The 72089-nt window shown below is 26.8% G+C and overlaps 1 protein-coding gene, 1 long non-coding RNA gene and 1 pseudogene across 2 annotated transcripts; 1 reads left to right on the top strand and 2 right to left on the bottom strand.

Moving 5' to 3' along the window:
- Positions 1–25282: 25282 nt before the first annotated feature.
- AstA (allatostatin A) lies at positions 25283–66767 on the top strand. The gene is made up of 3 exons (XM_015510881.2): positions 25283–25414; positions 61464–61919; positions 64989–66767. The coding sequence occupies exons 2-3, from the start codon at positions 61470–61472 to the stop codon at positions 65328–65330; spliced, it is 792 nt and encodes a 263-aa protein (XP_015366367.1). The 5' UTR covers positions 25283–25414; positions 61464–61469; the 3' UTR covers positions 65331–66767.
- LOC149055942 (uncharacterized) lies at positions 34685–37152 on the bottom strand (annotated as a pseudogene).
- Positions 55381–56523, bottom strand: LOC107163437 (uncharacterized). The gene is made up of 4 exons (XR_016191766.1): positions 56177–56523; positions 55936–56079; positions 55626–55879; positions 55381–55566 (listed from the first exon to the last, which is right to left on the bottom strand). It is a non-coding gene; the product is annotated as an uncharacterized LOC107163437 (long non-coding RNA).
- Positions 66768–72089: the final 5322 nt, after the last annotated feature.

Here is a 72089-nt window from a genome sequence, read left to right as displayed (position 1 = left end):
AAAACGTGTGATGTATAATAGTGTGCCGTACTGCCGTGAACCGAAAATTCTTGAGAACCACTGGATTAGATTATACATTGGTCAATATGTATGTCCAGGTAAGGAACTTATGATTTATAAAAATTATATGAAAACCTATTTTTCTTTTGGTCAACGTTTTTTAATTTTAATTTGTTTATAGCTAAGATTTGGCTAAAAAATAACGGTCGTATAAATGTCAATAAACGTGGTGCAACGAACTGATATACACATTAGACTCTGAGAATCAACGAAACAGATCTTTTAGTTGATACTTTTTACGTCATTTATACTGTTAACGTAACAGACTCTCATTATTTCCAAAAGTATCAATGTTTTTAAAAATATATTTTTATCTTTCTAGTTTTTCAAGTTTTTTTTTTTTTATAAATAATATGAATAAAAACATACGGACACGGTTTTAATTTCATTTACGAAACCAAAATATTTTAAATATATAAAAATCGTATTTAAGACTAGAAATGTATGTGTTATAAAATGTATTTAAAGTACAGTTTAGTGAGATAGAATAGAACGCGGTTTCCCAAAAAAATGTTAGTCCACAACTCTGCTATTATAAACTTAAAATGCTTATAAAGTTATAATTCATATACAATTCATCCTAAATTCCATTTTTATGTATTAAAATACTTAGGAAAATACTCTGCTTTGGAATATGAAATTAAAACTGTATGCTGTCATTAATAAATATAACAAACAAAACATTTTTTTGCATTTATATTTTTTGAATTAAAAAGTGGTTAATGATAAGATAATTACCTGTTATGTGACAATTCCTAGTGTTTCAACGAATTATAAACTAATACTATTTAATTAGGTATTCAAATTATGTATTAATTATTATATTGAGACATTTCTTATAAGTTACCTAAATAGGTATCATATAATGTCAGGCGCGGATCCAGAAAAATTTAAAGGGGGTGCTCAAAAAAAAAAAAATTGTTACACCTTACTATTTATTTAAATATTATCATTTTTTATTTGATTTATTAGTGCTAACTTTTTTTCATAACAATTGTTATCGGTGCTTTCCGCCGTCGACGCGTGTCGTTACATACGAGTATACTTCGAAAACAACAATAGTTATTATTGTGACGACGATAACGAAAAGCACCGATATTATTATTTTTATTTTGAAAAATAACGAATTATATAATTTATAATATAAATTTATTTTGTTGGTGGCTAGATGACAGGGGGTGCTTGAGCACCCATAGCCCCCCCCCCTGAATCCACGCTTGTATAATGTGAACGCCAATAACAAGAAAGATCATTAATTAAGGCTGAAAATATTATAATAAATTTAATATAATCCTAATGCTACATTATGTGTTTATTTAATATTTTAGACTGCCATTATAATACTCAATTTTATTCAAAAAATAAATTTCACAATTAATTGTACCTATTTATTTATGTCTGGAGAACTAATTAATGGTTTCAGAGGAAACGACGTTTATACGTTTCTGATTTAATATTTCTTATTTAAACAATGTAAAATTGTAGTGCATATTTTATTTTGTATCGGACTCAGGAATAAGATTTCATGCTGTGTTACATACTTCCATTGTCTGTGCGCTATATTAATAATAATTATTAACTCTGGGTAGGACCATTTTGAGCTTAACATATTTTATAGATATTAAAATGTTGATAATGCACGTTGAAACAATATCTGCGTTGCGATTTCTAAAGGTACAATAGTACTTCTTCAGTATTATAATGCATATAATTCCGCTATTTGAGGGACATAAACCCAAAACGTACTATTGCCAAAATCGACAAAGTCAACTTTTATATATACAGGGTGTCCCACAGAGATCTGACATTCTGACAAATGAAATAACTTTTGTTCTAATCAATATTTTAGAAAAATGTCTTTTAAATATAATTCATAGACACTTGCGCTACATTTTTTATTTTTTATTTTTTAATACTGAAAATAAAAAACTTAAAAATTGATAAAAAATGTTTTAGAAATATTCAATATAACAAATTTATAAATCTGATTTAAAAAAAAATTTATATGGTAAAAACACTTATTGTAAGTCAAATGGCTGATTTTTTACAATTTTTTTAAATATCAATATTTTCGTTAAGTAAATTACGATCTAGTTTATATTAGAAACCTTGTAATTTCAAATAATGATAAAGTTTTTTAAAAATATTTCATAAGAACATTTTTAAATAAGTGCATGTTAAAATCTAATTATTTTTTTATTGTCTTTATTTTAATAATATGTGATGTATAAACTATAAATTACTATAATTTACCTATCGAAAATATTGATATTTAAAACAATTGTAAAAAATCAGCCTTTTTACTTAAATAAGTGTTTTTACCATATAAATTTCTCTGAAAATCAAATTTACAAATTGGCTATATTGAATATTTTGAAAAAAAAATTTATCAATTTTTAAGTTTTTTATTTTCAGTATTAAAAAATAAAAAATAAAAAATGTATTCTAAAAATGTAGCGCAAGTGTTTATGGATTATATTTAAAAGAAATTTTTAAAAAATATTGATTAGAACAAAAGTTATTTCATTTGTCAGAATGTCAGATCTCTGTGGGACACTCTGTATTATATATATTTCAATTATTAGGAAAAAACATCGATAAATAGATTTCCACAGTCAGAATAAATCAAAACTTGCTATTACCTGACCAACTACACTGGCTAATTCAAAACGAACGTTTTCCATACATAACATTTATATTTAGATGATTAAAACGTACTTTTCTCTGTGTTACACCAAACGTACTGTTGCCTCTTTTAAAATAATAGGCGTCAAGCATTATACCAAAACAAACTATTTCCGTAAATTATTCCAAAACATACTTTTATAATGTTATGCTACAACGTACTATTATCCGTGTTATGAGTATAGAAAAGTAATATAGTTAATCCAAAACGTACTAAAATTAAATTTTTTAAATTTGAAATTAAATTATTGGACACGTTTGAATCGTTTTAAATATAAATAATTAAAAAAAACATTATCTTAAAAATAAAATGTATATTTATAAATGTTTTTTATTTGTTGGAAATGTTGAGAAATAGAAAATCACTTCTCTTGGAGAATTTTGACAATTTTACATTTTGGATTTATACCTCTTATTTATGCATCGCAATAGGTATGTATTTACATTATCAGATTTATTTATTATAAAAGTTTTTTAATATAATATTATTATGTAAGCTATACATAGAATTCAAGGTTATATTAAAATGGTCCTACTACTTAAACATGCCCAAAAATGTATGTTTTATCGATTTACTTTTTAAAAACACAACGAAGTACGATTGCACACGAAACCTATATAATGACGAGCGTTTTCGGCATACTAAACTACATAGTATGGTGTACTTGGTATTGGTAAAATGTTTAGAAAAGGGGAAAAGAGCTGAATTGTTTTGCACCCATATCAAAGCTGCTAGCTTCACTCGACAATGACTTTATCGTCTACTACTTTGTACAGCGCACTTATTATTACTATGTTGTTGTATATTACATACGTACACGTATAAATCCAATAGTAATAATAGTTATGTTTATTAATATGTCAATGCATAATAGACAACACGCAGTTATGGGTATACTACACATGAATCCTGCAATAAAAGTCGGGTTCTGTCTTCGAGATTTATTACAATATTGGCGATTGCTTTATATTCGTATTATGTAAAGTAAAATATAACGGGATATTATACAAATACATGTCTTAATAGTTAATGCACAATCAATTTGAATTAAAAATTATTGTATTATGTATGTTTAAGGATGTAGGTTTTATCCAAATAATTCCCAACTGCCTTATTAAAAGCGGCACAATTGAATTGGCTCCCCAATACAGGTAGTTGACATTTTACCCTTAATAAGTACCTTTGAATTGTCTCCCAAGAATTTACTATTGAATTGGATCCCTACAATTTTTTTCAGAAATCGATTGGCTATAAAAATGTTGTTAATATTTTAAAGTCAGGTAGACATTATGTCCTAGAGTAGTATAGCACAGTTTAATAAAAGTATATACTAGATGTGATGTAAAATAATATTATAATAGTAATTTATTAAATTTTATGCATATTATTATTGAATATTATTGAAGTTCATTGTCTAATTATGGAACTTAATAAATATGTATAGGGATAAATAAAATAATATAGATATATCCTTATTATATATTTATTATATATTTGGTTGATGTCTCAAAAGTAAATGTATGAAAATCCCTGGTTAAGTAATAATATTTTACAGTTTAGGGAGCCAATTCAAACAAACATTTTTCAGGAGCCAATTCAAGGGTTAATTCATATTTACTCAAAATTGGGAAAAAATTCAATAAAGCCCATTAAAAGCTACCTTAACTTGTTTCTTTAAAAAGAACTGGTATAGGGATCTACTCTGTTCCTAAATGAGGCCGCAACGGTGTGTCGTTGGTGGGTGACTTCCCGTTTCCGTCATCCAAATTCATCCAATTCACCTATTGTGTGACATTGTAAATCCAGGTTTTAAATAAAAATGTTCTCAAAAAAAATGTTGGTATAAGAAAAACATGTTCAAAAATGTATCTACCTACATATGTGTTTATAGTAAAAAAATGATAAATAATGCATGTTGATGGGTTTTGTTTTTGTTTTTTTGGAAGAAAGGAAAGCGGGAATAGTAGGTAGGTATTAATTATAGCTTAGGTAAACGGAATAATTTTATAAACCCTTATAAAATACTGAATAAAAATAAAAACCTAATGATTAACATGATAACATGGCTGACCGCATATCGTCAAAGTATTATCATTCATATAATGTACTGAAGCGATTGAAAATACTGTAAAAAATAACAGTAAATACATAAACATAAACTATTTAATGTATATCAAAATTTTAATTTTTAAAATAAATACATTATCTGCATTATGATATCAAACATTTCTCGTCTTAAAAAAATATTGTTTTCAATTGTTTTTTTTATTACATAAGCTTGAGAAATATGTTGGAATAAAATATCGATTGGAGAGGGTAGAAACCCAACCACCACCAACCATAAAATATATGCACCACTCATGCATAAACAGTGACGGAAAATAAATAATTAGAAAGATAAAATATAACCATAGTACATTTTAAGGTGTTGAGCCAACCTACCCTTTAAAATGTTTAAAATCACTAAGTTAGTATCAGTTCGAACAGTAAATTTTTTTTTTTTTTGTGAGATGAGGAGGAGGAAGGCAGCGTGAAAATTACTTTCCCTAAGACAACTTATTTCAATGTAATAATGTTATTTTTCTGTATAACAAATAGATTTGTATAAGCGAAGAAGACGAATTGCATAAACATCAGTGAACGCATGTTCTCCCCATAGACGTTTCATTCTCAAATATTGTTGTGTGGCAGGCAATCGTGAAAGGAAGGGTAGAGGGTTATGAAATCGTTGTTCAGATATTTTGCTACCATTTAATCCACGGTTGTCCGGCAAAACTTTTAAGTACATAGGTATATAGCAGTCTAGCAAACTGGATTTTGTGGTTACTAACGAGTTGATGAGCTTTTGCATGTATGCATTGCGTGTGCAGGTTAATTTAATCTTTGGAATAGGATAACATTTGTTCGGTCAATTAAAGATGATAACGGCTTAACTTTTAATGCTTGTGGTACTTTGTGGAGTATTTTCACGGCGAGTAACAATCGTAGGTCCTGTATATTATAATATGGTTATAAACATTTGTAAATCAACAATACGTTAACATTTGGATTTGGTTTATAGCTAAACAATAATAGATAGATATTGTATTTAGATTATATTATATTATATTATATTTAGATATAGTATATATAAGTTTTTGTTATTAAAATTTCAGTAAAAATAGATTGGCTAAATATACAATTTTACCTATTCATAATATTATATCCTTTTAATATACAAAAACTGCAGTTTTTGTTTTTTAATAAATATGTTTGGTCTAATTAAAAATTAATTATACCTGCTACAGTTGTAAGTTTAAAGCGTAGTTTGTTAGCGAGTGGTTATAAGACAATGCCTCCTAACATTTATTTTAAAACAAACTGAACTCTACTCCAATCAGTATTTTGCATTAAGAAAATTGAGAGATTTTGTAATTGACCACGCGAAGTAAATTTAAGAAAGTTTCATGGGGATTGGTTTGGTACAGTAATTGCTTGAGGAAATATATTTGTTGTATCTATCATGCACGTTAGTATATTATTACAGAACAGCAAAAACTACCAACTTTACGTTCATCAGTATGATCAATGTTGTGAAGTAGCAAATATTATGAAAGCGAAATAATTATTGAGGAGAAGTGTACATGAGATCATTCAGTCAACTTTTTTCATTTTAATCTTAATTATTTTTTAAATAACAAATTACACTTGAAACATTTTGAAAAATATTTCATCAAATATTTGGAAATAAGGTAGTTAAATTATTTTTTGTTTTAATGGCCTAATGGATATCAGATACATTTTATGTTCGATTCAAATCTATCTATATAATATGATATCCACTTTACTCATCACTAGGGCTCGGATGTTGTTCCATTTGCAATTTTTTTTCTATTGTTCGGATTTGTTGCTAAGTAAGTTATAAATTTATTTCAAACGAGTACCAATTAATATATAAACATTTTAAGTGCAACTTTTTGCAATTTTTGACCTTTTTCAATTTTATTTCAATTTTGTTGATTGTCGTCATTTTCAATAAAATTTTATATATTTTTTTGTTATATATATGTTTTCACTTTTTTTTGTTAGATTATACAGTGCAATAATTATTAATTTTTAAAGTAAGGTAAGGTTATTTAAAAAAAAAAAACAAATCAAAAATAATTTAAATAAAAAGTTTTAAATTTTGATAAAATTATTTGTAGATTTCTGAAAAAATCTAGACCGCACAATTTACCAGTTTTTAATGACAACTGACGAAAATTTGAATTTGAATCTTTTTTATTATCTACTCATTTAAAACCTATCCAATAAAACTTTATAATATTACTTAATAAAATGACTTAATCCATTTCATAAAATAATTTGTTAATATATTTTTTTAAATTTTTTTGGTACAAAATATTTTTTTATTGCAATTTTTAAGTACAATTTTGGGTATTTTTCACAGCAATAATGCAATAAATTTTATGACATTTTTAGTGCAACAATATCCGAGCCCTACTCATCACTATATCGTACGGCCTGACATATGAAAAATTAGTAAATTTTAACATGTCACATGTGTGAAAGAAGAAAACAAAAATATTGTTTTCCAAGCCTTTTAACCTATCTTAAGTGAAATTAAATTCCAAAAAATATTGAATCAAGTCATGAAAATTTATAACATAAGATTATGTTGTCTTATTAACTTGTGACTACGGAAAATCTATACGGTTTATTTTGTTATTAATTTGTTCTCAACCAATAGTTAGGGTGAGTTCATATACTGTTCCAAACGTTGTATGTATGTTCTACTATATTCTTAATAATAAAATCTAATTACTATTAGATTTAATTTAATAATCTACTACAATCTACTAATCATTATATTATGTATTCTGTATTTATTACATACTATGATTAATTATTCCGGTTAAATGGTAAATTCGATCTCTTATCTTTAGTTTGTGTTTTACATTTAAAAAAATATTAGGGGTAAATTCACAGTATTTTTTATACATTTGAATTTAGAATTTTGATGAAATTTTCTAACTATTTTGTGTTAAAAATGCATACAAAATTTCTTTTAATATCTAAGATTGAAAATTTAAAAAAATGTTCCCCTTAAGTTTTTCTATATTTAACAAAAAGAAAAAATTATACATCGAATTAATTTTTACTATGGTGTTTGAAATTAAATATTGGATAAGACATTGGATATTCACCCGTACGTCACCAACAATTTTATGTAAAAATTGTCATATTTTGTTGCTATTCAACAAATAAAAACCACAAGTACTTAAAACATTCGTCAAATGTTATTTTATTAATTGCATAACATGTTATCATGTATTTTCAAAATATTTTGGATCATTTTGATAGAATTTAAAATTAGAAATTTTTTTAGTATGCCAAAACGATAGTAAATTTAATACAAGAATCATCAGAAAGTATAATAATTTTAATGTGAGAAAATAAATATATAAACTATAATGATTGTAGTAAAAATATTAATATCAAAGCATAATAAATATTAATAACTGCAATATTTCAATAAAAACTTAGTAAGCAGACGTAAATGATTGTAAATGAACGAATTGTTGCATTTTTAATACAATAATTACTATACTGTTTCACTATAAACTGATTCTTTAATGCGATTAATTTTATTAATTTAATAATATTATTTTTATGTTGGGAATTTGAATATGAGTCAATATTTTTATACTGCCTATCTTTATGTATTCATAGGCTAAATGTAATAGGTAGTATAAAATGAAAATATGGTTTTCAATAAGCGTTTCAATTCAAATAAAAGTGAACTCGTTTCTTTTTTGAAATAATATTATTAAAGTGCTTATTTTCTCTTAAATTCGAAAATAACATGATAGATATAAATTATTAACGTTATTAATAGTGTTCATTAACTCACAATATCTGAATAACAGTTGTGAACAATTCTTAAGTAAGTAGATATAATCTGAGATAATTTTCATCGTGTACATTTTATTGCATAAGAAATATTAATTTTCGTTTTAGTACTAAATTTATCAAATATAAATACAGTTTATATCGATAAATAATTATGTACAGTTAAATTGAACCACTAATAGGTAGATACTTCATTATTAATAGAATAATTTTTCATTTTATACTCAAGGTTATTGAATTAAACGTTAGTAATAAATATTATCAATACTAAAAACTCAATGAATTAAATACATAAATAATATATGAAACAAAAAATATGCTTACTTATACTACTACTTAGCAGTTTTTGATTTTTAATATGGCAGTGATTTAAAAAAAAAAATTTTATACATTTTTAAGACAAATACATGATGTGGTAGTGCTGTTGTATTCAGAAGTTAAAGTGGGAAAAAATTCCAGAGGGGACTAATGTCTCCATATAGTTTTAAGCGTTCCATATATAATTTTATGTATAATGTCAAATGTATAAAATCCTAATTTGTTAAAGGGGACGCTTTTTAACCGCCGTCAGAGGTTAGGGGACTGAGTCCTCCTGCGTCCCCCCCCCACTTTAACCCCGGGTTGTAGTATAGTACAAACTGTTATGCAAGTATTTGTATATTAAACCTAATATTAACGTATAGTTACGATTACATTTTTTGTTACTTACCTCTCGTAATAAAATTATAGTTGTTTAAATACCTACCATACCTACACAATAAAATATTTGAAAAGTTGGAACCTTTGAATAGTTGTAGAATACTGAATAATGCATAAAAATATACTAAAAAAAAAAAAACAACTGCAATAATTACTCTTCCTCATTCGATTCTTCGGTTCAAACTTAATTGTAATAAAAATAATAATTTTAAGTATTTTATTTGAAAAATAATTTTTTTTTATTAATGGTTTGAGGCATCAAATGCTTTAAAAATAATGTTAAAGTTTTAAAAGAATAACTTAACCTCAATACTAAAACTCCAAATTAAACATTAAATACACACACGCAGATGAAATTTATCCTAATTATTAGAAACCAGAAGAAATCATGAAACATTTACACATATTTTTTTTATTATTATTATAAAGTGTATCTGACATATACTCGTAACTATATTAAGGTCTTCAAACTTCTTGATAATATAATAAAAAGTATAACATATATAATTGGTAAGCGAAAATTAATTACATTATTTACAACAAAGTTTTATAATAAATATTATAAACCTTAAAAAAAAATAAAAAATTTTTTTATATTGGTACAGCATCAACAAATAAGGTGATTAGTTTGAACAATAATAATGTTAGAATATTTTAAATTCTTAAACATAACTAAAATTATTTCAATATCTATGGATGTCTTAAAGGATACAAATATTATAATTATAAAACAAATATATTACAGTTTGTAGTTAAAAGTTTCCATAAAACGAAAAGAGCTAATGTTTTTCAAAATACCTATAGTCAAGTTAATTTTAAGAAAATAACCTTTTATTTAATTTTTTTTTTTTGTATTATAATTTATTTTAAGTTAGTTGGAAAAAAATACTTTGTAAACTTGGATTAAACAATACTTATAGATATTTTTCTGATTAAATATTTATAACGGTTATCTTATTTGTAAACGATACATCATAATCTAACTTTTTTAATTTTAGCTTATTGAAAAAAAATATTGTATGGAAAAAGAAAGTTCTCACTATAAAAAAAAAAAAAAATGGATGTCACTGTATTACAAGAAGGTTACTGCAATGGAGGGTATACAATTTGAATTCTATGATATACGAAAAACGATTCTGAGCGAAGATGTTATATTAATTATATTGTTATTATTTATAAAAATAATAATGATACCTATAAAATAGATTCCAAATTAATCAAACCAGATACATTATGTACCCGTCTCACTCAGTCATTCATAGTACTCGTATGTACAATATACTATAAAGTATATAATACAAGTCATTGACGATATTAACTATTGCCAGGGGTGAACGCAAGGGGGGGGGGTGTTTAAACACCTCCTGAAATAGTAGGTACAAAAAATAAATTATCTGACCTACAAATGTATTAGTGTATTACTACAACATTTCAAAAAAATTAAAATAAATTATTAGTTATTAAAAAGTTTCCCTTCTCCCGTGGTTTGTAAATTAATGGATACAGTAAAATCACAAATAAAATGTATGATAATGCAGTTTCAAAGTGAGTATGACAGTATGTTATAACTTATTAATAACTGATCGACATCGAAGGCCGCCAATCCGATGATGTACGTAATGTAGACAGACGACGAGTGTTATTGCCGTTAGGTTAGGTTAGGTTCCTACAACTAACCTACACTAACCTACAAATTGTAATAATTAGTTATTAATTATCATCTATGATATTATATTGTTATGTAATATGTATATTATATATGTATTATGTATTTATGTATATAGTATAAGTGACTAAAATAAAATATAGAAAAGTGTAATACAGATATACAGTATAAATAATATGATATTTATGAATACCTACTTTAAATTTTTTCAAACCTCCCCCCCCCCCGAATTTTTTTTCTGCGTTCCCTCCTGACTATTGCAATTAGCATAATATAAAGTATACTCTATACATTTCAAATACTCACAAATTATATATTTAAACTACAATGTTTTTCTTAGTTATTTATATGTACTTTCATCCAAATTTAAACTTAAAATAACTATACAAATCTTTGTGTTTATATCGATCTTTTATTTTACAAAAAATATACAATCTATACAATTTAGCACAATAACTATATGTGAGATTAGGGTAACAAAACATATTGGGGTTACGTGAAAAAGAAGCCACCCATCAGTAGTACTTAACTTGTTTATTATGTGATTACTGACAACTTATTCAACTTATTAGGATTAAGTTAGATGATCCTTACACCATTTTCTTTTCAGCCTTCGACGGGGATTTCCAATATACTGATTTTGAATTTTTTTTTTCAGAATTAATTATTTACATAAATTCTTGTTTTAAAATTTCATTCCTTAGCTATAAAATTTAAACTTTTATAAATTTTTAACAACTAAATAATTTGTTAATTTTCAATTTAATAAATGTTGTCCAAATTTTAACATTAAAAAAACACCTGCCTATTCATTTATCCAACTGCTATCATATCAACTTTATGGGAAACCTTGCATTAAATTTTCAAGCTTTTTGATCCAATGAATAAAATTTTATTGACAATTATAGGAGAACAGAACATTTCAAATGTTTATAAACAACTTAAAAAGTTTTGATATTTTTTGAAAATTTTATCAACTATAGAAATTGATGAAACGAACATATAGTGTAAATTTATAAATAAAATTAACGTTACAAGAGAAATCGAGTAATTAATATCTAATGTTATAAAAATTTGAAATTCAAATGCTAGTAAAAATTTAAGTTGACTTTCTGGTAGAAAATTTTTTTGATAAACGTAAACAAACTTATGAAAAATCACGCATCGAGTTTTCAAATCTTAGATTTAAGAAAATGCATTTTTATGAATTTCTAACTCAAAATGATTTGCAAATTTTCGTATTTTATCAAAATTCGAATTTTAAATGCTTATTAAAAAAGAAAGTGACTATTTTTAATATTTTTAAACAATATATCAGAAGCTTATACTCAATTTTGAAGCATTTTTTACCCAACGAATAAAACTTTATTGACATTTATAGAAAAGAAAAAATGAAAAAAATGAAAATTTCTATGAATGACTTTTAAAATTTATCAAATATAGAAAATATCAATATAAATATTCAATGAAAATGTCTCTACGGTGAGAGTTTTAGAGTTACGTCATTATATAAAATAGATTTTCCGTAAAAATTCCCGTTGTTCCAAAATTTTATTTTTATTTTTTCCGACGCTTTTGAAAACAACACTTTTGCACCAACTATATTCACTTTCCCACTGGAAAAGCTACTGAAGTTGAAAATCGAAGCATTATTTTGACAACTTTTCGTATACACAGATACAAAAACACACATACACATCATTATAAAATCGATACATTCATCGTTTCACCCAGAATTTAAAATAAAATTCTTAGGACCACCGGATTATGCTGACTATTATAGTCGAGGATAATAATTGTATTAATACATTTATTGATATATGTTTGTTAAAAAAAAAACTGTTTTCGAATAACAAAAATGCAAAATTAACTAATAAAATTTAATTTTCAAAAATCGGTAAATTTAACACTATTTTTAAAAGAGTCATCAAAAATTTAAATGATTTTTAATTAAAATATTTAAAAACTTTAATATTGTTTAATTACTTTTTCTTGTCTAATCCATCTATGTCTGTATAATATGACAAGTAGATAGGAAACTTACAGTAAAATACCGTGAGATTAGGTTAAGATATTTCATAGAATTCAAAAAACAATTAAAATTGGACTTAACTAACTAACTATATACGCTTGCTAATATTTCTTTAAAAATGTTCTACAATTGTCTATAGTTTTACCTAACGCTCGGATAAAATCTTGAAACAATTTTAAAATTATCTCATTAAAGTACCATCTAGAATCTAGATAGACTTCTAGTAAAGAAATATATTATACTTATGTCATTTTTGGATTATTACGTCCAAAAGAAAAATCATTCACAAACTAAAATAACAAAAAGAAACATTGTATCCAATCACACATTTTTATCGATTAACTGAGAATCTAATATTGATTAATGATTTAATATACTACGATTTACGGCTATGAAAATAGTGAGTGATCACATGCAACACTGCAGCCTTTACTTTCTCAACTTATAAGTTACCATTTTAATGAATATACTTTGTTGGTAAATAAAATCTAAAACTAATATACCACTATAGTATAGTGACTATACAATTACCTATCATAATAATATGTATACCACCTAAAATAAAATGTTAACTTAACACTCGTAAAAACCATCAATTATCTAGGTTGATTAAACAATTTATATATTTTTTTAAATGTTATGATGTTGATATATTCAATCTAAATGGTATTGCATATAACAGATAAAGATAAACATTATCGGTATTTTCGTTTTATAAATTAACTGAACTATAAAATATGTAAGAAAAAAAAATACACGTACATTTTCTAAAATATCTTATATTCTATCATTGATTAGCGAGTCAAATCGACATAATATTATATTACATAAAAATAAAGGTACAAACAATTAAAATTACAAAATCTCCAATATATCTACCTAAATATCAATTACAAATATTAATAACTGTTAATTAAAAATTGTTCGAGAGAATTTTTTCTCACAAACAACCTTGATTAACCGTATGTAAAGGTTAGGTTGATGTTCTATGTGGGCCATTAAATATGTTACAATTAACAATCTAAAATATGGGTATTAGAGATATCCATAACTACATACAATTTAAATTACATTTAGATCATTGATTTATTATAACCATACCATATTATAATATTATGTTGAGTTTGCTTTACTACACCAATGTGTGCAGCATAAAATAAGCGATTTTTTAATATGGATTTAACATAAGTATTTGCAATTAAATACAATTCAATTATGTATATGGTGAGAAATCACAGATTTTGTAGTTATGTGACTGTATTGTATAAAGTATACATGTGAAAAAAAATACATGATGATAATATTACACGAATTATAATGTATTGCATAGTATACAGGTAGGTACTGTACAGACAATCAAATTTGGTTGCTTCTTTTTTAAGTTAATTTTTATTGGCTACAACAGGTTTTTTTATCATGTGTCTGATATTTAATATTATTACCTATTCAAAATTATTGAAATCTTTTATTTAACATAATACCATTGTTTAAAATCAGTGATAAAATTTTCATCAAATTAGTTAATTCATAATAATATATTATGTCTCATATATGAAAATAATTACAAATTTTAAAACTTTTCTACACGCGTTGAAAACATTGGTTTTGTAGTGCAGTCAAAATTAAATTTGAAAATATTTATTGTTGTTAACGCTCATACACTTGTTTAATATAAAATATCATTAAAAAAAAAAAAAGGAAAACCATTTAGTTTATTTGTACAACAATAATTTTTAACCTAGGTCAACGACCAAGAATGTTAACTCAAATAATATAAAATATAACGAAAAATGTGAAACAGCCAAAGTGTTAATAAATATTATAGGTACCCACGACACGCGCGTTCCGGTCTAATGTCATCAAATTAGTTCCGTTTCACGAATGTAAATAATTAATTACCTAATAATGAAATCAGGATGATAACATTTATACAAATTTTAGTAAATTAGTCGTATTTGCAGTCTTAAAAAATAAATATAAAAATAAATGAGAAATGATGTAACAACTTTATTTTATTTTTAAAATACATAATAGTATTATAATATGTATAAACAGGATGTGGCTTCGCGTTTATTCACGTTTATAACTTTTCTATCCTAATTGATTTTTTTGAAATATTCATATTATGTCAGAATATGATTACCACATAATAGTATAAAAGTAACCATAATGTAATTGTTATTCCTAGTATCGAACATTAATTACAACAAGCGAAAATAGATTCAAATGAAAGTAAAAAACTACTGTTTTCATCGTGTCTGTTAAAAAATCTGAGATCACAGTCAATGTAATAAAGTCGATTTAAGTAAATATTTCAGAAGTTGAATCACTTTTCATTGTATACTTAAATAGTTGATATATTATAGTCTTTTAAACAACCTGAAATGGTAGTTAATGACATGACAGTTGGATTGCATGTCATGTCCGAATTTGTTCTCGCTGTATACCAGTGAGCACGCTTCGTTGCACAGTAAAGATGTGATAAATTTAAAATATTTTGGCGGTACCTACAGACGGACCTCACAGACATTGGTACATGCACTTTTATTCGAAAATTTACAAACCTGTTGCACAATCATTATTTACCGCACGGCCACGACCTGACCGTATCCTTGAGGCACCACCCGACTCGTGTTGTCATTTTTCTCGATTTTCGTGGTCCGTTTGACTGGCTTTTGAGTCGGCAACTGCTGTTGCTTCTGATGTTGCTGCTGCCGCTTCTTCTTCTTACTCTGCTTTGAAAGTCCATGACCGTTTTTCTTGCGGCCATTATTGTGGTTTACCTTATTCTTGGGTTTCTTCTTTCCGTGGTCCACGTGCTCCTCGTCGAAAAACTGCTGCCTCTTCGAGTACTCATTTTTCTTGTGTATCTTGTGCTTGACCGGACCGTCCTCGCTGGTTGCATAGTTCTTGTTTTTGCGCCCAACCTCTGCATATTCGTCCCGACGTGGTTTCTTGGCGGTAGCTCCCTCGCGCATGTCACCCGTCGTCGAAGACCCTACCTGCTCCGCATCTCTACCTCTGACACCATCGTCATCATTCGTGTAATCGTCTTTGCGTGCCGGCAGTTTCCTGCTATTCTTCTCCTTAGGCTTGTTTCTATTTACCCTCTTACTGTTATTGTTATGATTCTGCTGGTGTCCTAGCGGCCGAACGTCAACATCCTGAAATCGTTCGCCGCCTTCGTATCCATCCCGGCGCCGGTCTTTCGCAGGCCGTCTGTTATCACCACCACCGCCACCGCCACCGTCATCGATAAACTCAACGTCGTCTCCCGGTGGAAGTCTCTCAGTTTCCGGAACGTTGGACACTTTTCCACTCTTCCGTGGAGGGTTTTTCATGTACTCGTACGTGTTTGGAGACTCGTACAGAGCGTGACTCCGTTCTTCCCGGATCGGCTGAATCGCTCCCCGGACAGCCGACTCCGGTATAGTCCTGTGCCCATAACTTCCATACGTACTGGCGGTGGCTGTTGGAGATCTTCCTCCGTAATGTCCGGTCGACCCGTCGCCACCACCTTCGTAATTTCTGGATTGGCCACCAACACCACCATAATATCCGGATGATTGACCGCCAATACCACCGTAATATCCGGATTTGCCACCGGTGTTCCCACCGTAATATCCGGATTGACCATCAACATCACCATCGTAATATCCGGCCGGGTTGGCGATGTTGGGTATGGCCGTTGTCAGGTAAACGATCGGTGACACTGTTCTGGAGTCCAACCTGTCCGACAGGTACAACAGCGTTATGCCACAGCAGACGAACAATGACGAACGCTTCATATTTGCAGAACAGTGACGACAGGTGCAGTAAGACTGTACAATAATAATGATATCTGACCACGGATATAGAAACCACGAAGTGTATAACAGTTACGCTTTCGCGTGGCGGCGGCAGTGGCGGCGGTAATGTAACGTTCTCTTCTATATCCCTCACCACTCGCCAGCCATTGCGATATTGTTCTATTGTATGCATGTGTAGTAATAACATAATATCATGATGTTTGCCCATAACTATACAGGGTGAATCGACGTGAATACGGTTTAATTCGTTTTTCAATTAATTTAATGCTACATTTTTTTTTGAAATTTTTAGATAAAGGTCCGTGAATACCATATTATTATCAAATTTATAAACCACTTAAAAAGTGTCCTGTTACGATAAAAACTTCTGTTCTTTTCATATAAGAATCTCCCTATTTGATATAAATTATATTTTAGTGGATAATATTTTTGAAAATGTGAATGTATGGATAGGTATATATATATATAAATAGTTACCTAGTTCAAAATTTGTAATAATGGTTTCTTAGTAATTAACATTTTTATACCAAAGCTTAGTACTAATCCCTTCAAAATTTAAAAAAAAAAATATAAAATCAATGCAACAACATTCAACTTTATTATACTTGGACCATTTTTAAAAATATTAAATCACCATAGTCCTCATATTATACAGGTGTCCCACGGAGATCTGACAAATAAAATAACTTTTGTTCTAATCAATATTTTAAAAAAAATTTCTTTTAAATATCATTCATAGAATTTGGGCTACATTTTTTTTTTTTTATATATAGTCTATTTGTAAATCTGATTTTCAGAAAAATTGATAATATGGTAAAAACACTTATTTTAGTCAAGTGGCTGATTTATTAAAAACTTTTTTAAATATCAATATTTTCGTTAAGTAAATACGATCTACTTTATGTTAAAAACATTTTAATTTCAAAAAATATACGAGTATTATATGAACATTTTATAGGTCCATGTTAAAATCTAATTAATTTTTTATTGTATCTACTATTTTATTATAATACAATTATTTGGTCAATAAACTCATTTTTTAAAATTAAATTGATTCTAACATAACTAGATTGTAATTTACTTACCTGACGAAAATATTGAAATTTAAAAAAATCAGCCATTTGACTTAAATAAGTGTTTTTACCATATAATTTTTTCTGAAAATCAGATTTACAAATAGGCTATATTGAATATTTTTTATTTTCAGTATTAAAAAATAAAAAATGTAGAGCAAGTGATGTCAATGAATAATATTTAAAAGAAATTTAAAAAAAATATTGATTAGAACAAAAGTTATTTCATTTGTCAGATCTCCGTGGCACACCCTGTATACTATAAATCTTTTATTTTTAGAACTCAAAGTAAAATAACTCAACAACTATTGGTTCAACATTTTATTTTAATACATCAAAATTTTCAGAAAAGTTATCTGCTAAATTATCTACATTATATAAGGTAGATTCTCATTTAAAAAACGGAAGTTTATATCTTCACTGGTCTCTCCTTAAATAGTACAAATAAATCTCAAGAACTTAAAAATATATCTTTAAGCTTTTAATGTACAGTTAAAAATTCCAAAAAAAAGATTTCCAATAATTGCAGTGTTGATAAAAACTGAAAAAATGATACTTAATTAATGTATATTTAAATTTGATGTAACAAAAAATAATGACGCTTATAATTAACTATGTAATAACTTTTGTCTAAAAAAATATCAATTTTATTATTGTTTTTTTCATTATTATTATTTTTATTATTAATATGTTTAAGAATTTTTTAATATATTTTTATATTATAAAGAATATAATTTAATACACTGGTAGTTAATTTAGTTTTTCAGTCCTTTCTTTTACACCCTGTATGTATTGTTATAATATTAAACGTGAGTCAGTTTATGGTTTTTCACGGTGCGCTTATTTTGCACGGCTGTCAGCATACCCAGCTGTATATTATTGCTATAGATATTAAGATTGCCAATCACCGAGTATGGCGATATATTTAAAAAACACAATATTACTACAGTCCTGGATTTCGAAAGGACACTGCATGATTGTGCTGTATTTCGGTATTCCTGCATCAATGTACTCACGACCATAGGTAGAAATTCTATTGTCACTAAAGGTACCTAGAATTATTGTATAAATGTCATTATTTTAGCGAATTAAGTTTTTTTTTATGATGTGTATGTTATTATCATTTATTTTGTACCTAATAAAATATGAAATTTTAAACAAGATCTATTATTTAGAATAAATACGAATCGCCATAAATCTATTTTTCAGTAAAGTCATTAAAACTAATCTTATTTTACCCCATATTGATATAGGTAATAAATAAATTTAATTTTAAGTAAACAATTAAATGTCTAACAATTTTGATTTAGCTGTAAATCTGCAAATTAATTAATAGTGTAAAGAACATTGGTGATTATTCGATTTCATAATATTATTAAATTATAATATATATAAATAAATAGATGATGTAATAAAATTAATAAGCAATTTAATGACTTAAAACTCTGGAAAAAAGCATAACAAACTCAATTTGTGTAATTTTTTTTTTATTGTGTTAAAGGCTTCAACATCACAGGTCATTAGCCTAAGATTACCAGGTAATAATTTTATGGGGGGACGTTATGTTAGACATAGAAAGGGGAATGTAAATTATATTATGTACCATTTTTTTTTTGTGTATGTACATTTTACTTGCCTGTAAAAATACATATTCAATAATAAAAATGTTTTTAAATCATTAATACATTAATATTTATATAAGTTTACGAATACGCGTAGACGCGACGTGTATTATGCGATCATTATAAGTGATACACTATTCATGATAATATCACTTCAATTATTAAAAATAATAATAAGATAACCTGATAATATTATAATATTGTAATTCTCAATACAATAATATTACTAATTTTAATTGTTGAAACTCGATAAAATTTTAGATTCTGAACGGAGCGAGAAATGTATTGGTTTTACAATTATGTTTATTTCTTTTTCTTTTTTATTCTGTAAACACTAATTCTTCCTCTAAACTTGTTCAATAGTATCAAGCGTGGCATCATTTTTGAAAGGTAATGTTTTTGAGCTGGTACTTTAGAGTGGTCATTTTTCGATTTCCGAAACGGTATTCGAAATAAAAGCGGTTAAAAGAGAAAAACGTACGACTTCATGATTTTATAATATTAAAAAATTATTACGGACGACGTTTTAGATTCTGAGTGGAGCGAGTAATGCATTGATTTTACCATGATGAGTGTTTTTTTTTTTTGTGTCTGTCATCATGTTTTGGGGCAGTAAAAGTGCTTCGATTTTCGACTTCAGTACCTCCGTTAGATCAGAAAGTGAATCTAGTTAGTACTTTAGGGAGTCAAAAGTAAAAATTTCGACTTAAGTTGAACTATTTACAGGCGTATATAATTTTCAATAATTATTAGTTTTTTTTTTTGAATTAATATCGATAACAATTTATTTATTGGGTAAAAAAGCTTGAAAATTTAATACAAGGCTCCTAACATATTTTTACAATAGCAGTTGAAAAATGAAATAAATTCATAGTCACAATCTTTTTTCATAATCATTCAAAGTTTTAATTTTGATAAAATACGTAAAAATTACGGTAATGTTCAAATTATCTTCGATAGAAATTCATAAAAGTTTTTCTTTTTAAATCTAAGATTTGAAAATTTTTAATAATCTATAATATATTCTAGAAATATAAACCATCTCCGATCAGAATCGTTTTTCGTATACAATGATACAATATCATTGAATTCAAATTTAATACCATCCATTAGAGTAACCCACTTGTAATCTACTGTAATGCAGAGCGACATCCACTTCGCTTTTTTATACTGCTTAAAAAATGTATATGATTTTAACAATAAAGGTTCTAGGAACTTTTCATCGTTACAGCCAAACCAACCACTATGCTTTTACTTATTAGTTATTAAAATTAAAATAATTATTTATAAATTATGTCAGATGTCGTCAGTGGTAGTGGTCATAAGCAGGCCAGATTTGATTAGCAGTATTTAACGCATTTTCCCTGGCCTCTCAAATTTTTAGAGAATCCTAGTCCCAATATATATAAAAATTGTAATATGGGTTCTCATTCTATAATATATTGTAGGTTTTAAAAATAAAGACATTACTTTAGGAAATGTACCTACTTAAATAGTATACAATATAATTAAATTACCACAGAAAAGTAAAGTGAATAACGCTAATTTTTAAAACTCAGCATTTAAAAAATAAATAAATATTATTAGAACTTCAACGGATAAATATCGTTTAAATTTTTATCAATTTAATTGAATTGATGCATTGAAACTGGACTATTGGTCAGTTTGCCTTTTTATGATAATATAGAAGACTTAGCGGGGAAAAAATCAAGGAATGTATCCATTTTGTTGATTTTGATACAATATGTTTGTATTCGTTTTTAGTCAATCTTTTTTAGCTTTAGATCATTATGATAAATAAACTTGTAGTTTAATTTAAATGTGATACACTGCAACAATTAATACTGCATGAGTTTATAAAATTATGATTCATAAATATTTATTCATAATTAAAACTAAAAATATAGTTTACACGGGGTAAGTATTCCATTTGTAATATAGACCACTAAGGAGCCCCAATATATCCCTTAACTTTTTTTCCTTAAAATTTAAATCCAGTCCTGACCATACGTTAAAATTGAAAGACTTGGGAGGATTTAGTTTTCCAACAGCTTAAAGAAAGGAGATTAGCTGGGTAGGTTCATATTTCAATATATTTGGTTGTTCAAACCTTTAAAACATCAACATAATTATAATTTCATTATTTAGTAATGATAACATTACAAAAGAATCATTTCAGATAAAAACTAAATAGGTCCAATCTGATGACGTTGAGAAAAAATCAATTCGTCAGTGTTTTTTACAATTGAATTAATTATGATGACGCCAATAAAGACGTTGATGGTAGCAAAATTAATGGTGTAGATATAATAAGCTTGGTAAAATAAAAAACTGCGAAACAAAATCAATGACGTTAATCGTGAAATTTGAAATTCCAATTTTATTGTATATTAGACATTTTATTAAAAGTAAAAATATTAATGACAAGCCCACCAATAATGGTTTCGTAAACGAAAATATTGTAAAATTCAAGTGTCTAAATAAATGAATAAAACCAACTATTTATGATAATTATAGGTATTTGTGTTTATATTAAACTTTAAAGGTAATTAAATGGTGAACATTTTATTTGTTTAAAGTTACTTATTCGACCACTTTTTTAAATCTTTTCATTACCCTTAGCTTCGTGCAAATTCAAATATTAATAGTACCTAAATCACAATTTATTGCACAGTTAAAATTAATACTCCAATGAAATAACCAAATAAATCTTCAATTGTACCTATCTACAATGCCTAAAAAGAGAAACAGCGTTGATACAACGATTTTATTCACTAGAAACTCAAACATCATAAATTGTTTTATTTATTTTTCAAAAAAATAATGGGATTTGACAAATATCTATATAATAAAACTAATTGTTTCAAGATATTAGTTTTGTTTGGACTTTGAAGGTATAGTAACTTCAGTAAACTTATACAAAGCAATGAAATATACTATTCCACAGCAAACTGTTTACAGCTCAGTGATAAAAACATATTAAAAACTATTTAGTATATTATATTTTGATAAAGTATTTAAAGTAAAGTTTGTTTTAGGGATATGTTTATCAAAAACCTTACAAAAAGTTTATGTTTCAACTAGTTCTAACCAAACATTTTAAAACTTATATCACGTGGCAATATTGAGTAAAATATAATAATACTACTAATAGGTATTACAATGCAAATAGACCAGTCCCACTGATGTAAGAATTATAAGGTTTCAACAATATTTTTATTATTATTAGTCATAGAAAAAATAATAGAAAATAATACAACGGTTTAATCGTTTTATGATGAATTTTTCTCATCTGAAACAAAACAGATTAAACTATTCCCAAAGTTTATATTTAATTTTATATAAATGTCATAACATCGAGAAAGGTATCAATTACAAAAACACAAAATACTTATATTATGGTAGAGGTTATTTACTGAGGTTCTAGAACATATTTTTTTTAGACCACTCAACATGACGTATACTGTATATCCACGTAAATGTTTTACCATCCTAATTTTATACAAAGGTTAAATATTTGTTTTATTTCCATATTATTCTTTTAAACTGAAGTATGCCAAGAAGAAAACGAATACCTAGGTATTGAATAATTTTAAATTGGCACAAGTCAGACTTGTCCAGAACTTGTGCAGATTTAAAAAAGTTAGGTATTTGGCAATTTGAACTTATGAAAACATAATAGTGTTATAAAATATTACGTATGATTAACTAATAAGTTTATATTCAAAAGGAATTCATGCATTTTATTAAAACCATATTTCACGATTTTTAGGCACATATATAAATTCGAATTCTATTAACAGGTTTTTAGAATAGGTATTTTAACAATATCGATATCTTTATCTTTTAATACATTAATTTTATTATTTTGTTTAAATATTGAAAAAAAATCATTAACGATTAATTTGTATAACAATTAAATTAAAACATTTAAATATGCCAGTAGGATTTTGTAAATAGTTGTTTCTATTACATAAAATCTTTTGTTAGTTAAAAGTAACTATATTACTGGATATTATAAGTATAAGCCCCTAAAGGTAAAAATTAATAACAATGGATTATTTTTAAAATAAACAATTGAGTATTAATAGAACCTGACCAAACTTAAATTGTAGTAACTATCGATCTTTTATCATCAACCTCGCCATTATACGTATTAAATGTGTATTGTAATTATTAATATTATTGCTTTTATTTTTTCTGAATACTATTGATAGGATTTTATAATTCAATTTTTTTTCCTATACGAACATCATGTATATTCAAGGTGTATATTATAATGGACTGTTAAATCACTTTTATATAATTTTTAAACTTAATTATCGAGTTGACAATCAATTTAAATTTCTAGATAAAATATGATTCTGCTATTAGTGAAATTTATTAAGCTACTATCTTCAGATGCACTATTATTGGATAAATCTTACCTGAACAAGTTGCTCCATTTTCAATATAACTCTTATACTGAACCAACTAGGATTAATATAGAAGTAAGATCACAACTCAACCATAATTATTTTCATAAAGAAACTTGTGTTAAACAACACTATGTCAAACGTTTTCAACCACAATTTAAAGTTAATCTTATATTAAATATTTAAATTAGTACAGTCAATCATAATAATATAAATTCTCAATTTAGCTAATAAAATATTAAAATATGATTAATTTAAAAATTGATTAGAATATATGGTACTTGTTTAAAGCAAATCTTTATATGGCATTGTATAATATGTATTATTAAATTTGATAATGATTATAAATTTAGTTACTCTAAAAAATCAAAAAATTATTTGATTTTAATTTGGAATATAAATATTGTTTGTACAAATATTTTATTTTAGCTTAGATTCAGGTTTGGGGGTTTAAAATGTACTAAGCTATAAAATGTTAACGAAGGCGAATTGATTTTTTTTAATCAATCCCTGGTTGCAGAATGTTATACTTTTTTTATTATAATTATGTTGTTCAAGAAAATTCAAAATTTATGTACTTACCTACATAAAATATAATACAGCGACATTATTTGCAATGATGTATAAATCACTTGAGATCAACTAATTATTAGTACTTTAAAAATAATTATAAATTGAGTATAATTTTAACTAAAGATCAAAATGCGTGTCTTACGTTTTGTACACTATACTCAAATTATACTCAAATTATTTACATAATATTACAGACAACGTTGTAGGTAACTTATAATTTAATTTAATTATATTTTAACTCCTATATCAAAATAAAATAATACGTAAAACAATAAATTAATCGATCTAAACTTCTTACACTAATAATAATTTACATATATGATTTTTTTTTTGTATCAGATAGCATTCCGATGGGCAAATATTATTATAATAATCATAGAATATTATCCTTGAAAAGAATATTTTATGTACAATGTGGCTACAACTGTTATAAATTAACGATACACAACAGAAATCATAAAAATATTTACGGTAAAGCGCGGAAAACATGATAAAATTACAAGTAGGCTGCAGTGAAATCATTATATTATCTACTGTTGTTAATGCGAATGCTGAATGATTATAATTCGTAAATATAAATGTATACTTTTTACAGTCTAAAAAGATGTTAAACTAAAGGGAGGAGTAAAGGGCTGAAGTGTATAGTGTGGGTACGGGGTTTGAAAATAAAAACACTGTTGGCGTAGAAGAGATGTGATGTCATTGGTCCTGACGTCACGGAGGGGAGGCAAATTTCGATATAAAGCGAGAATATCACCCCTCGAGTCTGTCCGACGAGAACTAACTGGCCACTTTGAAAAGTTGTTGTTAACCGACGACTCTATCCTAAACACATACCACAGCAACACGGTAGTTTTTACGTGCTCCAGCTCCGAGATTATACACAGGTAAAACGCTTATACTTTTACAGTAGGTACTTATTATATTTTGTTTTATAATATAATATTAGTATGGTATATTTAAATTTAATTAATTTAGCATTATTCTAAATACTATGTACAAAGTTAATGAATAAAAATAAAATATAAATATTTTTCGTAATTACCAATTATGATTTTTAATTTTTTGTTAGTACGTAAAACGATAATTTTAAGATTTTGATCGATAAAATAATAAAATTACATAGGTTTATACCTCAATTATACGTTTTATTTATTTATTTATAATTTTTTTTTTTTTTAAGTCAACATATTTTTTTCAAAATTAAAAATATTATATTCAGCAGAAATTTAAAATTTAAGTCATTTCTAAGAAAACAATATTTTATTTTTAAATAAACTAATTATTCGTAATAGTGTTACAAAAATAAAATACTTTTACCTTTTAAACTATAATATAGTGGTATGTATTTATTTGTAAGAAAATATATACATTTTAAATATAACATAGGTACATGTAATGACGAATACATGCATCGCGTAGTTATAATATAGACATTTTAAGTGCGAATTTTAGTGATCTTTTAGTTCTTTGAAAAGGTTAAGCTTATAAACTTTTATTTCATTTTGTTATCTTACGTACCTACCTAGTTATACAAAACAAATCATACTTTTGACAAAATTTAAAATCACTATTTTTATCAAGGAACTTTGTCCTAATACTTGTGTATTGTAGAAGCACCATTAAAACTTTCTGTAGAGGCTTAAAATAAAGTTAAGTACAGTTACTCTTAAGATTTTAAGTGATAATACGTACTTCAGTAACGCAATATCTGCATAAAATAATAGAAATATTGTACTAACTGTCATGCCCATTTATGAAAAATATAAATGAAATAAATCTTTAATGGAATTAATGATTTTTATTCCACTCTGTTCCTAAAGTGTTTTTATTTTCGTAAAGTGTGTGTACCATATACTTGACGCATTTTATGAGTGTAAAAAAAAAATAAATATATTTTGGGTTCCACAATATAATATATTGATTTGTTTGATAATATTTTATCAAACAAACACGTCATACTTGCATTTGTATGTGAATATGCATTTGTTTGATAATTTGAATAGATATATGATATATGTACATAATATTATGATTTTATTTAGCGATTGGTTCGACAACACGTCTGTTCCGCTTTCCTCGTGCGCAGTTTAAAGACCCCAAGGCAAGTAGTATTAATGAGTCTGTTGTCTAAACGCAAAGAGTCTTCAATCGCCCAATAAGTGGTGACGGTGTTAAGGATCACCTTACTAACCTGAAGAGAAGTTTCCTAACGAAAACACTATCTATCCAATTTCGCTGAATGTCCGTCAGAATATACGTTTGTACGTATGTAGGACGTAGGTGCGTGTAATTCACAATAACAATCACTCTAGTTTAATTTTTTGTAAGTTATAACTACTATACAATAATCCAATTTCGATTTTTGAAATTTTTTTAAGCCTACTTAAAGACCATACTTTCATAAACTGCTATTTAACGAGTGAACCAGCAGTGGCTTGACATTTTTTTTTTTAAAGTAGAACCACCTTTTTACTGTGAATCGTTAAGTAAATTATAGGTAGGTACCCTTGAATCTAAATCAATATTATAACGAGTAGTTCTGAGTTGCTAAGCATTATGTACCATGGATAAAAGTCCACAATAGTGAGGTTTAAATACACCGATGCCCATGTTATACAAACATAAAGTAAAATACCTATATTTGAAATTTGCAAAAATTATAATTTGAATAAATGCTTAATTTAATGATGAAATGTGGATAGGCGTGAATCACACTGTATGTATAGAGTAATATTCACTGCAGGGTGGATAACGGCATAATCGGTACGCAGGCAATAGTATTATTTAATCAAGACACATAAATCGTGGATACTTTGTATTCCTTCGGTCCGGGCGCATAGTACCTAGGTGTATAAATAATATTATTGTTGTTATAATTATTATTATATCTCTCGGACCGCGGTGGTTAAGTGCAGCCGATAAATCCCGCGTTTGTTTCTTCTTCGGCTGTACACGACGATCAATTAAAATAATATCCCGGGCTAATACCCCACCGCCATATCCCGTTCGATAATGGCCTATCGTCGTGTTATCGCAGGTAGTTATATATTTTATAGGTAAACGAAGTGTATAAATTTGTGTGGATGCGTGTGTTTGGGTAGCTATAGGTGGCTGGGTGTCAGATACCACCCAACATATTAATATACACCAATACATTCCATAATATATTAAAGTTATGCTAATAATCCGCGCGTGTTTATCTATAATATTATCATTATTCCAGATTATAAATATTATTATTATTTTTTTTTTTTAATTCATAGCGACTACCTACGGCCATTGAATTTTAAAATGAATAAATATTAAGTAGGTACTATTAAATTAAAATAATGAGTTATTATATTTATTTGTATTTGCGTCGTCATGTTAAGCATTACTCTAATTTAGCCAGGTTGCATGATAAAAAACAATAATTTAAAGGACACGTTACATGGGTCACACAAGTTTTCAACAATCAAAAAATTTGGAGGATTGGAGATCTTAGATACTCGAATCTCTTTTCACGATTACGCCATATCAGTAGTTAGAAATGTGTACGATAGAAAAAATAGTACCGACCTAGGTCTTTTTTCACGAGATGTTGGTGCGTGACCTAACCAATTTGGGGTTTTTTGACGGATGTTTTTCTGGAAATACTCAATAATAAATTTAATTAAAATGTATATATTATTTTTTTTTTTTACGATTTAATGATAATTAATACTTATAACAAAAATTAAATTTTCGGGAAAGACCACGGCATTTTAACATGTTCTTATTATTTCATAGTTAAAAAAAAAAATTACCCCCTTGCTCCGATATGAATATGTATTTAAAACTTAATATTGTATGTAACCTACTAATTAACGCTTGTAATATTATTGAAATTATTTATGTTGATTTATTTATAAAAAAAAAACTCCTTATATGTCTTATATAAAAATGTAATATGTACCTACCTAAAATGATAAGAATTATTTGTAATCTGAGATAACCCTGAGCCTCCACATGAGTTTTTTCTCAGTGAGTCCCAGTAATCTTTCGATATTAATTTAAATAAAAAATAGTGTTTTTGTGTGTGCATAATACATGTATTATTGGTTTGACATGTACCAACGTTCACCAAGAAGTATACACGAACTTTTCACGAAATATACTATTAAATTATTAAAAATTACACGCACACCGTCTGAACGTGTAGGTTTAATGATTTAATATACCCGATATATCTTTTATTATTGAGTTTTATCATACGTTTTTATCTACGTTCTATAATGCTTTAAACGTTGTTATATTATAATTTAATATTATATTTGGCAAGATTAAAATATGTTTCAGACGGCTATTTGAAACGATTAATCGAAGCGTTCAAAATAAAACGTTATTTTAATCTGCATAATGATTTTAATGTGGATCTTGTATCATATGCCTTTTTCTATTATTTATTCACAACGCATACCACGTAATCGGCCACCATCTACAAAAACGTTAGGTAAATGAGAGTTTTTACGAATTTTTTCGATTTCCGATTCGAATATTGAATATTTTCACGTGGAAAACTTCTGAACTATGTATAGGTGCACGACAATAGCGTAGTGACTGCGTGGGACGGAATCAAAATCCCCGATTTAATTTGTTTTATTTCGTATCGTTTCTCTGGAGAACAAATCCAGTTGTTGGTACCTACCCTTATAGATTGATATTAACAAGTATTTATTTTTATTATCAACCATTGTTTATTGGTATTGTGATATTTTACTTAATGCAACTCATAAATACTTTGTATAAACATTTTATATTAATATTAGTTTTTGTAGGTACCTATATTACTTGCACATAAATATCATTGCCATTTGCCACTCTAAAAATGAATTAAATTTAACAATGAAATTTTTTTCATGTATAACTAATTGGTTCTATTATAGTTTATAATATCCAACAAAAAATATTATTTAAGTCCAAAAGTAATTTTAAAATAAATATTTTTAATCGTTAGTATTAGAATATTATAATTTTCATTAAAAAAAAATTATCCAAACGATTCATTCATTCTTTATAAACACTACTAAACTGCTAAACGAATCAAGTTTTAAGATACGTATATATATATATATATCTTAAGCTCCTAAAGAGAAGGATAAAATAAAACCCTAAAATGTAACAAAGAAAAATTTTTATTTTTACAAATACTAGAATAAAACTCCATCCATCACCAAAATAATTAATTCAACTTAATTGTAACAAATCGTAAAATTATAAGATTTTGGGATAAACGTATACGACTGGCATGGGCTAAGTACTCAAGTCCCATAAAAATGAACAGAACAACAGTGAATCATGGACTACATCAAATACGTTTTTGGTTAATCCGAGCTCTATAACAAAAATAAAATATAAATTATTGTTGATGATTAAGTTATCTTAATACATACTAAATATTATGGTTTATAATTATAGGAACTTCAAAAACCTTCAGAATAAAAATAATATAAACATTTCTTTCAATATTCAAGAACAATAACCAATGACCCATGGCATGTTATTAAACTAACCCTCTACAAAGATCTGAATATGTAATGAGCATCCTTAAATAAATATATAAACATCACAAACGAATCCATAAAAAACTAAATCTACACTTTAATTCTCCTATTCTCTATTCGTCTAATAAGTACCACCAAATCGTTTTAAAAGAAAATGGTTTAGGGCAGTGACAACTTGAACATATTTCTTCCTTGACTCATATTTATTATTTTTGCACTAGGTACCTACACTAAACATTTTTTCATTGCTCTCCAAATAGGGGGGTTATAAGTTGTAAGTGGTTAAATAATGGTTAAATAACCTTAAAAGTACTTCAAATTACTTTTTCCAGACACCAATTAATGTTTTTGTAAATCACATAATTAAAAATAAATATACCTCCTTGAATTTAAATACCTCCATTAGTTCAATGACCATCACACAATAACTTACCTAATTATATTAAGAATAAAATCCAATTATCCGTACCACCATATTCGTTATTCTATAATATCTTACAAATCTGCTATCGTAGCCTCGTAGGCCTATACTTACTCTTAATATATACTTGTTACATAACTCCGAAACTTTTTATTCAAATTTAGATTTAATTAAACCAACATTTGAAAAAAATTAACGAACTAAAAATGTATAGAGGAAAATGCGATTATTATTTGGAAAAAGTTTGTGTTGCTACAAGACGCAATTTTAATGGTATACAAATCTAAATATTCTAAAATATAATCTTGAATATAATATGAACTAAAAATTTTAAAACCAGAATTTGAATTAAATCACTTATAAAGGAATAATTGGGCTGAGAATGCTTGATGAATCAATAACCACACAATGTTTACACTATACCATATTATGCATATATTCACTTCTCAGTAATACCAATAGATATATTCCCTACTCACGTTCTTTATATTTATTGAAATTACTAAACGTTCATCAAATGTTATTATATTGTAAATAGATCAATAAATAGTAAATAGTTCTTGTAATAATAAAATAAATTGTTAGTGATCGTTCAGAAGTAATGTTACAATCAAAAAATATAGTTAGATTTTTTTATCAAAAATATTCATCTGAAATTATTAAATAATTTGAAAAGTTTAAAAAAAGTGTATCAATATATAAGTTTCTAAGACCAGTAAATTTAATAAAAATATATTTATTTTGTTATTCATGCGTTCACGTCGATTATGATATGTTAAATGTTTATATCTATAAATAAATTATGTTTGTTTATAGTACTGTTAAATAACTAAACATAATGAGTTTACAGTTTGAAAAATTTTCTTCTGACCACGGACAATAATAATACGATGATTTACATAACTTATATTATAATTTAATAATAATTTTAAGTTTTATCTTGATTAATATTAATTATTTTTGTTTAGGTTGATGTAAAATTTAGTTTTTTTTCAGTCTAGTATGTAAAAATAAGCTTTAATTTCACGTTGGTATAATAAATATATTTTCACTTGAAGAATAAATAAATATTCCGAAATCGATCACTCTATTTTTGAAAAATTAGTGATCTACCAGTGATGACTTCACATTAGATACCTACTCATAAATATATTTTTCTTTAACTACTACAACTTACTCAAATATTACTAAATATTAATAACTGAAGCAATAGTCGCAACTATGAAAATGTAATAGAATGTTAGATATACATAATAATACTTTTAGATTTATGTTAAGACTCAATAACTGATTAGTGATTTCACATTTAGCATGAATATTTGATTTACCTATTAATTTACAATGTATTTTTCTATTGTTGATTATATTTTAAATAAGATACAATATTACTACATCTTATTATTTTGCTCCGTTAATTATAATAATATAGTCATATAATCAAGCCTATTCATACTAAATCATATATATAGTCTCTTTTCACTAAAATATTTTTTTATGTTTCACCGACATTTCTTTAAGGGGTTCTATATAGGTAGTAAATAATGAAAATAAAAATATATTTATATTAAATAAATTCAAAGCATTTTATAGTTAGTTAAATGTTATTGTAGTTATGAGGTTGGTTTTTGCATAAATACGAAATTATTAAAAATGCATTATGAACACGATGACGTAGATCGTAAATTATAGCTTCTACATAATTTAGTGCGATTTCAGAAAAAGAACATTATTTTACTATAAAAGAGAAAAGTAATAATATTTTGGAGAGAATATAGAATTTGAATCCCTATATTAAAAAAGTATTCATTTTACAATTTAAGAAATAAAAAAATATGGTTTTCGTTATTTTAAAGACTGTAATTTTCTTTAAGTCACTGATTTACAATAAAAAAATAGGTTTGACAAGAATGCCAAAATATTGTTTTCTTTAAAAATTGAAAATCGTGTATTTATCTAAAACCACTATGTAAACATGTAAACTTTTGAATTACTGATTGAATAAGACATAAGTACGCTGTACTGCGTATTTATGATGAAAAATTCTAGCGGCATATAATAAGATGGTTCTCTAGATAAATATTATTTTTTTGTACTTACATTGAAATTGTTATTTGAATTTATTAAATAGTTCGTGGGTTACATAAAAACCTACGATCGCAAAATATAATAATATGATCAAAATGAATGAATAAAAAAATTCGTTTATAATTCTGTTTTTCACGACATTTGCCAATTCGTACAATAATAATGTGTCACGCTGAAGTACTGGTACACGCACACGACCGCAACGGTAGATTGAGAACAGCTCTCAAATCCCTCAAATCCCGATACACATAATAATATATTAATATGACAAGTCTACACAAGCACCTGTATACAACACAGTACGATATCGTAATCCGAAATATGATAAATTAACAGCACGTACCTATATTGATTGATCGATCGAACGGATGAAAAAGTGTGGGCGATAAACGGCGTTTTTTTTTCTTTTGCAATTGGTGCGTACCACTATATAGTACTATATATATATATTACTTTATATATACGTACTAATAGTACTATACGATATAATAATAATATTAAATTCAATGGAAAAACACGAATTTCTGTCGTAAGTACAGCTCTGTTATTGTAATAATATCATATTATGATATTATGTGCTTTCGCGTCTGACGTTTACATACTAGTCTTGTATGACGTGCACGGTGCGCTCTAATGGACACATTTATTTGGATATATTATTATTATTGCGAAGAAAAGAGTCGTAATTTTGGTAGGGTGGGTGGAGGGAGGATTGCTTCGAGTACGAATTATTATAATAATCTGTTGCTTGCAGTTGGATTCCATGTGAAGTGCTGTCGCACGCGCAAGTGGGCTAAAGTGGTTGTCACGCTGCAGATACCTAATGAGCCGCATTTAATGAATATTAATTCAAAACCGTTCTACAAAATTAATGAATCCGTGTACATTTTGGAAGAGTTTTTACGCGGTGGATACTCACACACGCCCTATTATCATATATATTGAATCATTGTTTGGTTCCTCGCGAGTATTATTTTTTCATTCTCGCGCTGATCCTAAAATAATAATAGTGTACATGAAACAAATAAATAACTGTTAGTTATACCACATTCTAACCCAGACCATAAATAAACATTGTGGTGTCTTACACCGATACACGAATAATCAGATTGAATAATTGTATCTATTTATTTCTTAAGTAATATGATACGGGCTTAACAAAAGTATCCAAAATAATGATAATATTAAAGAAATATTAACGCAAAAAAAAAACGATTTACTTTTCAATAAGAAAAATTGAGATAATCTTACAATTTACAAAATTGTGATGAATCATACAATAAAATTATTATCATAAAAGTATAAACATTTTTCATTCAGTCTAAACATGATGAATTCTAGTCAAATGCATAAATTATAAGATATATTCTATAAATCACATAATATATTTGATAAAAAAATATTTATTATGTTATTACCACATTATTATTATAAAATAACATTCCTATTTATCAAATAAATAAAACTTATTTTATCCTATTATTACAATAAAAATCATTAAAAAATGTAATATATTATGTATATATCAAAATATGATGTAAAATTAAGTTCTCGATTTTAGTGTATTGATTTTGACAATGAATATTATACATACAGTTAGAAATATCCTATTACCTATACTATATTAAGGGTTTGAATTTTAGTATTGTTGTGATATTAATATAATATGTGTACCTAATAATCCCTTCAATATATGAAATTTAAAGTTTTATTGCTATGAATTTCATTACCTACAGTATAATACTATACAATATATAAAATTTCGACTGTTGTCGATGTCGATGTTTCAATAACAATTAGTTACTTGCCTATATTAAATTGAATTGATAAATTAAAAAGTCATACAATTGTTGCATAATATTTAACAAGTCTTGATAATATCCTGCGTTTAATAACTCATATTTCAAATGGATTATTACTAGAGGTAGGATTTATATTCTTTTAAAATCCTTAAAATATGATGTTTCTATATCGTTTAAAATATGTTATATATTCTCTTAATATTCTTTTAAAATACCATATAATATATGGTATCTTATATCATTAAATATGCAAAATATTCTTTTAGTATTAAACAAATTAAAAATGTATAATTTATTAATTTGGTTTTATAGTAGGTATTTAATTTAATTCATTTTCCAATAACAAATAATAATTATATATTGTTCCATATGTTCTGGTGTCACTTTAGTACGCCAGTTTGTATGGATTTTTTGTATATGTTGAGGGACATCAACCAATGATACTGGAGAATATAGCAAATCGGCTACCATAGTTGGGGAATAATTTTCAGAAAGTTGTACTGTGTTATTTCCACCAAGAACAAGTCCAATATTTTTCAAAAATTTGTATTTTTGTTAAAGTTGCAATATTTTTGTTTTTACTACTTCTCTTTTTTCTTCTGGTATCTGCTCAAGTGGTGTAAAAGTGCTTTTGATAATATTTATCATATCAACTAAGGGCGAATATGATTTTTCTAAGCTTTTGATAGTTGTAACGATTTTATGAAAATTAGTTTCATTAAAAATTAAATAATTTTTACAGACTGTAGGTGTAACATGTTTTTGTATTTTTCAATACTGACTGACAACTATTCTTCACTTAATTTGTTTATATCATTTTAACATTTTTCAAACCATCAAAATTATCACAATTAAATATAGCGGCTTCGAGCCAAGTTTTCCACCTAGTTAATTTGGATTCTGGGGGTAATGGCACATTGGGAAATATTTCTGTGTAAACCTAAACATGATAGGGTGCTATTATTTATTTATTTAATTAATTGACGCCCGTCGGCATTTACATATTGGTGATATAACAGTTAATGAATAAAAATGTTTAACATTTTATAAATATGAAAATTATAGATAACATAGATAGTATATTCAATTTAACATAATAAAAACTTAATAATTAACATCATCAAAAAATATCTATGAAGTTAACAGCATCCTAATTCTGAACCTGGAAATAAAACTAAGACACGAAGAAATATAATTTTGTACAAAATTAAATACAGTTTTTGGTGGTGTTAAGGAGGCGGAGCATGCTATGTACAGGATGGTTATGGTTGTAGTTTGTACGGTGAGAGGGAACGTAATATAGGAAGTGGTGTCTGGTTGGATATACAGGAATACGAAAAGAAATGGAAGAAAATAGATCGGGAGCATCAATAGAGCCATTAAGTAAAGATTAGATAAAGTGGATGTCTGCATCAAAACGACGAGAGGAAAGAGTAGAAACATTTAAGGATGAACTAATAGAAGTATAGTCTTGAAAAGGATGAGAAATATTTAGAACACAAGCAACATAGGCAAGAAATCGATTTTGAACCCGTCCAATACGTAACTGGTCCTTTGCTAAATATGGTTGCCACACAACTATGCCATATTTTAGAATGGAGCATACTAGGGAGAAGTAAAGGGAACGAAGGCAAGGGATGAACGTAAATAGTCTAGTGTTGCGCTTTATAAAACCAAGTACTTTTAGAGCTCTACAGCCGTATTGATGTGATTTTCAAAAGAAAGGGTAGGAGTAAGGTAGAAACCTAAATCTTTAACCTCAAAAACGCGTTTGAGTGGAAAGCCATTTAGAGCGTAAGGATGGATAAGAGGAACGCTTCCTACTGAAGCTCATAAAGTGAAATTTATTAAGATTTAGTGTAAGCCCAATACGTTGGGTCCACTTGCAGAAGGAGTCAAGATCAGATTGTAATTGGAAGCAGTCAGAGAGAGAGAGAGAGAGAGAGGAAATGTTAAGATAAATTTTGATATCATCAGCAAATAACAGGACTTTAGATGTAGAAAGATAATTATGAATGGAGTTAGTGAAGAGAATGAAAAGAAGAGGACTTAGATGTCTCCCTTGTGGAACTCCTGAGAAAATAGATGACAAATTGGAAAATTCATCATGGACTTTAACATACTGCTTTTAAAAATACTTTGTTTAGATTACTGATTAATTTGGAAACATTTGGAAACGTTTCTCTAACCTTCTCTGCAATCTTGTTTAGCATGTAAGCTAAACACATAAGACGTAACGTGAATTAAATAATTTGAGTAGAAAACTTATAGTGTATCATATCGGTATTTGTCATGTATGGAGCTGCATCCAATAACATAAACAACACTTTTTCGTCATTTTAATAATTTTAACCGAGCAACAGTGGAATGATTATTTTTTTCCAATACTTTGCTTGTCAGGAAAAATGGGCGAGTCGGAGTATTTGATTTTAATACTCCCACCATTAAATTTGAAACATAACGACCGTTTGTATCTGTAGTGTCATCTACAGCAATCCAATATCTTCACCAATTTAATTATTAATTTCCAATAATGTATTATAGCAAGGCTCGAGATAATTTTTACGTTACGGACTTTCATCTGGTATATGTTTACCAGTGTATTTCTCTTAAAATGTACGAAATTGAGGAACTTGCATTTTATACCATGGTATATTAGCTAGTACTAGGCTACACACAAGTCTTTTTTTGAAATCATTTAAATTGATTACATTGGGAGTAGCTTCTGATAAAAATAATTGTTTTGATGAAATATTTAATTTGTGTTTTAAATCATTTTTGTGAACAGCCATAAGAAAATATAATTATTTTAGCTCCAAAATTTTACTTTAAAGTAATTCATTATAAATTAGGTAAGATTATTTGTTATGAAATTAGTCCATCATCATAATATGAAATATAAATTCAATTCAAACAAGCAACTTCATTTTTTTCTATTCAACTACCTTTTAACTACACTATTTTAAATGTTATGACTAAACAAACAATTTGTTATTATATAAATAATATGTTCTAAATTTAAAAAAAAGACACATATAACTAATGGCTTTGTGATCAAAGTTATTAAAGAACCATATAAAAAACAGCTTATGACTTATTTCAATAGACAATAAGTATTCAATGAGCATTCATATGACAATATGTATATATCATTATTATGCTAAATGTTAAATCCTTCTTAACCATCCCATAAAAATACCTGGTTTAATCATGAACCGAAAGAAATTTAAAAGAATTCATTATATTTTGTATTTATGTCTCTATTTTATGGAATGTGATAGACTCAAACTATTCAGCTTTTAAATTCTTTTCGTTATTTATAAAATATGTAAAATATTTCATGTTAGTTTTAACTTTTAATTCTTAATTAATCAGTGAACTCGTTTGAATAATACATTTTTTTTTTTAACACGTAATCAAAAAAGGCGGGTAAGTCATGGATGTCGCTCTGCTGTACAGTAGGTTACAAGTGGATTACTGTAATGGAAGGAATTAAATTTGAATCCAATGATATTATATCATTGTATACGAAAAACGATTCTGAGCGAAGACGGTTTATCTGTCTAGGATATATTATAGATTATTAAAATTTTCAAATCTTAGATTTAAAAAGCAAAATTTTTATGAATTTCTAGTTTGAAATAATTTACAGATTTTCGTGATTTTTAAATATGTTGTCAAAATTCAAACTTTGAATCCTTGTAAAAAAAAAATTGTGAACATGAATTTATTTTATTTTTTAACTGCTATTGTTAAAATGTGTTAGAACCCTTATATTACATTTTCAAGCTTTTCTACCGAATAAATAAATTTTTATCGATATTTATAGAAAAAAAAACTAAAAAAGTTGAAAAATTAAAATGTCAGTAAACAGCTCAAAACAAATATAAATATTTTGAAAATTTTATAAAATATATAAAATGCCTATATAAACATTCAGTCAAAATTTCAAGTATCTGCGGTCATTTGTTTAAGACTTTTAGAGTTACAACAAAATAAGAAAATCACTAAATGTGAAATCCAGTGAAAATCTAATGTTGTAAAAATTTAAATTTCAAATGCTCATAAAAATTTAATTTGAATTTCCGGTGGACTTTTTATTTGTGATAAAGATTGAAAAACTTGTAAGGAATCTTGTATTAAATTTTTAAATCTTAGATTTAAAAAGAAAATTTTTTATGAATTTCTAGCTTAAAATAATTTGTGAATTTTCGTGATTTTCACGTATTTTGTCAAAATTCAAATTTTGAATGCTTATAAAAAATAATTGTGTCTATGAAGTTCTTTTATTTTTCAACTGCTATTGTAACATTATGTTAAGAGTCTTGTATTAAATTTTCAAGCTTTTCTGCCGTACAAATAAATTTCTATCAATATTAATTTTAAAAAAACTAATTATGATCGAAAATTTCAAATGCCTATGAATAGTACAACTTAAGTCGAAAATTTTTGAAAATTGCATGGTGGATAAAATATCCTTATATAAACATTCAGTGAAAATTTCATGTATCCATGGTCATTTTTTTTTAAATTACATCAAAAACCATAATCGATTTTGTCAAAAAATGAGTGTGCGTAAAATTTCCCGTTTTTCCCTTAATTTTTAGTTTGTTTTTCTCGATTATTCAGAAAAGTATTAAGAATTTTTTACTTTTGCCCCCCAAAGTACCAACTAGATTCACTTTTTGATCGAACGAAGTACTGAAGTCAAAAATCGAAGCACTTTTACTGCCCCAAAACGTGATGACAGACACAAAAAAAAAACACACACACATCATGGTAAAATCAATACATTCATCGCTCCGCTCAGAATTTAAAATGATATGAATATTGTTAATATTGTTCACGAATGTTTGTTATTACTCGTAAATTGATAGTTTGATAAAAAAAATAATAATTATAATATCTTAAGTAAGGCTGTTAGTCTGTTACTGATAATATTATCGTATTACACATTCACGCACACGGCATAACATGGAAAATTACATGGTATACTACATGGAATATTTATTTTTCGCACTTCAACATAATATAACACTAAAATATACCTTTTAATAAGAGCAAATAATGTTTACAAAAACAATTTATTAGGTAGATAGATATATTTCTGCAGCACTATTGGACACTTTTACAAATCGTTAGGTATAGGTCATCTACCCAACACGACACGAATAATATTATTATAACAGTAGGAAATCTGTTTACTTTGTGTGTGTGTTAAATTGGGGTTATAATTATTGTAAAGGATTTACTGAGGCTTATCCTCCCAAATAAATTAATTCACTATCCCTCCTCTTCCTCTTCATCGACCCCAAAAAACAAATGTCAATCTTTTAATAGGTACGAGTATCATACACTCAATGTTAATGTCGTTCTCTTATTCTTTTTCCAATAAATGTAGTTTGATTATGATAACACAATAAATTCAAACTCTTTTATTTTTTTTAAATATGTTTCTTAAATTACATTATGTAGGTATATCTACTTAATTGAACGCACATCTTTTGGTCTCGGATTGGTTAAAATCCATCCATTATCAAGCGAGAAACAAAGTTTTAAATTTAATGATTTAATTTTAATGATGTATAAAATGAAAGTGTTTAATTTCACACGATTAGGAAAATTTTCACAAATAAAATGTGTTGAATGAAAACATTCTAACTTTGTGTAACGATATGTATATAAGTATATTTAATTTTAACAACTAAAAAGGTAGTTCAATCTCTAAAACTATTTCAAATTTTTAAAAGTCGGTATTCAAGTTATCCTTATGATTTTAGATGCTTGCATGAAAACAGATATTCTTTATTTACTTGGTTATAAGTTTTGTTATTTTAAGCCTATGAGCCTTAAGTCTTAACAACATATTTTTAAAAAAATTCAGGTTTTTGAATCAGGAAATTCAGAATTCTTTGAAAAGTGTAAAAAACAAATGGTTTTGTATCTACTCCTTGTCTAATCTATAATCTTATGCCTATAAACTACACTCTGGAGTATCATCATTGTATGGATTCTACCTTCAAACCATCAATTTATAAAACATCTAATAAACCTCAAATAAGTTCATTACCTACACAATATATTTACAATTTACAATTAAAAAAAAAAAATCACCCTAAGAAATAAGTTAATTACCTAGTGTATAAAACAAATAATTGTAGGTGAGAATCAAGAGCAAACAATTCAAAGGTCTAGTTATGCCTATTTGTATGCACTTATTATAGTACATAGTTACATCAATGACGTGTGGACTTTTAAATAAATATACTACCAACCTATACATATATATACTTAATAGACTTTATTTTATAATTAGAGTATTGTTGTTGTATTATATTAAATTCATATATTGTCATCTTGTATTTGATGAAATAACTAAATTTGCATATTAAATATTTTTTTCAAGCTTTTTAAAAAAACATTATTTCATAAAATATTTCAAAAATCAAATAATCATGAAGGACATGAACCCTAAATTTATAGACCTCTAATCTCTATCCATCTAATACTGAAAATAAACAAGTAGCATAAATTCAATAGCATTCAACAAAAATTAAAAAGTTTATCATAAATTATAACACAATAAACTTGTATCTAATGTTGTTAATTATTGCACAATGCATAATAAATAATAATTATTAATGATTATTTTTATTAGATAAATTGAAATAATAAAACATAAATAAATAACAAATCGATTGAAAATGCGGTTATGCGAAAAGTTTTGTTTATTTAAAAAAAAAAGATCTCCCTTAAAAGCTGCGACGAGTCTGTGTTCATGTTCTATGTTATGTACTCCATCGAATCGAATCATCATAACGTAATATAAATATTTTATTATGATAAACAGATAAAATAACCGTAGCAAATGACTATAAATGGCTATAAAGTATAAACAGCTGTATTAAAGGTGATCCGTATAATCGGCAATTATCGACTAACTTGCGATGGTTGCGGCTGTTCGCAGCGATAAAATCTGCAATCATTTCAATAATGTTATTATTATTGTTTGCCTTCGATACCTATACCGTATGTAAAACACTTGTACCTATACCTATTGTTTCTTTTTTCTTTCGTATAAACCGTTTAACATGTAAATCCAAACGTTGGTTCGTGAAAGTTAAAGTTTGGTTACAACCTATATAAATTCACTGCATAGCTGTGCTAGTTTAATAGCTGCTGTACACTTGTAAAACACACACGAGTCGAAAAGTATATGTATATTTTATCGTACCTATTTTATAGTCCAGTTCGTGAACCGGAGAATCTGTAGGGACGTTTGCAAAAATGTAACATTTACACAGGGTGATTCACCCCAAGCATGCTCAGTGCTTGTCCCTATTTTGTCTTACGTTTATGCATATTAATTTATTCTAATTCAGATGTTTATTAATTTTAAGTATGATTGTAATATAAAATAGCATTTTTTTCAAATGCTTGGATTTTTTAGGCCGTTAAACGAGTATCCAATGCAATTGAAACTACTTGCTTCAAATGATAACCGTTATGTTTTTATTATACATTTTTACACGCAGGTGATTTTATTGAAAATGATGAGGTATTTAAATCATCAGTTTAACGTGTACCTTAATATTACTAAATATCTGCCTAATTTAACTTTTTTTATTTAAGGACAATACTTATTCAATGGTTTATTGAACAAATCTTATATTTACCTATACTTATTATAGTCTTGTACTAAATTCCACACAATAAAACGTAATAATAGCTTAACATTGATGAGAGTAATTTTTAATATTTATAGATACAAAAAAATAAATTGTTTGACAGTAAATTTACAATTTCTCATTTGGAAAAAAAACATTTATGTAACTAGTTAAATGGCATATAAAATACGTTTATTTGAAATATAGCTTTATAGCTTAATTATAATTAAAAATTCCAAAATTCCAAAATTCAGAATTTAAATTAATGCATCATTTAAAGGATAAAATGGCAGGCGAACACGCTTGGTGTATCACCCAGTATAAATAAACATGTAGGACTTTTAAAGCCGTTGTTTTCTGAGAAAAAACAACTGAATTTGCGTGTGGGTTTGAGTTGTTTAAATCGAAAATCCGAAAACTTGATACACATGTGATTTACCTTAATGATCTCAGAATTGTATTGGAATATATTGTATACAGCATATTATTCTTGTCAGTGTAATACAAGAAACTGTCGCCTTGTATCCTACATTTTATAAATAGGATTTACCAGCCGTGGCGGTCGAGAACACGAGAATGTTAAAAACCAATATTTTCCAATATAGGAATCAGATTACTATTATAGTGACCGTTTTCCCAATGGGATAAAAATGATCAGCTGCAAAACGGACACTATGGTATGATATTATAAATGTGCTGAGGAAAAATTCATTATGACTCCCTTCCACGTATATAACTATTTTTCTCAATCCTCCGTTTTATTTTATAAATCAAAAATAGTGTTTGGCTCTTTTGTTCAAGGAAATTAAAAGCGTGTGCTAAAAATACAAATAAACAATATATAATGATTTTATTAATTTAAACCTACCTACATATAATATGCACTAGCCGTAGGTACTTTGTTGCCCGTTATAAATTCCAACTATAAATGATTCAAACTTTGTTTAATTAATTATATAATATTCGATGCAATGGTATACAAAACTTAAAAATGTCCATCAATCATCTTAAAATGAGAATTTCGAAAAATGCTCTCTTATAAGTGCTCACTTACATGGTGGTACGATAACGGTTTGTTTTATATACCATAACACAACTTTCAACCAAACTAGAATAGTAATATACTAAAGAACTGTTGTATGCAATTAATTGAAGCGTGGACGCGTGGTTAATAATTAATGTTTCATAAAAATCACAATAAATAGACACAAAAAAATTAGATGATTTCATAAGGATACTTCATCGTCTCGGGTCTTGACAATTTTTTAAATATTCAATAATATTTTTTCATTGTAAGAATTTAATACATATATTATGTGTAAATATAATATTAAATAACTCATTTGTATAAATATATTTTTTAATGATAACATTTGTAAATAGGAACGAACTTGACGACACTTCATACATAATACATAATATATCTAATACAACAAAAGCATTTTCAACTGAAAGTATTTATCTTGTTCCTATAAATATATCACGTACTAAACTTTACTTAATGTGAAATATCGAGGTACATAGAAAATATGTCGATCATTATTATGTAATTAGACTAAAATAGTATGAATAATAAAATATGGTTTAATATTATCACAACTATGAATGCCAACGGATAGTTGTTGTCTAATCAGGGGGTTTAAAGATTACGTATAAAAAATTGGTATAAATAGGTATATATCATCACTATTATTTATTTAGGTATTAATAAATTATGCATAATTGTAAAAGAAATAAACAAAATAGCTGACAAAATTGGAAATCATTTTTATATAGTGCGGATGAGATTTAGTTACCATTTTAAACAATAACATCGTAAACGAATTATTTATAAACGTCGCAGCACCTAGTAAGTAATAGGTAATAGTGATAATATAAAAAACAAGCTGAACCCATGCATTTCGTAACCCGTTAAAACTCCTACCTCTTATATGTCTCGATCTGTGTGCTAATTTCGTTCCCTGTGATTTTTCTAGCAATATACTTTTATACATATAGATAGATATTGGTTAAAATATACCAAGTAATAATCTTACAACGATGTTCAATTTAAATTGTTATTATGTTATTTTATTTATTTTATCAAAAACATTCTGGCAATACATATATTCGATTGAATGATATTTGGGCCTATCACTTTTAATTTAGCCTATCTTCTGGCCATAGGTCTAATATATCTTTGTACCAAATTTCATCACAATCGGTTCAGCCGTTTAGGAATGCATAAAGAACAAACAGACAGAAATCCATCTATATACATATAGATTATTGAATTTCAATAGATTTCTTATGAAAAATTCTCATTGATTTTAATAGAGTATTTATAAATTTATAGTTATAATCTACTAGTAAATTAATATACTTTTCATTTTATCGAGAAAAAAAACAGTGCACAAAATGATTTCATATACTGCAGGTTATTATTACTTGAACGTAGGATTAAACTATTCATTACCTAATCATTATATTTTTATATTATGAATTATTTTCTGGAAACGTGACTTAATGAATTTTTATTTAAACTAAGAGTCGAGCGATAAAGACTTATTTGCATAAACACCTTAAGAATAAACTGACTTGAGTACTGAGTAAAATTTAAAATATTATTCCCCTGACAATTCGTTTGCTAACAAGGTATACATACGTATTAAGGATAAATTTGACATACTTTAGTGACAGTAATGCGCTTATTATATGCTATTTAAGTCTGCCGATCAACCGTTTATTGATACTCGCTTGATATTCTTCAAAGTTCAGTTATCAAAAATGTAGGTATTGAATTTCCAAGAGCTTACGAAAAATTTCAATTTTTTTACATTTACATTACATTATAAACCTATAAAAATTATCATTCATTAATTTATTTTATTTGGTAAAAATTATTTAATCTCTAGTATAGTTTTGCCTAAACAATTTATATGATTCAATATGTTGCAATTGTAATAATAATAATAATTAAACTTTCCAATTTATAATTTATAATATTTAAATTTAAATAAAAATAGGATATATCTTAGATAAAAAAATAATTTAATAATACTCGGTAAACCATGGTATGTAACATTTTAATAAAATGTTTCAAAAAAATAAAAACAAATAATGCTGAATTGATAATATAATTATTTAAAGTAACCATTTCGTAACTAATTTTAGTTATAAAATATTGTTAAAATTGATCCCTATGAAAAAACGTTAAAACATATTTTATTTCTATAATCTTATTTATAAGGGACCAATCAAATTGAATAGTAAAAATTTACCTACATTAAATGCATTGACATATTTTTTATCCCTATCTCTGTTTTATACGTATTTTCATCAAAATTACTGAGAATATAAAACATATTGAACAATTCAAAGAAATATTTAAGATTACGCAGTATTATAAAGATGAAACGCTGACATATAACTTATTGGATAAGTTGACATGTAATTCTGCAGATTACAACTCGTCTGTCAGACTATGTCAAAACGAATTATCCCAGTGTATAATTTCTAGAAATTTTGGTCTCGACAGCCGGAGACATTGTTTTACAATAATCTCACAAAGAATGCGGTAACCTAATATTTATGAGTACGGCGATCCTTTTCCAACAGCTTTTGAGTAGTCATACTTTATTTACTGCAAAAAAGGCAGTACATTATTTTGTAATGGCGTTGATTAAAAAAAATAAATAACAAAGCACAAATAAAGGTCCAATATTCTAAGTTCGCAACTACCTTCCCACTATACCTATCGGTCATTAATTATAGATTCTACAGACAGTAGAGACATTTGATATATGCCGATAAGATTTTCTCGAAAATTACTTTTTTTTGTCTTCTCACAATCTATTACCTACTTATTCTATTTTTCTGTACACAAAATGATGTACTTTATCTCAAAAGAAAATTAACAACATAAATCTGTTCAGACGCTTATTAAATTTATACTCAAATGTTCCTAGTACAATCGCTTACTTGGATTTCAAAGAAGTATCAACAAATTATTTTAATTATAAACTTCTATTGCACATTGCAAACTAGAGAAATACTTGTAAATTACTTACGTCAATCGTCGTATACGACTTAAAATAGTTTAAACGTTAACGTTCATATCATGAATAACATATCAAGGTTTATAATTTAAATTCTATTATCTATAAGCGGTATGGAATTTTAAAAATATCTCATACGATGGATCGGTAGTGTCTACAATAAATGTAAAATTTAACGTATGAATTGAGAATATTCAAATAGTATAGTTGATTATATTTCCATGTATACGCAAATATTTTTGGCCAATCCAATGACGGTTTACAAGTTACAACCATATCTTTATAGTCATTTTTTACTACCTATACACGATCGGAACAGTATTTCGTATGCGTTTTCAATTTTTATTTCAATCCGGTAATAATATTTAAACTTGACAAACACGATTGTAAAACAAAGATAGTTTTTTTATGAAATATCAATCATAATCCTTCCAGTTCTACTCAATTCTACAGCGTATGGGGCACTTTGTATTTTATCAACTTATTCGGATCGTCAAAAATAGCAATTTAAAAAAAGTTAAAACCGATATTTTATGTTTATTTTCGGTAGAATAAAACTATATGAGATATAATAGATTTATTCTCTAAAAAGTTACAAAGATATATTTTGAAAATCATTTAAAAAGTACTGCAGTAACAATCTAATATGCGTAGTTTTTAAAAATTAAATAAATCTTATTCATACTCTGATATCCAAATATTTAGAGTAAAAACAAAATATTTTTTTTTTTTAATTACTACCAATTATTTTTAACATTAATTTTTGTTCCTTCTGTCCACGCGATACCTTGCCTAAGTGGTACCTGTCTCGATGGAATATTATCACCTATAGATACACAGAATCGGCGTAGTTGTATCTTTGGACAGGGTATAGTTTTTCCTTAAATTTTAATTTACTTTCAAAATAATTTTATCTGAAACAACGAGAATGTCGAAATACGTACGTGTAAATAAATTAAATACGAAATTATTCAATTAATACTGAAACTTTTTTTTAATTTAATTTAATTTATTGTTTCAACATACTTAGTATAGATACCTATAGTAATGTTTTTACAAAGTTTTGTTTTCAATAAATACAAAGGGAGAACAAATAAATCTTCTTGATGCTTTTTTAGAAAAATGTCTTATGGTGACTGGTAAGCATGGTTTTATTCGAGGTTTTGATCATATTTTGCCGATTTTCTAATGGAAATAAGTTCTTTCGGTTTTATATAAGTTGAAGTTTTTGTATTGGCTCATCATCCATTTTAACGGTTAAGGTAATCTCATGTCGCTATGCTAACCCAAATCTTACAATACAGTTTCTTAGAAATTTTGTTTTGTAAATTTTGTAAATTTTGTAATGTACAGTTTGCAATTTTTTATTTTGTTGACGAAGCGGCAGCCCGTAATGAGCATGCATAAGTCAATAGTAAGTCCTATATTATTGATACCAATAAAAAGCATTTCATCTGAGGTGTGATTTAGAAGAGGATTTAGAATTTTCATCCTTGTGTATCCTTGACTTGGTTTTTTTTTTATATGGATTTCTCAAGTAATATTGAAACCTACCACCCTAATTCTGATACAACCAATAGTTTAGTGATTATAATGATTTAGAAGTATAATTCGTTTTGGAATAATCGATAAATATTAAATTTAGTAGGTCAGCAAATTAATTTTGAAAAATAATATTAAATAACACAAAATTCTTTATTCTAGTTCAACTTAATTATAAGTTAAACAATTTAATAAACTTAATCCTCTTAATAATTATACCTAAATAATATAATATAATAAACAGGCAATGCTGAACAATAATATTATATTAAATATTAATATCATAAAATAGAACCCAATTAACTTATGAATTGAGTGCGCAAAACCTATCTCAAAAACAATCAACATATTGTGACTTCCATCATTTTCTAATCAATACGGTTCTTAATTTTTAGAGGTAGCTTGCCATAACACTGTGATTGCAATCAATTGCGAAACGTGATCTGAGAGTAAACATTAGCTAGTGCCACTAGTTCCCGGATGGGTGGACATTCGGGTTTTTAGTGGTAAATCCTAGCAACGCACAAACACATGTATCCAAAAACCAACCTCCCTCACAGTAACATACCTACTAAAAACCTACAAAACCATAATTTCTGAACCTAAATTCAATAAGAAAAACAATTTTCTGACACTTAAATTTGTATACAATTTAATAAAATTATATACATTTTTATTTCCTTTCCTATTCTGCAAAATAATTGATCTTTTTTATCACTTTTAAGTGGCTTTAACAACATATTACACATTGAAAGTACCTATGATATACTCAACATGATAAAAATTTTAAGTTACCATACGTTTGGTTTACTTACACCCTTAATAAGAAAAGATATATTTATTAACCCATGACCCCGTCTGTATTTGTAAAAGTTATTATTAAGTAAATTTATATTTGACTATTCTTATAAGAAAAGGTTGACTTTTCTCAAGGGATTTATGCCGTATATACGATAAATTCATTGTGTTAAAATAATAACAAAGACAAACCTGTTGTTTATCCGTATGAGTAAATATAAGAAAAACATATTGTCAGAGTATAATATAAAATTGTATATTATTTGCATAAATTTGCAATAAAACAATGTATTTAAAAATTTAATAAGTTAATCAAAAAAGAATTTTATTAGTGCACCTTAAAAAAAAAAACATACTTTCTTAAAAGTGATAAATAATGTATGTTCAGTTTTTATATATCATATTATTATTTTCTGTAATTTATATTGATCAAGAAAAATATTTAATATTAAATTATAAAAAAAATTCTATGGCTTGATGAGGCGTGGTCGTATGGCTCAATCTGCGGAAACGCGCTGAGCGTATGTACCGGCCGCAGTTGCTAGCTCCCGGATGGGTGACCACCCGGGATTTTTAGCAACATATTCTTGCCATATACACAAATACGTGTTACAACCCTACCCACTTAAAAACCTACGAACAAGTATACAAAAATAACCCCTACCGTACCACCCCACACCCAATTGCCTGTTACCGCGGGTTCCAAAAAAAAAAAAGTTCTTAGATCTTAAAAATACGCAATGAATTTTATGTTGATTAATTTAATTTAATTTTTATTTTACAAACAATACAATTTATTTTTTTTTATTTTTTAAGAGGACGCCACACCCGCATGTGTTGTCTTCGTCGTACAAGTGCGTAGCATAGCAAATTTTAAGCTCAGCAGATCACGTTTATCTCCGTTATTTTAAAATTTAGAGTGAATTGACCTATTATAAAAATTAAAGGCAAGATTATTACCGAGTGCATCTCATAGGATTTTTATTATATTTTAATTTTAAGCCGAGTTATGAGTATTTTTAGATATAAAAATTATTTACAATTTTAAAATACTCATTACTCGCTTTAAAATTAAAATATAATAAAAAGCCTATGAGATGCACTTGGTAATAATCTTGCCTTTAATTTTTATAATAGGTCAATTCACTCTAAATTTTAAAATAACGGAGATAAACGTGATCTGCTGAGCGTAAAATTTGCTATGCTACGCACTTGTACGTGGAAGACAACACATGCGGGTGTGGCGTCCTCTTAAGGGGAACCCGCGGCAACATAGGCCATTGGGTGTGGGGTGGCACGGCAGGGCTTATTTTGTATATTTGTTATTAGGTTTTTAAGTGGGTAGGGTTGTAACACGTGTTTGTGTATGTGTGGCAAGGATATGTTGCTAAAAATCCCGGGTGGTCACCCATCCGGGAGCTAGCAACTGCGGCCGGTACGTACGCTCAGTGTGTTTCCGCAGATTGAGCGTACGACCGCGCCTCACCAAGCCACAATACAATTTATTATTATAAACTTTAGTTGTCACATGACTTAAGACTTTTTTAAGAGTAACGTACGAGTGTCGAATATTATGAGTAGATAATTGGCAAATATTTATAATATTTTTTTGTAATTTTAAATTTGAACGTAGTTTAAAATGTGTAAACAATAATTCTATCAACAAATATCGAATAATTGGACATAATGTGCCTATGTATAAAATAAGAATCAATCATATACTGACTAGATAAGGAAATACAATAAATAATATGTTAAATGATTTATTATTTGCAAAATATCCGAAATCAAATACTGTACATCGTGACTAAATAGATATATTTAGTCATGCTGTATACAATGCCATATATAATGGTTTTCATTATTTAAATTCATCTAAATAGGTGTAAAGTTTATAAACAATATGTTAATTACCTTATTTTAATGTTAAATACATATAGTCAAAATTCCCAACTATAGGTCCCGTATTCAAAAACGACTAACTATCTACTAGCTGAAATTAATTGGTTAGGAAATTTTGGTGGAAGTTAATATTAACTTCTTAGTAGTATCTAATTATTCTAATTCGACATTGTCCACTCATAAACGGTAAGTGGAATGCTCTATAATTTGTATGCGTTACGGTAAACTATTATTAATTACAAACTAGAAACGATTTTAGTCATAAAATAAATAAATAATGAAAGAATTTATTATGTGTCTGGTGATAATATTTTTACAATTACGAATGTTTTTTTTTTTTTCATAGTTCTAGCCTCAAATCATAATTTAAAATCTGGTTTACATAGTTGGTATAAAAACTTATCCTTAGTGTTTAACTCATCTACCTGCATCCAAAGTCTAAAAATCCAGTTGGCTCTATAGAGTCCACAACTTTTGTTCCCCTAGGGTTTTTGTCCCCTCTCATTGGCGCCGAGCTATTCTCTCCACGGTCATATATATATTATGATATTAATATGTATTTATACACCAGATATAAATTAAAAGTGAATATATTTTTTCCTACAAAACACAGTTATGTTTATCACACTATAATTCTGAAACAAAAACAACAAATATCAGCTTTCTTAATATTCTAACGTTTAAGTTGTATTATCAATATTTTAGTTCCATTTTATAACAAATGTTTTTGTGTAATAAACAAAAACTGTTTTCTTTTGCGATGATTTCTGTTGTGTTTTTATTACAACTTTTAACTTTAAAAGAAATTAATGGATTTTTAATTCTCCAAATAATATCAAGTATCATGTATAAATACTACATTATAAACCTTTTAATTGAAACTGAGTATTATTTTTTAAATATAGCTACAGTGCTACACAAATATATAGTGTAATATACTGTAATTATTACGTATTTTTTTTATGTTAAAATAATGGATAATTGCATCAAGCTATTATTTTAACACGTAAAAATTAAATAGTCTTACATTTTTAACAATTAATATTTGATTTCAAATATTTACATATGATTTTTTTTGTTAATTGGAAATAGTTGTAATAAAATTTTTAATAATTTAGTACCTATAAGTTTAAATTTGTTTTTTATATTATATAATAATATACATTACCTACTCAAAAATAGCTATACTTATTAATTTTTTTTTTTTGACTAAAATATGTCCTTTTTATTTTATACTCGTAATTACTTTTTTAAATGCGACTAAAAGGTTTAAAAATCAAATATATTTTTATTTATACCATTTCCTATTTTAATTTTTTTTTTTTTTAATCAGCTTTTAATATTAACTATTACAACCTATTTTAATTAAAATATCATAATCGTTCCAACTCAATAAATATTTTTTTTTATTTATTTTAATAAATGTGTATGATTCTAACTAGCTGGGTATTTAGTGGTACAACATTTTTTTTTTATTCTTATTATTACCTGCATCGTCCCAAAATTATCTTTAACGAAGAAAAATAATAAATTTAAAATAACTAATAATATGCTTAATATTCATATTTGTAACCGCAGTTTTTTTTTGTGTGTTTGTTTTAATTTCTATTTTTCATAGATTATTTTCTGCAATCTTTTTTTTTATTATTTATACATACAAATTACAAATAATCGATAACCAAGATTAAAGAGTAATTCATTTTCAATATTCTAAAACACAATTTACTTGAGTTATAAACAAATGGTTAATTTCGCTAATGATTATAATCTGTTAATTAAAAATCTAGTGTTAAAAAGAATCCAGTAAAAGAAATCATTTTTATTCTAAATTAAATATTAAAATGCATTATATGTTGTACCTATTGTATGTTTACTGAATATTATTGGTAACTTAATAAAAGTGAATAAATAAATATTTAAAAATACTTAACTCTATAATATATATACAAGTAACTTAATTTTATTTACTGATACAAAAGTGAGTGTACAACTTATATTATAATATTCACATTAATATTTGTTCGGTATACATAATTTCAGTAACGAGTAAGTACAAAATACAAATAATAAAAATAATTCAAAAAAAGATTACCCACTCTGAAATAATAATTACCTAATAAATATATACATTTGCTATAAGAATATTTTTGCTGTCTCTTTAAAATGATAAGTAAAAAAGTGATTTTGTGTGAGATTAAAAATGAGAGTTTTATGCTGTTGCAAAAAGCAGAGAACGTAACGAGGAGGCGTTTTTCACAGGCCATCAGTAAGGCCATAAATTATTTCAGTGTAAACGTTTTTCGTCAGATTAACATTTCAATTTCTCGTTTATGTGTTGTCTGATCAAAATTGTGGTGAAAAATAAAACATAAAATTATTTTTACTATAAAACTCTCTTCTTTTAATACTTTGTTGGCAGTCGTATGGGGATGTTGAAGCGATTGAACGTTGATTAAAACAGTTTTCTTGGTTTGGTTTGGTTTGGTAACAAATAAATTGATACATAACAGATGGCATCGCTTCAATAATAATGCTTCGTAATTATTGTTATGATGATTATAAAAAATATAGTCCTTAAATGATGGCTGAATTATCTTTTGGTCAACATAACTGATTAATTTTAATCTATTATTTTCTAACATTATCGTATAGATCATTAAATTGTTGTTACACATAGGTAACCTAAATAGCATTGACATAAATACCTATAAGTGTGATAGGATTATATTTATATATGCTTTTAAAAACAATCAAAACATTTTATTATGATATAATAACACAAAAAATATTAGATCTAATAAAAGTATATTATGATAAATTAAAGTATTATAAATGTTTTTTAATACTACTAAATTTTATTTTATTAAATATCTTAATTTTCAGTATAATATAAATTATAATAATAATTTATACTAACAACAGTCTGACTAGTTCATATAAAAAAAAAACCCCTTTACTATATAACTAATACCAAATAACCGACGACGATTTTATTATTATTTACTTATTTGAGTTTATTCTTACATAATGAGGAAAAACTTTAGATCAAATTCCCATCATAAATTATTGCTTCCGTGTGTGCTCCTCTTTTAAATCGTTTTTTCATTCCAATTCCCAGACACATCTTTTCTATATATCTACTAATAAATATAATATACTAATAGGTATTTTAATAGTAGTACAAGTACATAGAACGTAGGTAATAAAACTAAAATAGTATAGATATTTTATTAGACAAACATTATGCCATCTCTTTCTACAAAGTACATAGATACCCTATATATCCTTAAAAAACATAAAACCAAGGTCTGAAAATGTGATTATATAACTATTTTGTAAATTAATTATAATCGTAGAACATTTTATAGGTATAAGAAATAGATTGTAAGGAGTACTTTAAATAACATTCTATAATACAAAAAAAATATTAATATATATAAATATATATAATGTTATAATGTTTATTTGTATTAAAAAATCAGATTATTTTTATACCTACGCTAAGTTTTTAAAGTCAAACAAATAAATATTGAATTTATTATTGCAGATACATCTTACATAATCTTGATTTAAAACAACTATAATTTAAATATTAGATTTACGTAATTGTGTAGTCACATTTTTCGAGGCTTGTTAATGGTTGAATAACGTCCATCAAAAATGAACAATAAAAAAATAAATATGATTTGCGATTTCCATCGTATTGTGTTTATCTTAGATTTGCACGTTTTGTTCAGTGATTGTTTCGCTTCAATGCTGATGTATGGTGAGACCAATCAACCATAATGACGCATTGACGATAAATCCTTTCCAAATTTTATAACTTTTACCTTGGGTGAGTTGAAACTTCACAAAATCACTGATTTTGGTTTTCAGTTAACTCTAACAAATTAGCAGAAAAAAAAGAAGTTCTAATATTGTATACTTAATCAAATTGTAAGTGCCTACTTTAAATTTTAACAATAATGATTCAAAGTGCAAACAATACGTAAAGCAATATTATACAACTTTTTTCGACCAATTCTCCCCTCCAAAATTGAATAATTTTGAAATCAATTCTATTTTTCATAGTTGACCAAATAAATTGAATATCGTAAATATTTAAATATTTAAACCTCCTACCTCTTACATCATCCAAATATTATTAGGTAGGTATAATAAAATATTATAGATTATTATAGATGATACTCTTATATTAGTACAAAATATAATATAAACTAGGTGAAAATTATTTTATGATACAGTTTTAACAGAGCAAAAGAATTGATGTGTAATATTGAATGTACAATATTGAATGTACTTTAATATAAGCTTAAGGCATAATTTATGGAATGAAGTGAACATGCATTTCAAAATATTAATCATCAAATTTTCATTTAATCTTTCATTGCGGTTCACTGATTCCATTATCCATAATCCCATATGAAAACATAGAAAAATAACTTTAATGACAACTCACTCATACGCGTCCTTCTTCAGTTTTCATTTTAAAGTTTATCCTATATAAACTATCTATAAAATATTTAGTGCTACATTAATTTCAATCTATTTTTATTTTATTTATTTTTTTTTTTTTTTTGTAGAATAAATATTATTTTGAACAAATATTACATTTAAATTTTAGTTAATAATAGTATATATAATATAATAATGCCTTAACAACTTTTACCAGTTCGGTGGAGTAAGATTGCGTGTGTTTTATGTTTTTGGGCATACGATTACGCGCGGTACCGAAATAACCAAGAACATGCTTTTGACTATTCAAAAGCGTACGATTACACGTGAAATTGGATGCGACGTTGTCAACTTATTATTAAAATTAAAAAAATTTGTTATTTATCGTATATGTTGTTATTGTATTTATTTCTAGTAACATTATAAGCGTGCGTCATACGACAACTAATCAGTCAAAAATAATATTCAATAAAAAAAATCGTTATAATAAAATAATATAAATAGAATAATTTCAATTTTAAAGCCCTGATACCTATTTCCAATCATGGCTAAATACTTAAGTAAGTTTTCTGGTGTTTTATTAGATATTCTTCGTATTGTTTACTTATAAATTCGATTTCTTTATTAGTTCTTCCTTTGTATTTGGCTTGATTACTTTAAAAATAGTTGATAATTTAATGACTGTTTCTGCCTGAGTTTCCATGATAGGGTACTTATAACAGTTATAACAACAAATTTAGGTGAATGAGCACTAGTAAACTGGGCGTTATATGTTTTATGGAAACTTTCAGCTCCGTTTGTAGTTCTGAAAATATATAACTATAGTAAACAATATTTTTTTTAGACTTATTAGTAAATATATACCTAGGATTTAATTATGGCGTTTCAGCCCATAAAATAAGTGGAAATAAACAACCCGGTTCAACATACGTTTCCAAAACATAATCAGAAAATAGTTGTCCATCTGCAATATTTTGACACGTACTTATAAGTTCTACAAAAGCATCCTTCACGTCATCTGGGGCGATGAAAGAAATTCCAAAAAATTATTTAAGTCATAATCGTAAATCGTTATTTTGATCGTTGTATGTCATTCTTAGCTTTGTATTGCCATTAATCTGAAAATTGATTTTGATTAATTATTTCTAAAAATATTCATATTGATTTAACTTACTTTGCGCCACCAAACTTGTCCCAAGTGAAAACAGCATGTTTTACTATTGTTGCCCCAATAGAAATTCTGCCAAACAGGCGTCCGAACTAGGCCTTCGGGCCTACTCCCGGACATAGCTCCATACGAAAAAAAAAATGGCATCTTCTAAAAATGAAGGGTGAGAAGGAAAGTTTTTTCTCCGTTGAATATACATAGCCTTTCTAACTGATTTTATATCATCATATTCTAACTCGGTACTTACGCTTTTCATAAGTTGACTTCTAATTAATTTTATTGGCCGGGTAACTATGGAACTTGTAGCTTTACGTTTACAATTTTCCCTTAGAACTGTTTTTTTTAGTAGAATCTACAAGGTGGTTATACTCACCAGCAATTTCTATCAATATTTTATTGCCACTTGTCATTAAGACTGTACAAGTACACTGTTTTTTACAGTATCTCCATCTGTTATTTCCTTCAGCCCGCTGTCTGACGTGTCAAAATTTGTGTTTCCCACCACTAACAAATCACTCCCCATTTCTGAACTTATTTTGAAAATTTCATTTTCCATTTAAAAAAATTAATTATAAAATGTCAACAATGCGAAAAATATTGAATACGAACACGAACACAACTGACATTTCAGTAAATACGTATAGACATATAATGCGAGATCATAGTTTGAGTATATTTGTACATGTAAGAGAATTTACAATAAAGATAAAATATCCAATATAAAAGTATGATCTAAAATATAATTACCTACTATTCTTTGTGATGGAAAGTTTGTCTAATATCGGCAATAATAAGTAATAAATAACGTACTACGGATCGCCAAAATCGGAACCTAATCGGATATTTACCGTGCACTTATAATCTGTATATTTGGCCACGTTGATTAGAAGCAAAAATAATTTAGCCCGCGCAATCGTACACCTAAAAAGGTACTGTATAAGGACCACGCGCAATGGTATTGTAGCCTACCAGTTATACCCTTATCAACTGACCAATTATTTCGGTTGACATTGTCTTAACTACGTATATTATTTACACGTTCTTACCAAACTATAAAAAAATGAACCGACGCGACCTGATTGATGACAACCTCATAAATCAGTGATATACTGAAAACAATTTTTTACTACTACTATTTTATAGTTAACAATTACTGCAAGAACGATAGTTACTTATCGTTGTGAATAATAGATATATTATGTAAAATAAAATATTTCGATTACTACAATAGGTACTTACTGACTACAAATGATTTTGTCGTTCAATTATCTGTGTAGAGTCATTAGGACAAATGTTTAAATAATATTAATACATTATAATGATAAATTACTACCTATAGTGGTTTTACAAATTATGTTTTGCATATATCACATATTATACAGTATACGTAGTTTATCAAAGTTGTTTGAGTGTTTGACAAGAAAAATATCGAGAAATCAGTTCAAAACATACAAATGTCATATTTGTACTTATCTGGGAAGCAAATCGTCTCGACCTAACAGAAACTTACACCGTAAGTTTGTATTTTATGGTATATTTTCAAATTTATCATTACAATTGTCGTGTATTTTTCTACTGTATTTTTTTCTTGTTTATTACTCATGTCGAGCAACCAAAAAATAATGTGACTTCGTGGCAGTGGCTTTATATACATGAATATTATTCTTATACTACATACCTCATCATTTATCCGTCTGGCGTCGGTGAAAAACATATTTTCACTACTGCTTCTTGGAGAAAACATATTCACCAACCACACATTTTATCTTACTAAAACTAAAACTTCCTTTTTTTTCACAGTATGTTCTCCGAAAGATGTTTAACAACACCAACACTAATGTCAACAAGTGAAGACATCACAGCATTTAACGATGATAATAATTAATTTTTACGGTGGTAGATAGCCGTAACAAAGTTAATTTATTCTGTCCTCCTATTTAAACACTCCCAAGGGACAATTTTCCATACAAGCATTATTATCTGGACCGATAACAATAAAGGACTAATGAAACTTCATTGTCTTCTCCCATTCAGTGGGTTCTGTTTGTTGGCAGATAGTAATTTCCAATATAAACATCACAGATTCAATGCCCTTACAAACATGATAAAAAGAATAAACACTATTACGTTTTCTTCGTAATAATGAAAAATGTGTTTTTTTTTTTACTTTTAAACATTTTAACTTTAGACAAATATACTTTGGCTACAAAACGCAAAACGTTATAGTTAGAACAATATTATAATATGTTTCTATGTCGTAAAAATTATAAAATTATAAATTTAAATAATTTATACTATTCATTTCAATTATAATACTATAAAAATAAAAACCACACAATGGAAATATATATTTGCTGTTTGAATCAATTAAATATAAAATAGCAATTATAATTCAATAATGATTTAAATCAATTAATTCGGTCTTGAACTATTTTATATTTTTATTACATAAACGAGTATGATTATAATTTTAACTTAAGTAACCCAAATCCTAAATTATAAATAAATGTGTAAATTATCTTTTAAATTAATGTGTAATAAAACGATCGAGATAACTTTCTTTTAACAGTAATTTTTATATACTTTTTTCTTGCTGAAAACATATTCATTTAAGCTATACCCTACACATATAAAAGTTCTATTTTATTCAACGACTAAAATACTCAGAAAATGGGTTATGGGCGGAATAATAATGGAAACACTTTGGTAAAAATAACGAAGAATTCTAAAACTGTAGTATGAATACATTTTAAAAGAGTTTTTTACTTATTTGTACACTTTATTTTAAAAACTAACGAAAATACTCTACAAAATATGAGATTTATAAATACTCATTTTAATAATAACCTTAAAGCTTCAATAGTGAATAACACTTTATGTTCTTCCGATTAACAATAAAAAAATATACACTTTTTATTATGCAAGAAAATATATTAATGTATGTATATTTAGTATACCTATACTGTCTACAGTTGAAAATTTTTTTCACATAATTTATAAAATATATATCTAGTTCATTAGAAAAACTGTTGTAGAAATAATTTTAAAAAAGTATGTTTAAATAAAAATAGAACTTTTTAAAAACTTGCATTAGTTTTATAGCATAGATAATACATAATAGATAGGACGTGCTTGTGTGAATCGGTACCCGCCGTTTTTCCCGAATCGAAATTCCCGAATGAATTTTTTCCCGAATAGTATTTTACCTGAAAGTCCGAAAATCCGAAACCTGTTTTCCAGAACACCTTTTTCCCGACGTTTATTATTCCCGAAATAAAAAATTTAAAATTTAGTTATTACTGGTGTATTTTCTATGTATTATATTTTATACCTATATAAGATAAAGATAGTATTTACGAAAAAGTACGGGTATTTTACCTTTATCGCAATTTACCGTCGTTACAACGATATATGTATAATATACATGTACTATTACTATCTTTGCCACTCTAGCATTTAATTGATTTTTATTTTACACCTATATCATCGTGCGCTTGTGATACTATTATCACAGATTATATAAAATCTTATTATATATATATTATATACAGGGTGATTCTTTTATCAAACAACACTCATTATTTCAAAAACTATTGAATTTTTTCAAATTTTTTTTTTTTCAAAATTGTGGAACCATCTTGTTCTAGAACTATATATTTTTTAAATATTTTCTCCCTTATATTTATCAGGTTAACCATTATCAACTTTTGATTTTCAAATGACAACCTATACTTAAAGTTTGATAAACTAAAAAGGCTATTTTTTCAATGAATTTTCACGTTTAAATTTTCATTTTTCGTCAATTCGTTTACAAGATATAGCCTCCCAAAGTTGGGTGGTGTTTGTGTGTTATAGGTGTATGTTAGGTGGTATTTACACACAAACACCATATAAGTGTTGTTTGATAAAAGAATCACCCTGTATTATATATAATCTGTGCTATTATTATGATTAGTATCGCTTGTATATCGTTGTAATTGTTGTAATCGAAAAGTCTCGTTATTCGCGTACTATTAGTTGTGGTTATACTTTCGTTTTAATTTTCAGTGCGTTATATTGTATAAGCTTTTTTAATTTTATTTTACTTCGCCATCATGGTGAAAACTAAACATTAGGTACATTACTGGATTTATTATGTTATTATTAATTTTACCAATTCATTTTTATATTTTATACGACATACGTATTATAATTTAATTATTTAAAAATATTTTATTACACTACGGGATTTATTATATTATTATTAATTTTACCAATTCATTTTTATATTTTATACGTATTATAATTTATTGGTTTTAAAATATTAAACATTAGGTATATTACAGGATTTATTATGTTATTTTTAATTTTACTAATTCATTTATATATTTTATACGTATTATAATTTATATTCGGGAAAAAAGGTTTCGGGTTTTCGAATTTTCTGGTATAATACCATTCGGGAATTTTGATTCGGGAAAAAGGTGTTCGGGAAAAAATCCATTCGGGAATTTTGATTCGGGCTATTTCTGGTTAAAACCATTATAGTGGTATCAAAATAAAAATATATTATAACAAAAAATATTTATGTTATTTAACCAATAGTACAATAATATTACAATATAAACACCAAAATAATTGATCTGTCGTCACTCGTCAGTGCCTACTGATATCTAACTATAATTAGTATGATTACATTTCTATTGTTTGCAAAAATAAAAATTAATTATTATTGTTTTAATGAGGTTTAATTTAAATCCAAACGAATCAATTTATAAAGATAAGTATAATAACATAATTATTGTGGTTCTCAATAGTAAATCAGTTTAATAATAAAGTGACATGGCCTTAAGCTAAGTTAAATATTAATATAAAAATTACATTATCTGAATACCCAAAAATGTGATTTAAAATATAATCACAACACAATTACACAACATTAAAATATTCTTAAATTTATATCGTAAATAATAACGTAAGGTAACCAAGTTATACTTAACAGTTACCATTAGATTTAGCTTGGAGAACTTTTGGCATGCAGTTTGGAGTTGAATTTCTTATCCACCATGTATTATCTATGTTTTATGGTAACAAATTTACCCCCTCCTCCCCCCCCCCCCGAAAATAAATCAATATTGATTATACGCATAAATATTTTAAACGTTAGTATATAGATAAGTTACCTATTCTCTAGCGTATATACTTTTGGTATAATATGTAAGAAAAATGAAAATTAATTTATTATATAACCTGTTTTTCATAAATTTCTGAATCTCATTTCCGAAGAATTAAATATTAACATTATTACTTATCAATTATAATAAATCTGAAGAAGCCAAATAAATTTATGTTTTCTTTTTTTTATTATTTAAACTTTAGGTAGTAACAACCTTTGTACTATTGTACTAATACAAATAGCTAATTAGCGAGTTAATTTTAAACCCAAAATAAATTAATTACATAATTTACAAAACAATAAACACTTTATATTGAAACCGGACTCTAGAAGTAGAAGTAATTTAGATTTTAAAATTAAATACCACTTTATTTTTTAGGTCAAAATGCATCATAGTTGTTACATGTGGATTTTAGTCGTCGCAACAGCGGTGTGGACGGACGCAATCACAGGACACGAAGACAAAGTCGGGATCAAAAGTCAACAGGCGCAGCAACAGCAACAATCTGATATTATGCAAACTATGGTGGACGGTGGTGGGCATCAGTCATCTCCGGCAGAAAATTATTTCAATGACCCACTGAGTCCATTTGGCTATTTGTCCAAACGCGCGCACAAACAATACGGATTTGGACTGGGAAAACGTCTTTACAGGCAATACGAGTTTGGATTGGGCAAACGGTCAGCGTCAAAGCAATACGGATTTGGTCTTGGTAAACGGGCTGCGCTTAAGCAGTATGAGTTTGGCTTAGGAAAACGGGCATCACCAACCTTCTATAGTTTTGGTCTGGGACGACGAGCTTCGCCGCAGTACAGTTTCGGACTTGGAAAAAGGGTGAGATCTTAAGACATTGTAAATAACTTATTTTTAATAGCAGTACAATATTTTATTGATTCGTTAATTATACTTGAAATAAATAAGAGGAATGATGAATTAGCAATTACTATATTCTTGTAACACAGAATGAATTATTTATATATTTTCAAAATCTGAACCTAGTTTATGTGCGTGATTTTTTTTTTCTTCTTTTGTCTCTTAGTAAGAATAAAATAGGAATGGATTTCTAAAACCCTTAAAGTATAAGTTGTGTGAAAAATATGATAACTCTAAATTAAATGGGCTTTAAAATGTGATCAGAAAAATACATATTTTAGAAATAACAAATACAGCAGATTCTTAATATGTCGAACGTCGCTATATCGATTTTTTCATTATCTCGAACTACTTTGAATTCCCCTTGAAAATACTATTACACTTAATAATGTTTTGCTCTCGATAACTCGATATAAAATTTATTGTTTTTCGTTATCTCAAATTTACAAATAATTATTGTGCAATACATTCAGTATAGTGATTGTGATTTTGTGACGAAGTTTTATCAGAAACTATCGAAAATACCAGTGAAAGTGAAGACAAACCACAAAATGAGGAAGAAATCATTTTTTAAGTTACAATTCAACAAGCTAAACATGCTTTAAAAACACTAAGGAATTTTTTTGAGACTACTACTGGTATGGAAGATAAGGTTATTTCTGCATTATTTAATTTGGAAAACGTCGTGGAAGAAAGAAGTAATATTGAGCAAACTTTAATGACAGATTTAAAAAAAAAAAAAAGAATTTATTCAGTCATTTCAGCATTTTAAGTATTCAAATTATGTATTATAGGCATTCATATTATTTATTATTCATATACATTATACAACATACATTTATATAATTATTTTTTTATAAATTTCGATATCTTGAAGTTTTCGATTTCCCAAACTTATTTCTGTTCCCCTTGAAATTCGACATAACGAGAATCTACTGTATTTAATTGTTATTGATAAAATGATAACTAAGCTTAGATATTACAATACAAATTATGTTGTCGTTAATGATTGTTTTAAATTGTATCGAAACTCTGTCTGTGTCCTGAATCTAACAATGTAAAATATAAAGTAAATATTGTAAAAAATCAAAATTTATCGAGGAACAAATATATATATTCATAGATATTTTAAAATTCCTTAAAATTTGGCCGAAGGGTTAAGTATTATTATCTTAAATTATTCTATAACAAATGAGTACGATCACTGAAGGTATGAAAAATATACCTATCGATAATTAATGTGACGATTTAAATTATATTATATGATATTATACAAACACTGTACACTGTAAGTACACATAATACTAGTATAAAAGACCATTTTTGTTCATTATTTATCATACGTTATAACAGATATTTTCACATAGGTAATATATATTTATTAAAAACAAGCACGACAATATTTCTAGATTTTATTTTTGTATCAACGCAATACATAGTATTATATTTTAAAAAAATGTAGTGGATATCCTAATGTATTTTGAGGTTTAGTATAACTTCACAATATCATTACTAATTAATTACCTATCTACGTTACAATATATCGTGTGTTAATACTTGTTATGTGCTTATTTAGACAAATATGTAATACAGGTATAGTATATTAGTATAATGTAAACTAGTTTGAAAACAATTTAAGACTTAAGTCGGTCAAACAAAAAAATAAATGGTTTGCTTTAACCAAAATTAATTAAAACATTGAACCTAACTATATTTTTTGAAGTAAAATAAAATGTAATGTTTGAGTTATTTTTATTTCTACAATTATATTTGAAACACTTTTCGTTGAATTAATTAGTTTTGTGGATCTTAAAAGTGACTGGGAGAGAAAATTGAATCGTTTTTTGATTAAAATTTCAATTAAATATTTTGCAGAAGTAATTTAATTGTATCTTAATCGGTCGACCATTAATTTTCAGCTATGAAAATAAAATGAAAAAAAAAATATTATTTAATCATACAACTTCTGAAAATATAATGATAATTAATATAAATAACAATTATGGTTTAATTTATTAAAATGTGCGTTTTAAGGTAAATTTATTAGGAAGCACAAGTATTAAATCATTAAACACTTATTTTACAAGGTGTAACTAATATACTTGTATTATTAATTATAATGTAATTGATAATTATATTAGAGGTGTAAAATCATAACCATGATCTAATAATTACTTCAGTATTCTGTTTTCACCTATAATATTATAGTAGTATTGTCTGAACAAACCATATGATTAAAAACTAAGCTAACCTACCTATATCCTAACTTTTTTTAGTTTTTTCGTAAACAATTAACATTAGTTATTTATCGTAATCAATTCATTTTTATTTTTCATTAAATTTAAGTACTAATAACGTTTTAGAAGCATTTTTGAATAGAAATAAAATGTACTTATGTACCTACATAATATTATATACCCTATAATTTATAAGTAAATGTTGGTAGGCACTCTGTACGCATAATACACGACAAATACGCCTCTGAACATAGAATAAAATATATATTATTATAAATACCAAGCTACAGTAAAGTTACTACACTATTAGATTATATAGGATGGCAACGATATAATATTATGTTGAATATAATGAACACGAGCCCGGGTTAGGAGAGGGAGCAGATACGATCGATCTAATGATTCGAGTATGCGATAAAAAATCTGAAAACAGATTCAGATTTGTCATCGGAACTGAAATCAATTTTCCCACATCCTTGATTTTTTTTGCTGTCCTAAGTTAAAATAAAGATAAAATAAAAAATGTGAAAGAATCGATCACAGAAAGACTAAATGAAAAATTCAAATCAGGATCCTTAAACCGTATCGTTAAACATGTCAAGAAAATGATTCACTTCTAACCCCTTGTAGTAACAGAACTGTATTTTTATTTTTACTTCAGCCCTTCACTGTCAGTGGACTTAATCCGGGCTGGGTTGAATTTAAATAATAGTGCATTATTAGTATTTATAATATTTTGCATATTATTAAAATATAACTATCATAGCCGTTCGTGATATTATATGGTCAACAGGTGTCGCACCCGTCATTCCTAAACGTGGACGACCGTGAATCGGACTACACGTATAACGACTTGTCGGAGGAGAAGAAGAGGACGGCGGACGATATGAGTCACGGCCAGCGGTTCGCTTTCGGACTGGGCAAACGAGGTGCGGGGGCGGAATGGGACGACGCCGACGGTGACGGCGACGACACGGCGCCCATTTGGCACCCAGCCGTCAGGCGGGCTCGTCTCCAGTACGGTTTCGGGCTAGGCAAAAGGGCCGACCGCGACTATGACGCCACCACCGGTACTGAGTACGCAGATACGCTACAGTTGGCTGATGACGTCGCTGCTGCTGACATCAACAACTAAAAGAAATAACAAATGTTCACCCAAACAACACACACACACCAAACATACACACACATACACAAACATTGATACATACATCATACAAACAGTGGTAAACTTATTATAGGTGGAGATTAGTGGCGGGGGAGAGAAAGTTATCCCTCAAATACAATTGGTTTCAACGTTTAACTAACATCTTTAATTTTATAGCACGTAATATAAGAACCTTTTGCTATTCACTTAAAATATAGTTTTTATCTTTGGTCCTACTCCTCAACCCATCTCATACTGAAAATAAAAAATTATTTATTTTATTAAAAATAAGTAAAATTGTTACCTTTATTCAAAAACAATTGAACAATTGATCATATTTTTGATTTTTTGTTATTATTGAAATTATTATAATATATTTGATAATCATCAACTTTCTTTAAAATAATGTGTTGTGTGCTAGTGTACATCATAGTTTATCGCAAGAAATATTCAATCAGTAATATTAATGATAAAGGGCATAAAACATTTAAAATAATATAGTAGTTTATTCGTTTGCCTTTTAAAACGTGCTGATTGTTTAAAAAATTGAATTAAGCCTCTCCCTTGCATTTTACTAATTCTCCACCTATGAAACTTATACGGTCATGCATAATGTTTTATAAAAATCAGTATCTACACGCAGCTCGCAGAAACATATTATTAAAAAACTAAATAAATTACATTAATAAAGAAACAGACCGAAAATTTATTTTTTGTTTTTCTTAAAATGCCAAATAATAATACTAATTACATAATATATTTTGTGTGTATATGTTTACACATTCAAGACTTCCGTTTGCTTATTATTACTATTTTATTAATACGATTATTTAATAGAAATAGTCTAAGATTATGTCTGTATGCGATTTATATTGTTACCATATTACGTGGATTTTATCTAACGGGTTAAAACTTAAAATTACTTTTATCATTGTTTATAGAAAATCGTCCATGGTTCAATAATCAAATCTTATGTCAAACAAATTGTATATGTCTAAAATACCTACTTAGTATAATATCAGATATTAACAATATTACAGTGCGCTTACCTACAACAGTTGTTTTACATATAATTTGAACGCAATACAGTAGCAGCTATTATATTATTATTATTTTAGTGATACTATCCTCAACGGGGCATCATTCAATTTAAATATTAACAGTGATGAAATATTAATCGTAGTAAGTGAATTTGAGCAAAATAAACATATTATTATATCCTTTAACATCTATATTATTTTCTCTATATACTAGATTATTTTGCGAAGCCCAGCAACCGATGTTTTGTGTCCAACAATTAATAAATATTTAAAATCAAATACAAAAAATTCAATCAAAGTGTGTATTATTTTTGTGGGTTTATTTTATAAACAAAATATTAAATGTGAAACTTTAATTGAAATAAATCGCATATCCTTGCATTAATATGATTTGTAAATTATGATACTCTTTATACTAATATGTCTTTATTCCATTTATTTATACATGACACATTGACATTGTAAAATACGCAAAATCAGTTATGTAAAAAAAATATGAATGTTTTAACGTTAAATCTACAACTAATCAGTATATATTATTCGTATATATAAATATAAAATATAGTATTATAAAGTCTAATCGCTTTAATATAATAGCTTACAAATAAATAATATTCTATTAATTTTTTTTTTATTATTATTTTAAACCATAATCACAGTTTATCTACTTATATCAATATACCTAGACTATATTCAACTAAAATATTATTAAATGTTTTATGAATACGGTTTTATAGGTGCATTATTTATATATTGTAATAATTCTAATACTTAACTAGAATATAGCATAAAAATTCTAATAAAAAATTAATCCCTCTCGGAAATTAACTTAAATAGTATGATATGTTTCTTGATAACTTTATAATATTATCGATAGTTGAGATTGATTTTTTTTTTTGGCCCCTAACACCTGTAGCTGGGATAATTATATTGTATAAGTAAGTAACAAATTTATTTATCATTTCATTGCTCTATCTGATTTTAATATCCCAAAATACTAATATATTTCACATTTATTTAGAACTGTGTATAGTTTCTAGTATTTAAACTAAAAAAAGCAATGTTAAATTGGTTACCATTAACTTCAATCCCATAATTATTATTATTACAATCGCCATAAAAATTATTTATATAATTTTCTTGTAAAAATTGGTTTTTCTCTTTCCTCATTTTATTATGATTTCATATTTTTATACGACCATAAAAAATTATTTCAAGAATTTTCAATGTATAAACGGTAAATGTTAAGTCTGGCTGTCTGTTGATCACTCATATTTTACTGTTACTTGCTGGACTCGATATAAACAAATTATTAGTTATAATAATTTATTGTTTTAAATTAAAAATTAAAACAACGGTAAAAGATTGCATTTGAAAAATAATTGAAGTTGGCGCTTGGCAGCTTGGTATACTACATTATAGTGTAGCTAATATATGAATATAATATTCAACAAATATATAAAACACAAGGTGCCTACTACCTACACAAAAAAGAAAAACATATTAATGGAGATTTAAAATTCTCTAAACATTTTTTATTTAAAATAATCATTATAGCTTAAACTAAAGAGTGCAGCTGATGTTGGTGAAACAAATTCTTAAAATATATGTGACAGAAATTAGTCATCTGAATCAAACTGTCATCTACAAATTGATAAAAACAAGTAGATAAAACTAATTAAAACTATGTCAATATAAACAGTTTAAAAATTATCTTTCTGTGAAATAAATTCACTATAAATTGTAAGTATTCTATAGATATTTAGCGAAACGAATGGAGGTATATACAGGTGCGGACTGGCTGGGATGCTGGGATGCCACAGCATCCCTTGCCCTAAAATATATTCGATTTAAAATTTGATCTAATTTATTTTTAATCTAATATTGTACAATTTTGTTTGAATATTTGTTGTAACTTGGTACCTATTTACGAATTTTTCTTATTTTCAATATTTTATACATGATCTACAGTGTAGATTCCACATATTTTAAATTTGCTCCACACATTTTTGTTATTTGCCCTTTGAATTATGTAGCATCCCATGCCCTTTTTTACCACTCTGGGTATATACCATCTAGTATTGCATACACATCTGTATTAAAGAATATAGACCAGTGCAGTGATATAATTACAGTTATAATTGCGGGGTTAACTAGTTTGATTGGATGTCAAATCCCCTCTAGAAGTTTTTTGAATTTAAAGAGTAGCTTGGTGAAGTTGTTTTGTTTCTAAAAGTGTTCTTGTGATAAAAATTTACCCAGCACCCTGCCATATTTTTGACACAAGTGGCTGGTATAAGTAAATGTCTATCATAATAATATCATTAATATTATAATATTTCATAGTATTCAACAACTTAAATAATAAACGAAATATGGACCTAATATCAATCTACCCAAGTAAATTCGATGGAATTACGTAGATTTGGAAATAAATACATTCTATATTTAAACTAATATTAAAAGGAAAACACAAAGACATTTTAACAATTGTAATGCTACACCTTTAACCTATATTTTATTAACAGACTACAAATATTGAAGTCTGAAATCTAAATATAGAAATTAATACTTGGATACTTATAAATTATAAATAATAATAATTAATTAACTACTCATTCCTGATAATTAATCCGAAAAATATTCAATTTTTTTTAATACGAAATTGCATTGTACTTTTTTTTCATTTATTGATATTGGGTTACGATTAATTTAAATCTTGTAAAAATGAGTTTAACTTTTAAGATAATGATCATTGTAGATAATAGATCATCTTGTATACCTACCTAAATGTCTTAAATTGTTAAAGCAATATTTTTCTTTCGACTTTACCTAATTAACCTATCAAAGGTATTTAAACTTTTTCATTCCGCAGCTTCTTTGGGTGTTCAAAATATTTTGATGGCGCCAAAATTATTATGAAAAAATTGAAACAATACATTGATACAATTTTGCCAATATGCTATATGGGTGATAATAACAGTGATTTTAGTACTAAAAATAAAACTTCAAATGGTCGCGTCGTGAAGTTTATCATTTTCATTTCCATAATGATTGCAAACAATATTAATTATAATAATTATACAAGATCTATAGGTATGGTTTTGGTTTCCAGTGCTTTGACGTTGCTCCCTTTATCGCAAACTCTCGCGACGTCCGCCTGTTAGCCACTAGCCCGCGACGCACAGTTTGAATATCTCTGCTATATATTTATTATTTCAACTTTTAAATCCATATTGTACTTTTCGGCTAATATCTATCTAGTATAAATTGTTAGCCATAACCATCATAATTGATAGTGTTAAAGTCGGTAGGTATGTATTACAGTAATCTTATCAAGTCTAATCGTGGCCGCGTTGACTTATTTATCCTATTTACTACACAAAAACGTGTACCCTTAGTACCCATCTATTTGTTTTCCACGCTTCACATAGGTAATATTATTATAACAGACACGTTTTGTTGTCCAAGCCTCTGAGGCTTTGTTGTCTCTACCTAATTCCTACTCTATACTGTGTAGTGACTATGGTGACTATAATGTAGATGTTCTTTTTTTTTTTGTTCATTATTTATTTAAAGCTTTCCTGACAATAATCATCTTAGCTTAGGGATACAGAAGTAGTTTTTGACATTTTGTAAATCAGATAATGTTAGGTATAAGTAAGAACTATAGGTACCTATGTTTTACTTTTGATAATATACAGAAAAACGAAAATTATCACATTACGAAGCAGTTAAATAAACAATTATTATACAATTAGATAAATACACATACATATAACATATATAGGTACATAAAAACAAGTTTATTGATTTAAGATTGTCATGGGGACGACCACGTTGGAGTCTGCGATTTATTGGACGGATATTAATATTAATAATAATAATAATACTGTGGACCACTTGCTTTTTGCAATTAATAACCGAAGAAGCTTATTGACAGTTCCTTGATATACTCTTTGATAGTTGGTAATTTAAAATTTATGTGTAGTGCTTCATTTCGAACAAACCAAGGGACATTTAAGATTACTCGTAAGACTCGTAGATTGTAGGACTTGAATTTTTTTATGTGAGTCGTAGCACATTGACCCCAAACCGGGGTGGCATATAAGATTAGAGGACGAATGATTTGTTTACATAACAGAAGTGAGCATTTCCAACTTAATGAACGTAGATGTTCTCAACACACTGATCCGTAATATAATGAGTACCTACTGGTTCGTATTATAGGTACTATCAAAATAAAACATTTTTGAGCTAAAACGTTCTTATTAGTTATTACTTTAAGCAGTTTAAGCAGTTTAAGCAACCTATATAGGCACAACTATGACCTTTTTTTTGGAAGGAGTAATGGTGTAGCCGTCATATTTTCTTTTTATCAATTTGTTAGGACATTTTCTCTACATATATATGGTCATTTTCTAAGTTGGTGTGTTATATTATTGTTTATTTATTATTATATTATATTATTATGTTATATTATATATTAAACCTATTATGCAACTGGTTAGTAATAAATATAAGTTTAGGTACATCATTATTTATCCTTTATGATTTACCTACCCAGCATATACCTACACAATTACACCCCCGTTATTTCCTTAAATAATGTAGGTACCTATATGTTGAATTCTGATTATTGATACTTAACGACCATATTTTCAATTATAATTTAGATTTATTAGTTGGTACCTACAAAATCAACTTAATAATTTACATTAAAAGAGGGGTTGATTCTCATATATACCTCGTCATATGGAAAAAAAATAAATAGAATCGCCACAGGAATAGGTACTTCTTAAATGGTAGGTAAACATTTACTTAACAGACATTTTACTGCTGACTTGTAGGTATTAATATACAAAGCAAGCGATGAGGCAGCAACTTGTTTGCGCACATTCTACAATTTTTACCTGAAAAATCGGAACTCGATTGCGCACACGAAAATAAGGAGTAAGGAGTCAATAGAATCAGTCGAACATCGCATAAACTTATGGACAAGATATAGATCTGGCGAAATAGACCAAATAAAATACATAAAAATAATGGAAAACTGTTTTTACGGAAAATAATAGACACGTTTACCAATCATATCATATTAAAATTAAAATTAAAATTTACACAAACAAGTATTACCTATATTATATGCATTTTTAACATATTATAAATTTATTAACAATTATTATTAAAAAGCAAGTTAGTATTAACATGCATTTTTAACCATACCTATGAATATATATTCATAGACAGTCCTAAGTCTGTCAAGTGAGAAGGAAAATGTATGTAAGTACTTCAATAATTTACATATAAATAAACAAATATTAATATGCTAGGTATTAAACTATTAAGGTCTAAAAGGTAACTGTGCCCAAACCATGTGCTTGGTTACGGTTCAACTGTTCCCAAACGAGTGGTGGTTTTGTGCTCAAACAAGTTGTCTTTTTGGTATTTGTGCGCAGACCAGTACCGCCCAGCGATGAAACGAGACTAATTAGTTCCGACATAGGTACGTACCTATTATTGTAACGTCCCTTCTCCCACATGGCAACATCGCTCCGTACTGATGTACATTATTTTGCCTATATATTTACGAAGACCTCAGTGTGTGATATTATAATACTACTTATAGTTATCAGATTATCTCTGCAATATGTAAAGCAAAGTAGGTATTCAACGTATATAATATTATAGATATTTGATGTATTTT

The sequence above is a fragment of the Diuraphis noxia genome, unplaced genomic scaffold (genome assembly GCF_037042655.1).
Source record: "Diuraphis noxia isolate RWA-SAM2 unplaced genomic scaffold, SU_Dnox_SAM2 contig0004, whole genome shotgun sequence".
NCBI classification, from domain to species: Eukaryota; Metazoa; Arthropoda; class Insecta; order Hemiptera; family Aphididae; genus Diuraphis; species Diuraphis noxia.
This window is presented reverse-complemented; position numbering and strand designations above follow the sequence as displayed.

What these genes read in the sequence shown, in the direction of transcription:
- AstA (XM_015510881.2), top strand. Translation starts at nt 61,470, where the DNA reads ATGCATCATAGTTGTTACATGTGGATTTTAGTCGTCGCAACAGCGGTG. An exon ending in GTTTCGGACTTGGAAAAAGG is followed by an intron (nt 61,920 to 64,988) that starts GTGAGATCTTAA and finishes TATGGTCAACAG; the next exon opens with GTGTCGCACCCGTCATTCCT.